Source organism: Hypomesus transpacificus, chromosome 23, assembly GCF_021917145.1.
Source record: "Hypomesus transpacificus isolate Combined female chromosome 23, fHypTra1, whole genome shotgun sequence".
NCBI lineage: Eukaryota > Metazoa > Chordata > Actinopteri > Osmeriformes > Osmeridae > Hypomesus > Hypomesus transpacificus.
This window is the reverse complement of record NC_061082.1, coordinates 10,777,345-10,838,292: the sequence shown is the minus strand read 5'-3', so window position 1 is coordinate 10,838,292 and position 60,948 is coordinate 10,777,345. Positions and strand designations below refer to the sequence as shown.

Genomic DNA, 60,948 nt, shown 5'->3' with positions numbered 1-60,948 from the left:
TAGGCGTAGGTGGAGATGTGAGGAATGACTCACACAGGGCTGTTTATTTGTAGAGTATAATCAATATACATGTATTAATTCTACATTCATTTATTAATTACCCAAATTATGTATTATTCTTTCTTATATATGTATTAGACTTTTGACATATTGTTGTCGATTCAGTGCCTATAAACAGATTTTAAGATCCAGATAGACCTTTAGGGAACTGGTGAATATAGCACAACCCGCCAGAGCCTCCGTATTTCAGGGCCAGAGAAGCGAGAGGGTAGAATTTGAGACAGATTTGTAATCTAACTTCTCATCCAATGCCACGAGGAGATGGACTGTTTACTGCGGGAGCGGCGTGTCCGTGACCATGAAATCATTAAAGGAAGGAAGACGTCTCCCAGCGAGATCCTCTGATTGGCCAAGGGATCGATGAGAAGCATGCTTCACAAGAGAGGGAGGAGCCCCAGGGGTGTTAGTTTGCTCCTAAGGGGGGTTAAATCAATGCTGGCAACACCCCTCAGAATGCATGTAGCAGTGAGAGTCACTGTTGACGTACATGTGTGGCAGTGCTTCAAGGCATATTGAGCTGTCAGGTCAAAAAAGTGCTGTACCCCTTCAAAATGTCAGAGATTTAATCCTACCATGTCATGTTTCAGTCCCCTATAGAGAAACAGCAATGTCAACAAGTCAAATGGCAATTTTACAACCAACACACATGTCACAGTCTCTACTGTATTGTACATGTATTGTAAATTATAGATGCATATTGTATTATAGATACAAACAGCAGCTTTTCAGTTCTCAGTACTGTCCCTGACTCTCATCATGGGCCCTGGACCTCTTTAAGAAAGGGTTTACTCTGCCTCCACCCGCCTCTGCCTTTAAAAATCCCTCCGATCCTACACACCTCCCTAATAACAGCGATAGACTAATAATGGTTGTTGTGATCGAAAAAAAAATCTAATTCAGGCACAAAGAAGCCAGCAGAGCTTCTAAAACATTCAAATTGATTTGTGGCCTGTGAGTTACAATATGAGCTGTGGCTGTTGTTTTGTTTCACTTGCGGCTGTAGCTTCAGCACTCAAGTTCACGCCAGTCACTGATTTTTTATGGCAGCTTGATTTTTCTCCTCTCAATGAATGAAGCTTTAACTGCTGATTGGTGGATATTTTCCATCTCAGTGATTGGAGCTGGTACCTTGGCAGAGAGTGCCTCTACAAGGTCAGAATCGCACACCTGAGGCATTATGGGTAAAGCAAACACATTGGGTAATTGATTTAAGTGGGTTCAGGGAGGCTCAGACAGGCTTACTGAGCGTCATGTTTATCAGCATATCTGGGCGTTTTCCTCTCTGTCCTGCACTGATTAAACACACAAGGAAAACACCGAGAAGCGATGGATGCATGGACATCACACACCCATGCACATGCAGAGGCACACACGCAAGCACACACACACACAGACATACGCAAGTAAACGCACACATAGACACACAGAAGCATACACGCATGCAAGCACACGCCCACAAACATACACATACAGTATACACTCACACACATACTCCCCTTTAGGTCCATGGCATCGCTCCAGTGACTTGTCACACTGTAAACTGTGATAAACTGGCCCTGTGGACAAAGCAGAGATGTGCATGGGGGAACTGTACAGTTTGTTTAGAGAAGTGAAATGTGGGCGATATTTACACAAACACAGTGTTCTGCACACAAACACATCCACCCAGCCATACACACACACACACAAATGTCTTTTGACTCCAAGCAAAATAATGTGTATGCCACCACTGTGGACTCTTTCTCTCATTCTCACACAAACACATACTCTGACTCAATAACAGTCACAGCACATGCACAGATGTATTTCCACCCAGACTACCTTGCGGGAGAGTGGTCAGTGGTTGGTCAAGAGCCCTGTGGGGAGTGTTGGTGGTTAAATGGCCGACCTACAGCATTGCCTGCCCACCCTGACACAAACAAACGCACACACACACCTTCACACACACACACACCTCTATGATCTTTGCTTTGCTTCCCCATGTTGGTGTCGCACCAGGCAGTGTCTGCAGACAACCTGCTGTATTGGCATTTGTGCTGCTCCTGTCGCCCACCCCCTGGGCCAAACCAAGCATCATAGATTTCCAGTCGTCTGGCATTAGCCTCTGACTCCCGCCTGCAACCTCTCCACCCGAATCCCCCACCGCGTTCTCATTCACGCTTATCTGAGCCCGGAGCTGTAGAGGAGAAGGAAGAGAGAGAGACAGAGAGAGGGTTTGGGAGACTGCAAGAGTAAGTAGGGAATGGGTAAGGAGGATGAGGAGAGAGAAAAACAGGGAAAGAGATAGAGGGTGTGAGACTGAGGCACGAGTGGTGAGGAGGAGGAAGGTAGAGAAAAAGGTACAGACAGAGAGATAGAGTGAGCGATAGTTTGACAGTTAGTTGTGGAATGGGTGAGGAGGAGAAGGAAGAAAATGGGAAGGGAGAGGGGTGAAGAAGGAGGTAGGGAGAATGCATGAGACTGAAAATAGTCGATAAGAAAAGTCCGGCTGGGGAGGGGGTAGGGAGAGGGAGAGGAGAGCGCGTGAGTGGGTGGTAGTGAATGGGGAAACAGAAGGAGCAGAGGAGGAAGAGAGAGAGGGAGAAGAACAGGGAGGGAGATAGACAGAGGGAGAGAAAGGGAGGGAGGAAATAAACAGAGAGAAAGAAAGGGGGTTATAAAATGGGGTTGAAGTGGTAGAAACTTGCGTAGGAGAAACACATGTTCAATGTAAGGGAAGGGAGACATTGTCCTTGTATTTCATGTGAAAACATGGAGGCTGTTTCTATCATTGGCTTTGTTAATTTTAGTGAGGGACATATTGTGTGAGATGACTGCCAAATATTGCACAACACCCACCAAAGTAGGAGTGCAAAAAGCCACAAAGCTTTCATACTCTTCAACAACAACTGTCTCTATGGTCATGACAGAAGCCAGTACACAGGAGCCAGAGCTCCCCCTATTGGGCTTTGAAGGTTTTGCATAATAACACACTCCCAACCCTCTCCTGTGGCATTGAGGCTGTGAAACAATGAAAGTGAGGAAGGAACATGGGCTTACAGTGTTGATGTGTGTGAGAGCTGTGTGTGTTAATGTGCCCTTGTTTGCATTTTTGATAGTCTATGATGTTGGATAGTTATGCGAGTGTGTGTGCATCAAATCAAAATGTATTCACACAGCACTTACAGTATGTATCATATAGACCAGATATTTACAGACCAATACTGACGTCCAACCTAAACCCCTTGATGAGACAAGGAAAAACTTTAAAGCCCCACTCCCTTGATGAATCCCCTCCTCCAGAGATAGCCGGAGAAGCAACAGAGAGAGAGAGAGAGAGAGAGAGAGAGAGAGAGAGAGAGAGAGAGAGAGAGAGAGACAGAGAGAGAGAGAGAGATAGATAGATACTGTGTATATACGTATTATACTACACAATGCATAGTCGTAGTGTGGTTAGATTTTAAATCTCTGAGAAAACAGTGTGGTTGTAGTTCTCTCTGATCTTCTTAGTGGTTGATTTGACGCCCTCTACTTCAATCTGTTAGAACACAGACATCATAATGAGAGTGCCGGTTGAAGGTCCTCTGCCCATGACTGCACCATGACAGATGACTCAGCCAATACAGATTCTCACGCTCCTGTATTGCTGCTCCTTCTGTGTGTGTGTGTGTGTGTGTGTGTGTTTGTGTGTGTGTATGTCTGTGTGTGTGTGTGTTTGTGTGTGTGTGTGTGTGTGTGTCTGTGTGTGTTTGTGTGGGCACAGCGAGGAGGTGTCAGAGGGGAGGGGTTTCTAAGCCCTACAGGCCATCCTCAGGAGGCTCCAGACTAGCACTCCAATTAAGCAGAACTAGAAGGCGGATAAGCAAAGAATAAAAAACTGTGAAGGAAACAAGTTGGAATTGATAAGTGCCTGTTCAAACATTAAAGACTTACAGAACTTCATCGATGTTGTATACTTTCATGCCAGCTGGCACTTCATCATAATCACAATATCAACAGATGACCTGGCTGTTACAGACATTATTTTAAACACCAAACATTTTCAGGTACAGACGTTCTCACGCTCTCACATTGGCATGTGAGGAAGCATCTGCCTCCTCACAATACGAAAGTTGTGACAGGCCCTAAACACTAGAAACAGTTCCCACCATGCAGGTGTTGCATGTGACACCTATCCCCACTGTGCCTTTTCCTCTGTCCACCCGTTGATGCTTGAGATTTAGACACGACGGAGGTCTACATATGAGTTCCATCCCTTCTTCTGATTAAAAATATGTCTGTTTCATTCATTTATTCCTCCTGTTTTGCCGCAATGCTAAATGCTGACGTCAACAATCTGGTAGAATGTGTGGTCTCCGTACCCCACTCCCTAAGGGAAGCTCATTTAAAACACATTGATTTTAAATGGGAACAAATGAAAAGTCCATTAAATAAACCATGTTAACAGGCCATTACACAGTATATGTCAAACCATTTGCATTTATGCCATTCCATGGTCACACTATAAGTCGCTCTGGATAAGAGCGTCTGCTAAAATGACTAAATGTGTCACAATGACACTGAGGCATTAAAATAAATACCATCTTCAATGGATTTTGGAATTAGAAGAGAAGCTTATTTTCATACCTGAACATTAAAATGAATGTTTCATGCAATAACAAAACTGTGTGACATGACCATGGTTTCACACTCATCGACCTTTCTCCTATCACTGGAGAACAGGAAAAACACTCATTTTTAGTGAGCATCTGGATGGTAGCAAAAATCTATATATGTTCTCTATAAAAGTGAATGTATACTATAATGGAATTCTACATTGTGTGTGTTGTGTTGCATTCGGAAATAAGACAGAAGATCCTTGGTTTTAAAACTGCAGCCCAGCAGAGCAACATAAATCAATAATCAGAGCAAAAGAAATTACAGTCACTTTGATGTTAAAAGACTGATAGGTTAGCATATGTTTTGAGCATCTGGATGTGTGTGCCTGTGTAAAGAGGATGATTATAACCCCCATCACCAAAGCCAAAGACCACACACGTCACAAAGCACATCACCATTATTTTAGTGAGTAGGTGGTGGGCTTAAGGTCTTTGGGAGGTACGTGCTTCCCACTAGTCCTTCAACTGCCTGAAAACTCTTGCTACACCTTTACTTGTTTAGCTATTTTTGTGGGGACCAGAAGTCCCCTCGATAATATTAAAACAAGGAACATTTGAACTTGTGCAAGACATTAGTTGATTTTCACAAGTTCAAGTGCTTTTTATATTGGGTTTTAAAGGGGGTTACGGTTATAATTTGTGTTGGAACTCAATTAAGGGTTGGGGTTAGGAGATAGGGATAGTTTTAGGGTTAGCAGTTAGGGTTGGGTTTGGGGCTAAGGTTAGGTTTTTGGATAAGGTTAGGGTTAAGCTTTGGGTTAAGTTCAGGGTTGGGGGTTAGGTTAAACAGGATTAAGGACTTAAATGTGAGTCCCCACAAGAATAGCAAACGTGTGAGTGTGTGTGTGCGTATGTGTGAATGAATCTTTAGAGCCAATCGCCAAGACCCTATCTCATGAATTGAGTGTGTGTGTGCATATGTGAGTGCATACATGCGTGTGTGTGCGAGAGAGAAAAAAACTAAAAAGCCAGTCAGCAGGTTCCTGTATCCTTACCGTTGTGTGTCTGGTGGAGGCAATGTAGTTGTTGTCAGTAATTACTACAAACACACTTCTTACTAATGGTGTGAAAACAGTCCCACTACACAGAACAATCCACAAGATCCCCAACGGACTAACTTGGAGGCTGCACAATTAACTCTGATCATGGACTACCAAAACCTCGCTATAATAACACAACCCAGTCCCAGGCCAGGGTTAGCAGCTTGAGGGAACTCCCATGAATCAACTCATTGCATAAGCACAGTAAATGCTCACACAGTCTTACTTAAAGTATGTATACCAAGCCTTTAGGGTCATATAAATTCACGAGGGTTGGTGATTCAAACAACAGTTTTCATTACAGGCTGCAATATTGTCCCCCACTTTGGGGAAGCAATATATGCAATGAGACAATGCCTTCTCAAGGTAATTAATGTAATAGCTGGAAATGACAGGGAAACATCTGGTGCTAGGGGAAGGGAGATGAAAATTGTTTGCCCAGCATCTGTAGTGCCTGACAGCCACCAGTCAGCGGCAATTTTTTATGAAAGAAAATGGCGGCAATTAAAAAGCCATTTTGTTCCAGAAAGTCAAGCTTTGTTTACATAACGGTCCATCAATGTGCTGTGGAACCCTGTAGGGCCAGGTTCACAGCGGGTAGCTTTAAAGAGTAAGCTACAACCTTTTTTGTTTACAATAATTTCCACTTCCACAATTAACGGTTAGTGGGATCGTCCATCATCCATTATGTAAATAATGTGTTATGTTTTTGTTGTGCTTAATGGTCTAAAGACTCTCACTGAAGCCCAAACGAGGTGTGAAAAGGTATTTCATCGTGTTCTGAACAACCGTGATGAACACACTTAATTCACAATGGTTTTATAGTAGCCTGCAGGTTTGGGATAGTATCACTATTAGCACACTTCTTTGTCCATTGCTGCCTTCTCTGATTAAACTAAAATGATTCAATTCGCCAGGAATGTTGTGGCATAGGAGGATAAACAAGATAAGTACACCCAATTACTCATACAGTGCCTGATGGTGGTGCCCATTGGTGGCGCACGATAGTATAATGCCCATTCTCACGAGATCCATAGCTCCATCGCTTAGTGCAGCTCAGCATGGCCACAAACACAGTTTTATTTATTTGTCGTGGACCACTCATCCAAACAACTATAGTCCACACTGCATGTCCGTGGATCCTGAGCAACATACCTGCACAACTACAATTTCATACAATGTCAGGTTCTCTAAATAATTGAGACGCAGGCACACACAGACAGATATTCCTGCCTTCATAGTTAGATGCCAGCTGTCATAATAAGTTTAGTCAGAACGTGCCTCTGAGTATGAGTGAAAGCATGCAGGAGAGCAGAGAGCTGAGGAAGTGGTAAGTGGTGGGAGGAGGACAACTCCGGCTGCATTAAGCTGTCAAAGACAAAATACACCTTTTTCAAGCATATTTACTTGCGGGTGAAAATTGTTCAAAACATGTTAAGTAAAAGGGGAACAGTTTAATCTACTATGTTGAAAATCAACACAGTCAACACACAATTTATTAATACACAATCCATTCAAAACAATCACAAGGACTGTCCATCATTGATGTCTTCTCAGTCTAATAGCATTCCTGCTGTACATCATGGTGCTTTTGCAGGATGGCATGCTATTTAAAATGTAGGAACAGCTACAATAACTGAGCAGAAAATCCCCACAACCCTGCCTCATAAGATTGAGGAGCAGTCATTATCATCTAACCCTGTCATCCCACCATTGCACAAAACCCCCTTTTCCACTGACCTCCATATGATTTATGTCTCAGGGAAGATGAAAGCTCCTGGGTTCCTCATGGGGTGCAGGAAGTGAGCATAGAAGAACAAGATAATCTGTGTGTCAGGAGAGGATCTCGGCTGTCCTCAGACGCATGGTTATGTCTTCTCACTGATCAAATACAAATCACCTGCTATTCACCAGGCATCAATCAAAGTTTTGGTCTTACCATCTTACCAAGGTCAAAGTTTAAAATGAGAAATATATACTTTACTGCAAATAATAAGTCTGTGAAAGGTGTGAGCTTGGGGAGACATGCTGAAGGAGTTGGTGCTTGGTGTTTCTCACACCTCAACGTGTGACCTCCTGTTAAGTTGGTAGCTATGAATGCTGATGAGTAAGGGTCCAGATGTGTTCTGGTTGTTTCTTACAGATGATGGTTGGGTATTACAGGGAACGTGGACCATTTAATCAGTCACTTCTTCTACTCCTTGCGCTCTTCTTCCTCTCACCCTCTGGCCTTGGCCATGAGCTATTGCTCTCTTTCTCTCTCTCTCTCAATAATCATGGTAAACCAGGTAACATTTAAAAAGAATTGTCAGTTTGTAAAAGGTTTGCCTTAATTGATTAAATTAATTTGCAACATTATAAATTATAATTTAAACAGTTTAAATCACAGGAAGTCACAATGCACAATGAATTGGTTGCCTCCCCAGGTGGACAGAATGTTTGGTTTGCTCTCCATGCAGTGCTGTACTGAGACGCTTTTGTTTGTACACAACCCAAACATCGTGCAGCTGTTCAACCCCCCCTCCCCCTGTCGCTCCTCCCCCATGTCCACATCGCATCCCTCAGCCTCTCCACATAACTGTATCACTGCAATATTCCATCCCCTGAAGATCAACTCAACTCTCGATAGAGCTGGATGTGTCTGCAAACAGATGTACAGGACACGGTCCAGAGAGATGCCCATGATATCATGCATTTAAAGTTTCATAGTTTCATTCATACCCTCATGAAGTACACTCACACTTTTCCTTCACAAAACTCAACTTTGGCTGGAGGGTTACGCCTCGTTCTCTTTCCTGTTCTCCAGCTTCCTGTCTCCTCCCTCAGACTCCTGACCAGAGGCAGCATTGGCCCTGGAACAGCTGTGCTTCACTTGTCTGCTGCTGGGATGGGCGGGGCCTCATAGCCCATTGGTGGAGCAGAAGAGATTCCATACTGGGAAATAACTTTACCAGAGGGAAGAGGGAAAGGGAGGGGGTGGAAGAGAAGTTGTCCAGTTCACGTGCAGACCACCCGGTTCTCACGCCAAGTAAAAAGTTGTATGGTTTGAAGACAATATTGTCAGTTTGTAAAAGGTTTGCCTTAATTGATTAAATTAATTTGCAACATTATAAATTATAATTTAAACAGTTTAAATCACAGGAAGTCACAATGCACAATGAATTGGTTGCCTCCCCAGGTGGACAGAATGTTTGGTTTGCTCTCCATGCAGTGCTGTACTGAGACGCTTTTGTTTGTACACAACCCAAACATCGTGCAGCTGTTCAACCCCCCCTCCCCCTGTCGCTCCTCCCCCATGTCCACATCGCATCCCTCAGCCTCTCCACATAACTGTATCACTGCAATATTCCATCCCCTGAAGATCAACTCAACTCTCGATAGAGCTGGATGTGTCTGCAAACAGATGTACAGGACACGGTCCAGAGAGATGCCCATGATATCATGCATTTAAAGTTTCATAGTTTCATTCATACCCTCATGAAGTACACTCACACTTTTCCTTCACAAAACTCAACTTTGGCTGGAGGGTTACGCCTCGTTCTCTTTCCTGTTCTCCAGCTTCCTGTCTCCTCCCTCAGACTCCTGACCAGAGGCAGCATTGGCCCTGGAACAGCTGTGCTTCACTTGTCTGCTGCTGGGATGGGCGGGGCCTCATAGCCCATTGGTGGAGCAGAAGAGATTCCATACTGGGAAATAACTTTACCAGAGGGAAGAGGGAAAGGGAGGGGGTGGAAGAGAAGTTGTCCAGTTCACGTGCAGACCACCCGGTTCTCACGCCAAGTAAAAAGTTGTATGGTTTGAAGACAATATTGTGAGATTGCGTGATTCCTGTCAACAAGAAAGAACAAGGCTTCCATAGCACTAGCTGCTCTGCTATAGTGCTCTGAATAACCGTTCCTTTCAGGAGTGTGGACCAGGAGAGTAGAAGAGAGAGCAGGGGGTCTATCCAGTACCCAGACCCACAGCTCACAGACACACAGCGTGCAGTCCTGGATAGTTGGTGAGTGTACCTTTTTAGGTCTTGAAAAACTGTCTCTACAATTGTAATGTGTTGAAGGAGAAGTCTTTCCCCTCAGTTTAGTTTAGTTTGATCCATGTCTTGAGACAGCTGGTGAGGCCTCCCATAACCAGTTGTCACAGGGAATATTCGCTAGGAGTATGGCTCCCAGAGTCACTCTATAAACATACCATACCAACAACCAACTTGTTGTCCAGTTTACTAGTTTCGTTTAAAAGTATAGACATTAATGAACAAGAGTCGTTTCTCTGACAGCTGACTCCCACGCCATCCTGGGACACTGGAGGGAGGTCACATTGTTTTAATCTAACTCACATATCAGGCCGATCTGTGTAAGCCTTCCTGTTGGACAGTTCTGGTAACACTTTGTAACAACTACACAAAATGAAGCCTTTGAAGATAATTTAGGGAGTCAGATGGCTGAGCGGTGAGGGAGTCGGACTAGTAATCAGAAGGTTGCCGGATCGATTACCCGCCAAAGCCAAAATGACGTTGTGTCCTTGGGCAAGGCACTTCACCCTACTTGCCTCGGGGGGAATGTCCCTGTACTTACTGTAAATCGCTCTGGATAAGAGCGTCTGCTAAATGACTAAATGTAATTTGATAATTGTTAGTTCATCAGGTCTGTAGTTTATTAAACATCATTGTGTTTTAACATTGTATTGATGATGTTTTGTAAATTATTCAATAACTATGAACAACTGCATTATATTCTGTAACTATTAAAGTATTTTTATATATATAAGAGTGTGATCAGAACAAGTTATGTTCTGATCCATGCAGGGGTCTGTAATTGTTGCCATGCTGTGTAATTAAATTGGAATGACCTGCATGAATGCTGAACACAAGTAGCGTCTTCAGCTCATGTGATCCAGTGGTTGTGAATAACATCTGTCTCGCTTGGTTGGTAATTAGACCCCAAACACAGAAAACTTTGTTTCAGGATTATTAGTATGAGACATAATGTTTCATAGTTCATGCTGTGGCAGCACACAGGCCATGTCATCCACATACAGATTATACAAAACAAACTCATAATGCACAGTCAGAGGTTTTGTTTCCGATGCGTAGGTGCCAGTGTTTGGAGTCACAGAACTGTCTATCAAATTCATGATAAATCCCAACAATCTAAAATTAAAGAAACACTTGCACTTGTTTCTCAAATGCAAACTAACACTACAAATGTAATCCACATACCAATATCCTGTATGACCTTTCTGTTTACACAACAATCTTGGCAACACTTAACATTAAGGCAACTACCATGTAACTAAATACTGTACCAATACCCTTGGCAACAACAGTCTAGTTGCATATGTAACTGAACATATTAACTGATATGTAGTTACACTTCATTGTGTTTTTTTGGTACAAGTTGTAAGGTATGGGAGATGCTGGGATTTCTATGAATAACATCATAACAACAACAACATGGATCTTGTTTTGGAATATAACCTTCAAATGCCCCTTTACAACATCCACTTACCCCTGATACCCCTCCCATCCCTCTTATTTTGCCTTCTTTCATCTTTGTAATAACCTATACTGCTGACACTAAATACCATTCAATAATATGGCAACTCCCATGTACCTTCAACATGGTTACTGTAGGTATTGCTATGTAGTTACATGTAACCTCAATGTTGTTGTTATGTGTAATGGAAAATCTCCATGACATGATTTCTACAAGACCATGTAGTGTACAAGACCCATCTGCAGTGCTAGAGCTAGCCTGAGCAGACCACAGGCTTGAGCGGGTTGACTTGGCATGAGGGGGGAGGTCACTGTGGAATGGACAGAGATCCGGCTCTCCAGAGCGCCTATTTGAGTGTGTGTCTGTGATAAGAAACGGCCAGTCAAAGCCTTACTTCCTCTGTTTGTTGAAGAGCTGAGGGGTCAGTGGATGCAGACGCCAGCCAGCAGGCGGAGGCAGGGCTTGTGGAGGACTCTCAGAGGGGAGGCAATAGTCATAGTTGACTCTCAGCATGAGCCTGTTTGCAGTTCTGCAGATATTGTAGTGTGTGTCCCAATACAAGAATTTTCCTGGTCAGTTTGAGAAAAGACCAACAGTAGCTAGACTGGATTTCTCAGGCATCAAGACATTGCCTTTGGGTGCCTACAGGAATTGGTCACCAGAAGATTCACTTGATAGTGTGCTTTATCATGCTGTATCATGTTGAATTGTATCATGTTGAATTGTATCCTGATGAATTTAACTTTGAATTACCTAAAGCAGAGCGTATTTTTTAGAGGACTGACATATAATGTTTGGTCTTTTTTGGTTTGTGTACATGCGTGCACAGTACTGTATCTGTAAGTGCATTAAGATCTGTGCTTTCCTATTTAAATGGACACACAGGGAGATATTACTGCACCATATCCTCTCTTCCTTTTCCATGGAGACTAGGTAACCAAAGAACATTACTTCAACCCCCGCCCCCCTCCCCTCCTCCTCCAGGAAAGCTCTTTAGGCCTTCTGCCTTCTCTCGCTCTTTCTCACCCTCACTCTCTCGCTCTCTACTTCCCTGTTTCTCTCTCCCTTTCTCTGTTCATCCGTCCTCAGCTGTCCCCCTCAATCCCATCTCCGGACATCCTAACATACTCTCAGCATGGAGAACTTCTCTGCTGCGCCATTTACCACCACCACTCCTGCCCTGGCGCAAACAGAGGCCACACCAACTGGTGAGTAGAAGATTAAACAACCCAACATTCACATGAACACATACATTTTTTATGCTTTGTTTGGTCACACATGCAAACAAACACACATGCACAAGCACACGCACAAACGCACTCACGCAAACAGACCCACATCAACAACTTTTGCCGTCACTCTTATTGGCATTCAGAAAACGCTGACTGCTATATCACCCTTTACTCCACTTTGACAGCTGGAGATATCGTTTGGAGTAGGTGAGCAAGGAGTTTATGGAGTTGTAGTCCAACAGCACATTCACTCTTAGATGAACTGGCAGGACTCATGCAGTGTAAATATATCTGCCGCTTATTTGAGGTCTTTAGAAAGCAGGGCTGGCAGCTGGGAGAGAGCAGCATGACAGGGTCAATACGGTCCCTCTTTCTCTGCAAACAAGATTGAAAGGAACAACAGCTAGCTCGTTTTTTTCTATGCGCTCACAGCTACTTGTACCATTGTACTGTGTTTGCTTCTGTGTTCTGTCAGACTCGCTTGGGTGTTTGTTGTCAACAGTAGTCTGAGGAGACAGGAATCACAAAAACATGCAGCCCACCCGACCTCCCTTCAGCAGGGTGCTTTCTGGACATTGACAAACAAAAAGGAGCATTATTGTTCAGATGGACAACCAGCTGAGAGACAGAAAGAGAGAGAAAGTGACAGAAAACCTTCAATTTTGATGTGCGTTTGATGGGTGTTTTGCCACACAACGCTGGCAGGAGTGACTGCTTCCTCCAGGCCTGTGGCTCTAGGACTGACAGAGGGAAATGTGTCAGAGGAGCAGAATAAGTAGCACAGGACACATGTGGCAATGTTGGCTCCAACAAACTCTTCAGAATGCTGCTGAGCTCACATGTCACTCTTTTATTTCTGGTTTCTAAGTGGGAGAATTCATTACTTCTGGTTTCTGTGGGTGACTTCAGAATCAGAATCAGAATGGGATTTATTCGCCATGAAAGTTTGCACTGACAAGGAATTTGCTTCGGCAGGATGGTCATTATCATCATTATAACAGCATCGCCTGTGGGTTGAGGTAGTGATGAAACCGCCAACGTTATGTGTGGGAACCCAAATATCTATCGCTCGACCAAAGAGAAAATCCCTTTTACAGTTGTAAGCAAGGCTGTCTGGTTATAAATGTGATTATGACTTAACAAACATGTAAGTTAATAACAATTAATTAAAATGTTCTAATTCAAAGATGCATGGTGTCTTCTGGCATCACTAACATTACAGTTAAATCAGTCTAGGGGGGAGGAGTAAATGTCAGGACAATACAAAAATATTGAGAGCTGTCTCTCAATTACTACGCATGTTCACAAACTTAAAAATAAATTTATAAGAGGCAGCAGACATCCTTCTCCTTCGTTATTTTCACCAAATGACAAGCGTTTCATCTCAGAACTCAAGTGAGCCTGAGGAGGGTATCGTCTTCCATCATGGGCGCTTAAGGCTGGGCAGTCGCTCCTGGGAACTATACTTTTACTTTTGTGGAAGTATAAAAGTATAGAAGATTGTCATTCTTTTATTTGGACTACATACTAAAAAATATTTTGGGGATTCAGAGCACAGGGCTGCTACAATATATTCAAGACCATACCGTTCATTGACAAAAATGAACTTGAAAGCTCCCCTCTATGTCACAGCAATGATTAAGCAAGCATAAAATTGGTCATAATGCTTGACTGCTGATGTCCATAAAGTGCTACACCATGGTGGAATTTGATTTTGATGTTAATTGACAATTACCTGCTATCATGCCTTCAGGCTGAGTTCTCCCCTGAATCGGACAAACCAGAAATCCAGTTTCTTCTGTGAAAATCTCTGACTGCAAGTCACTGTTGTAATATTGTACACAATCGATACAGTTGTAGCATCAGGGAGGTGATACAACTTGTTACAAGTGAAACCCTCTGAGATGTGTGGGTAACACCAGCTCTTCACACAAACTGAAGAACCCAACATTAATCCCTTTCCAGAACACCATATGTAATCCCTTTAGACAGAACAATGTAATAGTTGTTCATACTCTGCTATTGTATTGACAATCAATAGGCAGTGGAGTATGAGTCATTTTACAGATTATTGTCTGTTTATACAGTTTATATTCATGTAGTCCTTGGGCTGACAAATCTCATTACAGTTCTACAACTTCTTACCTAGAAATGTTACAGTCACAGGTCAAATCCCACCTGTGATGGGATTTGACAGAGCAGAATGCAGGGTTTCTATCGTATCAGACATGCAGGTGTGCAGTGCACGGGGCTGCCAGCGTGTAGGTATGGTATTATCCCTGGCCTTTCCACACAACATTAATGAGGCCCAATTTAAAGGTGTGTTTAGTCGCAGTGTTAAATAATGATCTGTTATTTTAGGCCAGCTGTCTAGTGAGCCTGTCTGGGAGAACTGTTTGTGACTGTGTGTGCTGGAGATTGTGCTGGAGCTGTTTGCATAAAGGGTTGCTTGGTGGTTGTCAGTCGGCAGGATCTCATTAAGGAGGTGAGCAGGGGAACAGAGGCTTTCTCTTCTTGTCATTAGCGCTATACTTTGTCAGTTTCTATGTAAAAGTTTCTATGGCAGGGCACTTTTGTGTTTGTACACGCGCACATGCCTTTAAAATGTTGACAGTTAGCTTAAAAACACACACACACCAACACAGTGCTATGCACACTAACAGACACTAAGCCCCAGTGTGCCTTACACACTTTCCTGGGACATGTTAATGACGTCTGAGACACACAATGATTCACAAAGGAAACCACGGTGGCAACTCTACGTTTTTATCACAAAAGGACTTGTCTTAGACAGCGGAGATGGGATGACAGCAGACCTGACCTGGGAGTGTCTGGGCTGCAGAGAACAGCGTTTTGGAAGAGTTCATCTGCAGGCAGAAGAAAAGGCAGACAGAATGGGCAGAACATTGAGGGGAATTTCTCTCTGACTGTCAGTGTTTTAAATCTTCCTTCAACAACAGGACAGGGAAAGAGAGGATGAAAGGGAGTGAGGGAGAAATGGAGTGAGCACAAAAGAGGTGTCAGGATGGAGGGATGGAGGAAGATAGAGAGACAGGCAGAGAGGGAATGCAAGAGAGAGAGCAAAGCAAGCAGAATGACAGAGAGCAACTAGGATGCAGAGAGAAAGCGCTACACATAGATGGAGAGAAGATAGGTCTCGAAAGTGAAACTGAAAAATCGATAAATAGAGGAGCTGCAAGGAAAGTGTATGGGGGGCTGGAGGCAAGGAGGTGGTGGATCTGGCACAGGAAAGAAGCCTTCCCTTCTCCTTGGAACAGGATGTGTTAAATTGGAACCTGTAGGGGTTGGAGGTGGTCCCTCATCTGGAAGAGAGGGTGTCTGTGTCAAGCCTTTGGGGGGGTCAGGGACAGACACTTTAAAGTCTGTTTATCTTCATCCCCTCCAGTGTCCACCTCCCCACTAGCATCCAGCAACATCCCCTCTTAGCCATGCTCCAGACGTTATTAACCAGATGTTCTGTATCCCCTCTTGTTCCACCATCCGTCCCTCTCTCCTCTCTTCTCCCTCCCTCTCTCCGCTCTTCTCCCTTCATCCATGACTCTTTACTCCTTCTATCCCTGTCTCTTCTCTCTTCTCCTTCCATCCCTCGCTCCCTCCATCCTTCTCCTCTTTTCCTCCTACATCTGTCTCTGTCTTCTCTTCTTCCTCCATCCCTGTCTCTACTCTGTTCTCCCTCCATCCCTCCATCCTTCTCCTCTTTTCCTCCTCCATCTGTCTCTTTCTTCTCTTCTTCCTCTATCCCTGTCTCTACTCTGTTCTCCCTCCATCCCTCCATCCTTTCTTCTCTCTCTCTAAGGCCCAACAGGATTTTCTCAGTAGGAGCTCACAGTGGACTGTTTAGTTTTTTTCATGTCGACAAGACATGAAAAACATGAATCACCCAATTAATTAGTCTTATTGCAGTAAACTGAGTCAGAGTAACATGCTCAGATTTAGCAGAAACATTGTTTGTGTTGTGAAGAGTGAATGTACAATTTACATAATGAACACACTAATATGCGTTTCACATTCTTAAGGTTTGCACTCTTAATAACCTAAAGTGATAAAATCAGCCTGGCTTCAGAATACAGAGCAAAACATGAACCCTGTGCTCAGCATGTCATGGTCCTGGAGGGTCTTGTTTGTTTGTGCTTCTCACTGATTCACTGGTCTCAATGTGTCTGTCTACAATGGGCCAGCACCAGCAGAGAAAAGGGGCTTTCTGCTCTTCCCCATAGGCTTTCCGCCAAGGCACTGAAACAGCAGGGAGCACAAGACACTGAACCATCTGTCCCCAGTCAGCCTCCTCCAAGTCGGCAGCCAGTCATCTGATCCCCTCATAAGATTTCAGAGCCATTAAGCAACGTGCCCTGGAGAAATTGTTCATCCCTCTACCCAGTTAGCACTGAGGCAGTTGGATCTTTTACTGTACAAGAGTGGCAACAAGGATTTAAAAACACAGGAAGTGCCATTATGTCCCCTGGCGTCCTAAGACATATGTGTGAAGGAGATATGGAGAGAGTAATTTCACTCTCTGTCCCCCTGGCTGGTGCTGAAGGACCCAAGACAGACAGTTATAGAAAGTGCTTTCCAAACAGAGGGGGATGAAGAATGGTATGTTTGTGTGGGTGTGTCTGTTTGTGCGTGTGTTAATGTGTGTTAGTGTGTTTATGTGGATATGTTTTTGTGCAAACAATTGCAGTAGGTCACTGAAAGTTATGTGAGTGTATGAAAGTTTGTGTATGTACGTTTGTGTGTTTGTGTGTGTGATGTTAATGTTAAACAGTGTCAGAGTTTAACCCCGGCTGAAAGTATTCCCCTAAGGAAGTCCTACTCCACACAGGAAGTCCATAAGTACCACTGATAACATTGTCCAGCCTGCATTAACAAATACTGTTCACAGAGTTCAGCGGTAAGGCACAGATAATGAACTTCATGAAGTAAGGATAGTCATTGTATAACTACAGTATTTAGAATATAGTTTGGGTTTAACTCACAATTTGTGTTCATCAGTTGTTAACTCAAGCGAACACTGACCTGACACCCAAACAGGATACAAAGGTAGTAGTGTTAGCATTAGCATCACTATACTTACTGTACTTATGGTATAAGTACCATATTTTTCGGAAATAAAACCGCGGTTTATACCCCGATTTTAATTTTTGGTGGTGCAGTTTATATTTCGAAGCGACTTAAAGAAAGTTTGTATACATAACAACAGTCGAAACACTTTATTCGTGAATGCTAACCCGTTAAGGAATAGCGTCGCACATCATCGTGATCATTCAAGTGCGGGTCTCACAGCGTAACATCACATATATGCGATTTCGAACATTCCAACTGAATATTTTCCGATGGACAAAAACTATGCCACAAACGCTTAAAATGGCTTATGGCTTCAAAATGTACGAATGAAAAAGCTCACAAGTCACACTAGCATGGTAGTAGCATTGCTATGAGTATTATGTTAGCTAACTTAGCACAGAAGCTAATTAAAGTTAGCCAGCTACCGTTTCGGAAAAATAACTTACACTTTGGGGACTGTCGGAAATATTTTGAATTCACGCGTCTAAAGGTAAATATTGGTTAATTCCTAAAACATTAAAACATTACTTTCGTTTTCGAAGTGTGTTACACAACGGAATGCTGTAAGATCGCCTATACTTGTGCATTGCTTGGTATCATTGTTCCGGTATCAAGTGCGGCATATATTCCAGTGCAGTTTATATTCAGATTTACAAACACAAAGCTCCCAGTCTGGTGGGGTGCGGTTTGTAGAAAATGTGGCTTATTTTGCGAAAAATACGGCAGTAGTTATACTAGTTGTAGCAATATCCCCTTACAAAAGAGAAGTATATTAAAGTATACCCATAAGTATACTAAAATATGGATAGCACACTTTTAGTTAACTTTTGATATACTTTTAAGAAGTATGCTTAGAAAATAGTTCACTTTTTATATACTTTTAAGAAGTTTACTTAGAAAATAGTTCACTTTTGATATACTTAAGAATGCTTTGAAAATTGTTCACTTTTGAAATACTTTTAAGGAGTATACTTAGAAAATAGTTCACTTTTGATATACTTAGGTATGCTTAGAAAATTGTTCACTTTTGATATACTTTTAAGTATGCTTTGAAAATATTTCACTTTTGTGGGACGTATACTTAGAAAATAGTTCACTTTTGATATACTTTTAGAAGTATGCTTAGAAACAGAAAATTGTATATTTCTGGAGTAGGATGTATGTTTTCTACTACAGCAAAAATAATTTTTAAGTACATTACAGGTTACATTTTTTGATCTATTTCATTCTAATTATTCATGTATATGAAAATCTATTATGCATTGCACATTGAATCTTTTTTGGTGCTGACGCTGTACATTTACATTTACATTTATTCATTTAGCAGACGCTTTTATCCAAAGCGACTTCCAAGAGAGAGTTTTACAAAGTACATAGGTCACTGATACTAACAACAAGATAGCCCCAAAGCATTGCGGGTAGCCAAAACAAGCACACATTGTGAACAACCAAAAAATAAGTGCCAAAGGGTAAAACCATAAGAGCATGTAGTTAAGCAAGTTACAGTTTAAACAACATGAATCTGTAAGTGCAAGTGTACCTGTAAAAAACAAGCAACAGTAAAATAAAATAAAAATATAAGATTAACCAAAATAGAATACAACAGTTTAAATCAGCTACCACTAACCAACAAGAGCAACACGTCTCTAAGTAAGAGTCATTGTGATCCTTGAGGAAACTAGCATTGGGTTCAGAAACCCATTCCTAAGTACCGTTGTAGTCCCTGAACAAGTGCGTCTTGAGCCTTCTCTTGAAGGTGGAGAGACAGTCTGTGTCTCTGATGGAGGTGGGGAGTTGGTTCCACCACTGGGGGGCCAGACAGGAGAAGAGCTTGTGTTGGGACCGGGCAGTCTTAAGCGGTGGGACCACCTGGTGGTTGTCTGAAGAAGACTGTAGGTGGCGGTTGGGGGTGTAAGGCTGCAGGAGAGACTTGATGTAGTCGGGTGCAGTCCCGTTCACTGCTCGGAAGGTCAGTACCAGGGTCTTGAATCTGATGCGGGCCGTGATGGGTAGCCAGTGGAGGGAGATGAGGAGCGGGGTAACTTGGGAGCGTCTGGGTAGATTGTAGACCAGGCGGGCCAATGCGTTCTGAATCCTCTGAAGAGGGCGGGTTGCGCATGCTGGGAGACCGGCGAGCAGCGAGTTGCAGTAGTCCAATTTGGAGAGGACAAGTGATTGGACAAGCAGCTGGGTGGAGTGCTCAGACAGATATCTCCTGATTTTCCGGATGTTGTAGAGGGTGAATCTACACGATGGGGGGACCGCACCAATGTGGGCCGTGAGGGAGAGCTTGTCATCCATGGTAACCCCAAGGTTCCTGGCAGAGGATGAGGGGGTCACCGTCGCAGATCCCAGGGTGATTGGGAGGTTGTGGGAGATGGAGGGTTTAGCCGGGATGATGAGAAGTTCTGTTTTGGCGAGGTTCAGCTGGAGGTGGTGCTCGGTCATCCAGGCGGAGATGTCTGCGAGGCAGGCCTCAATCCTAGCTGAGATCCCCGGATCGGTCGGGGGGAACGACAGGTACAGCTGCGTGTCGTCAGCGTAGCAGTGGTAGGAGAAGCCATGGGAGGTGATGATTGGTCCAAGTGAGGTGGTGTACAGAGAGAAGAGGAGGGGTCCAAGGACGGAGCCCTGTGGGACACGGGTGGAGAGCTGGTGAGGGTCTGACAGTTTGCCTCCCCAGGGGCCTCATGTATAAACGTTGCGTACGCACAAAAAGCTTGCGTACAATGGTTTTCACGCACACTTTGTGATGTATAAAGATTTACTTGACGTGAGAATGTGGGGGCCGTCACGGAAACTTTTGAGCAGACGTGAGAATGTGCGGACCGTCCGCAAAGTCTTGTCTGGCTCTGTAACATGGCGAATTCCAACTGAAACGTGCCTAGACTCACCAAACATTACAAAATAAAGTTTCCACTAGTACGTTTATGACGTTGACTATTCAAAAAACATAAAAATAAACGTTTGATCATTAATGTGGATGATCATATCAAAATGCCAAAACCCAAAACGGGAAATGCTATATAGCCTTCTGTTTATACCGCCACCACTTAATAACTTCTGTTAAACTTGAGGCTGTCAAACGAACGACAAAATCATGCTGTTACAATGCGCCACCACTCGTTTCTTCATTTAAAGTTTTATATCGGACCATTTCTTCTTAATTTCTGCCATGGTCCGGTTCTCTGAACCCACAGCATTGATGGCCCTATAATAATAATGATAATTGTATTTGTAATGCACTTTACATTTAGCTAAATCTCAAAGTGCTGTCTTTTGTCACTAATACCTGATGACAGGCCGCCAAACAGGACACATTTTCTCGCCTCCACCTCTGTTGTCAGAACCACGATCTCACAGTCACCGTATTTCTTCAAATAAACGCTGCAGCGTTTAACGTTCATTTTTGGTGCTGCGTTTCTTCGAGGGCGGCATTTCTTCGAATAAATACGGTAACTCAGACACGAAATGACCTCAGGAGCGCATTTATAGTCCATCTTCATATTAATTTATGGGAGGACGCAAGGCGGGGTCAGTGGCTCGTTCACGTGCGGTCAATCTCACGTTGATTGTGATTTATAAAGGAAAGGTGCGCAGGACCTGGCGTACGACCGGTTTTATACATGTGAATATTTTTGTGCGTAGGTACTTTTCGACTTTTGGCCGTACGCCATCTTCTGGTAGGAAAGCTGCGCAATCCTTTATACATGAGGCCCCAGGAGACCTGGTAGGATCTTCCCGATAGGTAGGATGAGATCCACTGGAGTGCAGTCCCAGTGATGCCCATCTCAGAAAGTCTGTAGAGCAGGATCTGGTGGTTAACCGTATCAAATGCTGCAGAAAGGTCCAGCAGAATGATGACGGATGACCTCGAAGCCGCTCTGGCAGACCGGAGGGCAGTGGTGAATGAAAGGAGGGCAGTCTCTGTGGAGTGGCCGGTCTTGAAGCCCGATTGGTTGGGGTCAAGCAGGTTGTTCTGAGAGAGAAAGTTAGACAGTTGGTTAGATACAGCACGTTCAATTGTTTTAGAAAAGAAGGGTAACAGTGATAACGGTCTGTAGTTCTGGAGGACGGCAGGGTTAAGGGAGGGTTTTTTGAGTAGAGGGCTAGCTCTGGCCTGTTTGAAGGCAGAGGGGAAGGTGCCAGAGGTAAGAGAGGAGTTTAGGACATGGAGCAGAAAAGTTATGATGGAGGGGGAGATGGTTTGAAAGAGAGGGGAGGGGACAGGATCAAGGGGACAGGAGGTGGGGCGATGAGAGAGAATGAGGTCAGAGAGCTCTGACTCGGACAGGGGAGAGAAAAAGTTTAGACATTTAGTTGGGTCAGTCATGAAGGGTGAGGAGGTAGGAAAGGTGGGTTTAGGGAACCGACTGCTAATGTCGGAGACTTTTTCCTCAAAGAAGGAGGAGAAGTCGTCTGCTGTCAGGGTGGAGGGGGGGGGGGGGGGGGGGGGAGGTGGGTTAAGAAGGGTGGAGAAGGTAGAGAAAAGTTGGTGGGGGTTTGAAGCAGAGTTAATTTTGTTCAGAAAGTAGAGGGTTTTAGCACCAGTTATGTGAGAAGAGAAGGATTTAAGGAGGGAGTGATATTTATCAAGGTCCAGACCGTCTTTGGACTTGCGCCGTCTCCTCTCAGCTGCTCGAAGGGTGGACAGTTGTTCACAAATAACATCCGTAAGCCACGGGCAGGAGGGAGAAGATCGCGCAGGCCTGGTTGACAGGGGACAGAGAGAGTCAAGTGATGCAGTTAAAGTGGTTAACATGGTGTCGTGGCAGTGTTAGTGGGGTGGGACAAGAAATCGTCAATGGGAGGGAGGGAGGATGTTACAACAGAGGATAAATGAGAGGGGGATAGGGAGCGGAGGTTGCGCTGGAAAGTTACGAGGGGAGGGGAGGTAGGAGGAGTTACTGTAAGCCTGTAACCTTAATTACTGCCAAAACATTCTGAAGCCCTATACTCTTATACTATTAATTATCAATTGGAGTATCAATGGGAAAAACGAAAAAGCTACTTGAGAAAGAAGCAGACAGAACGGTTTTATTTTGCATTTGAAGGTTATACTTTGAAAGTCAAACTGACTGAAGAACAAAATAACAAAGTGAAAAAATTAAGATAGCTTGGCTCATTGGCTGGTCAATTCCCATGATGCAAGGCAGTAAATAGTGTTAAAATTGGCTGATAAATTTGCCATTTGTTCGAAATACAAATGTAACTTTATGAATTTCGTTTTTAAACGTGTCTGCTTAGAATGTAGTGTTTTGTTGCATTGTAATTGTCCTTGTTGTGCTGGTTTAGCATGAGTTAAATGACTGTTGCGTTTCATAAGAAGAGCTGGATTCATTCTATGTTCATGCATACGCAGTAAATAGCTTCTTTCAGCTAAGAATCTCCAGTGTAACTTCGCGAGGGCCCCTGTTCTCGTCAAGTGACACAAGATCAGAGGCGTTTAAGGGGCCCCAGAACATTTAAATATATTAGTAAGTCATAGTGAAATTTAAATAATTAAGTTTACTTCTTTATATGAAAGTATGCTTTGAGGTACTTTAGGAAGTATACTTCATGAACTGAAAGTGCATTACACAGGTTACTTTAGAATATTCCAAAGTATACTTTGAAGTACTTTAGGAAGTATACTTGATGAACTGAAAGACACTACACAGGCTACTTTACAGTATTCAAAAGTAAACCTTGAAATACACAATAAGTGTACTTTAAAGTGTACTAAATGACCTAAAAAGTGGGCCAATTCAGTTTACTTAGTACAAAAATAGTATATAAATAAGTACACTGCTATTATACTTTAAGTTACGTGATAATAGTATACTTTTTATACTAAGTATACTTACAAAATAAACTTTAAGTATACTTCTTTTTGGTAAGGGTCGATAGTTGCAATGGTTTTAGAAGTAATAGCAGTAGTAGTATTAACATTAGCAGAGGCTGTGTGATTGTTCATCCGAACTTCAAACATCTCACTCTAAACCGGAGTTCTCTTGGTAAGACATACGAATCACCCTGATCCATGTTAGCTCTCACCTCCAATTACCCTGGCGACTTCTGTGAGTCCATAACATGATTAGCCCTGAGCTTCCTGCTGAACCGCCAGAGAGCAGAGCACACCTAATTGAACGGATCTGAGGTTGGAAGTGATTTAATATCTCAAATAACAATTCCCTTGAAACTCCCCTGCAGCTACCTGCACCCCTTCCCTCGTCCTCCCACCAATCCCTTCTTCACACTTGGTGACACTCTTTGATCATGTCTAATGACTGTAGAGGGATGTAAAGATAAGTCAATGTCCTGATACCTAGAGCTGGCAAGGATGTGGCTTGCTCAGGGACTTGTCCGGATTACATCATTGTGGTCAATGTCAAGTTAATTGCCCTGTTTTTTTCAAGGTTGACATTTAACACTAGCATTTTAAGGCTTTTCCATGTTTTTTCAGAAAAGTTATAACAAAATGATTATAGGAAAAACTAATCCAACAGGCCAAACAAAAGGTGACAGTGAAGGGAAGATTGGGAATGGGTGCTTTCTTATATATATATATATATATATATATATATATATATATATATAGTCCTCCAGAATAGGGGTGATTCTCCTTCAGGCCATCTTCAATCAGTTTTTTTCTGCACGCAATCGCTCCAAGACCCTTGGGCTATCTCTGACCCACAATCTGTGAAAACCAACTTGGTCTCCTTCTCTTCTGGCTTTATTTACCAATATAATATTTCTCTCTGAGTCTCTAAATAACTGCAGATGTGACCAATAGGTCATTTACAATTTCCCGGATGTCAACCATCTTAGAAATTCATTATCCATCTCTCAATATTGCACCACCTGAAATATTGTATGCGTTGGTTTTATTTTGGTTTCAGTTTTGTTTTTGATTACTGTCTATTGTTTTTGTTTCGTTTTTTCAAGTTGTACTGTAACTTAACCTATAAGCTGAGTTAAGATAGCTATTTTAGCTTCTGTTTGAAACGATTCAAACCAAAATATCCCACCCCCCCTTCAAAGCCGCTCCCACAAAACTACAGTAATGTGCATTGAGTGCAGGGGCAGAGTGCAAGCAGGTAGATAGGTTGACAGACAGGTAGCCCGTCCTATCATTAGTCAGGGTAGAGCCTAATTATTTGTTGTGTTTATTACAGTCTTGCGATGCCCACAGATATCGGTTTGGTTTCATATTACCGTCAAACCTTTATATGTATTGGTTGCTATCAAGATGTGAAGTTTATTAAGGCAGATATGACAAAAACTGCTTCTCAAACACATTAAATACCCAGCCTTTAACTTCAATACCATACAATAACTAAAAGTGAATAGGTAAGGAAATGTGCTTGTACACATGTGCCATCAGCTCCATCAGGGCCAACATTTGTTTTGTTCTACCTCATGAGTTTTGAGGTCAAGTTTGGTACCTTACAGAATTTTTGACAACTTTTTATTGTGAATGAGATACAGTCTAGACTCTCAACTATAATTGTAAAAAAAAAAACACATAACACACAGATTATCCTCAATTTGTGTGAAACATAATATATTAAAAAATATGACTTAATTTTCTTTAACAATGCAGCACAATAGGAAGAAATAGGATGACACTTCAGCTGTCTTTATCACTGGAAAACATCAACGCATAATGCTGTTCCTTACCCTGGCAACATAAAACATATATACTGACAGAGGAAACAGGTGTATCTACAATGTGTGTATGTTGCTTCCTTTATATAGGTCCATCCCTAGAAACCCCAGAGAGGTATCTTTAACAAGGAGGCCTCCAATGAACATCAGCAGTATAACATGAAAACAACAATAAGAATACAAGAATAGGGGATGTGCAATTTGTGTTGTGTGGCAGAAGATATGTGCTGTGTGGTACGCTTGGGTCTTGTACCAACACATTAACTCTGTGAGAACACAGGAAACCAGGTTCAGGTTTAGTCTCAGTATTTCTCTGTTCCTGGAGGTGATGGCCCAAATATCAATTCAGACTGGTTGTGTGGAGAATTCTGGTAACACGCACTGATGGGGATTAGGGACTGCCTGATCCATCGAGTATGTCTGCTCAGCAGTAGATAAATGAGCAAAGCAACAAGTGGTGAAAAAAGATAATTAGTTTTGTTGTAATCAAGGCTGGGAGCATCATCCAGAGAAGCCGTACTTTTGGAGGGTGCTCCTCACGTTGGTATCCTAAATAACTAGATGCCAATCTGGGCTTTCTCGATGGGTTAATCATTCTTCGAGTGCGCCGTGAAAGACCAATGATAGATAACATTGTTATTGATCATCCTGGAAGTGCTTAGCCTGGCTGCCAGCCCAACTTCTCCCCGCCCACAAAAAAATTTGGTCAGGAAGTTGGGTCTGGAGGGTCTCGTATTGGGGACAACTACAGAAAACCAGAATCGGGACGGACCAATGAAATTGCCAGGGCGAGCTTTATACGATGATGGACAGATGATCAACAGTAACGCAATCAACAACGTCACAAAAGAGCGCTTGGGTTGAATTTGTTTTCAACAAACAACATATTACGTTGCTCTGATTGGTTGTAGGTCTATCCAATTGAGCGAAGAGGCATTTGTTTTACGAGTTCGGTTGAAACACGCCCCGTAGTCACAGCCCAACGGAGAGTTTTCAGACTCATATTCTGACTAGAATTATGAGTATGACAACGTCAGGCTAGGAAGTGCTTTGATTTAGCAGCAAAACAAGCATGGAGAGTCCTGGGGCCTCATGTATATCGTTGCGTACGCACAAAAAGCTTGCGTACGCTGGTTTTCACGCACACTTTGTGATGTTTAAAGATTTACTTGACGTGAGAATGTGTGGACCATCCGCAAAGTCTTGTCTGGCTCTGTAACATTTTCATTTAGTCATTTAGCAGACGCTCTTATCCAGAGCGACTTACAGTAAGTACAGTGACATTCCCCCCGAGGCAAGTAGGGTGAAGTGCCTTGCCTTGGACACACCGTCATTTGGCACAGCTGGGAATCGAACTGGCAACCTTCTGATTACTAGCCCGATTCCCTCACCGCTCAGCCACCTGAACCCCTAACAGGGTCGTTATTAACATAAATCTCTACTGGGGCACAGGCCCCTATTCATTTCCCTTTGTTTCTTCCAAGCTTGCTGCGCACAATCCACTACTCGGCTATAGAAACTCCCCTTGCTTAACCCACAGTTCAGGACGCAAGTTTGTTAGCAACTTTGGCAGGGGCATCAATAGTTAATACCAGCACGCACATTTTTTTCACATTCATTTGAGCTTCATGTAATATTGTTTTTATGTTTTTGTCAAAATAAGATGATCAATAGGCCTATCATTTAAAAACTTTCTTTAGTTTTGTAATGTTTTCTTAGCCTACCTCAATTCTGACTTATGTGCCGGACTTTTGTGTGCGTGCTGCAGTGGCTATTTGGCAATTGCGGGCATAGGTTTGGGTTTTCGGTTAAACTGCTTTGATTTTACAAGCAATTTTACAACCATTCAAATGCTAAATTATTCTCTGTTAGCTTCCACCCTTTTCAAGTTGATGTAAAATATTAAGCTTAGGGGATAGTGGAAAGTTAACATTTGAAGTTAGGAGTTCACCGTCCAGAATCAAGGATCTGTTGCAGTCAGGCATTTTCTACGGAAGATCTGATCGATACTTCGAGTGGTTGTTTGAGGGAAATAAAAAGTTTTGCAAACGGCATGGTAGTCATCCATTCGTCAAAAAGTTATTTTGACTGTAATGCAGGATTACAACTCACAATAGTTTATTTAAAAGTTGTCTGTCTGAAAAAAAACAGTAGGTATTTGTTGAGTGAATAATTAGTTAATGATTAGTGAATGTATCTCATGTTATGACTTTACTTGAGGAGGCACATTACTATTAACAAATGATTAAGTACCGTCTCAATCCATGGATGCCGCCATTGTGGTAATTAACACATGAATTAAGGTATTGCCATTAGTTTACCCTGTTAACTCAGGGTTTTAGTTCACACAGTTAACTAACAGTCATAGTTTGCACGATTAACTAAAGTAGTTAACTCACCTCTCAGTTAATGTGTTAATGTAAAAATAGGAATCGATACATGATTCTAGATTTAGTTAATAGTAAATCATATGTGACTCCCTATTACCAAATGATGTGTTCATGATCAGTGCATTATTAAGTACTTTCTGAGTTATGTATTAACTGATGATGATTCATGCATTAGTTAATGCATTAATGAATGCTAATTAATGCACCCTTATTGTAAAGTGTTACTGCCTTCGGTTTAATGCGCCACCACTTAATAACTTCTGTTAAACTTGAGGGTGTCATATGAATGGCAAAATCACACAGGAAATGCATGTCACTAACCCTATAGCTGCCATGCTGTTACAATGCGCCACCACTCGTTTCTTAATTTAAAGTTTTACATCGGACTATTTCTTCTTAATTTCTTCCATGGTCCGGTTCTCCGAACCCACAGCATTTATGGCCCTATAATAATAATAATAATGATTTTATTTGTAATGCACTTTACATGAGCTAAATCTCAAAGTACTACGGGTTCAAAACAAGAAAGGGCGCAAATAGTGACAGTTTTCCACTCCGCCAACTTTCTTTTGTTGCTATTACCTGATGACAGGCCGCCAAACATGACACATTTTCTCGCCCCCACCTCTGTTGTCAGAACCTCAATCTCACAGTCTGTGATTTTTTTCTTTATTGAGTGTTTAGCCATTTTACCGTATTTCTGCGAATAAACACTGCAGCGTTTATTAAATAACATTCATTTTTGGTGCAGCGTTTATTCGAGGGCAGCGTTTATTCGAAGAAATACGGTAATTCAGACAAAGAAATGACCTCAGGATTTCATTTATAGTCCATCTGCATATTCATTTGTGGGAGGAGGTAAGGCGGGGTCAGTGGCTCGTTCAATCTCACGTTGATTGTGATTTAAAAAGGAAAGGTGCGCAGGACCTGGCGTAAGACCGGTTTTATACATGTGAATATTTCTGTGCATAGGTACTTTTCGAGTTTTGGCCGTACGCCATCTTCTGGTATGAAAGCTGCGCAATCCTTTATACATGAGGCCCCCGCCGGAGAGGCTAAGAGAGAGGGAGATATAGAGAGATGGAGGGAGGGAGGAGAAGAGAGAGGTAGGGAGGGAGCCGCAGAACTTAGCCAGATACAGAGAGGGAGCAGGGAAGGAATATGTGTATGTGTGGGGGGGAGGGATGTAGGTGCTAAATGAGAAAATGGGAGTGATGCCAAAGATTTGTGGTATAATGGCCGACCCAATAAACAGACTAAACATTTGTCAAATTTGTCAAATCAAAAGGGCCCCATACACTATTTTTGTTTAGGGCCCCAAAACCCTAGGCCCGGCCCTGTGTGTCGGGGTGTGTGTGCATGTGTGTCCAGGTACTTCGCGTCGCGGGTAAAGGTGGATATGATTCACAAGTTTTTTCACCACAACAGGAAAATATTTGAGAGGTGAGCCAACAGTAGCCTACAGTAGTAACCTAGCTATCATGATGTAGTGGCAGCCAGGCACACATGTTAGCTAGCACTTCTCACGCTTTATGAAACTCTCCAGTTATCTGACATTGCCCGCAGTGAAAACCAATAACAGACAATGGTCTGATATCTCCTAAAAACATTCAGTATGAAATAATTGGTGTACAGATAGATGCGTTATAAAACCGGTGTACATCGGTTAAACTCAATCAAGCACCAGCACCAGAGATTCACTTGCTTTTCGTTAGCTTAATTGGTAGTAGTTTCGCTTGAGATGTCAAAGTTGACATGTTCGATACTGGGAGCGGGCGAACGTCGGTTGTACATGTCATTATATTTTTTGCCAGTACATTAATTAGACTGACTTCCATGAACGAAAAATCAGCACAGTTGATTATGGGGGGCGTGGGGAGCGGGGATTCCTAGCAACGACCCTGTGTGTGTCTGCGGGTGATTATGTGTGGATTTGTGAGTGCCTGTACATGCGTGGGGGGATGGGGGCCATTAGTATGAAATTAAGACAATAACGTAAGTCATTTTAGTAAGCCAACAGTCTAAGAGTGGTGATGTTTCAAAGCATGAAATAATTTGGTCAGCTCAGCAGCGGTTGTTTTATCATCCACTGTTGTGTTCAGAGCAAAAAATGATGTTAAGGAAGAGTGTCCGGCAGAACTAGTGTTATCCTCGTGCCGTTCTGTAGTGGCATGCCGCTCTAAAGCCCCCTTTCCTTACTACTCACATCTATATCAATGCGACAGAGCTTACAGAAGGCAAGATATTGATCTTTGCTGCTCTTATTGGCAAAGTGGAGTTCTGAACTCCACGTAGGTTTGAAGGAGATCTTTCTTTTTTGCACTGAAGCCCACGAAAGTGGTAAATTGCAATGGTGGGCAGGAAGGGTAAAAAAAGGAGGACAAAAGGGCGAAAAGGAGGACACGCAACCGCGGTCCGGACAAAGGGCTGGAAAACCGGACTGTCCGGACAAAATCGGGACGTCTGGTCACCCTAGTGGTTGTACTTTCCTCACGGCTATATTTATTATAGCCCCTCCTGATGATGAACAAGGGAGCTAGCCGAGGTGTAATTGCTTCGGGGCTAGTCAGAGATTTCTCCACCACTTCCTCTTACTCTCAGAGTCTGACTTCATTTTTTACCATCATTCTTTCTCCTCCTCAGCCCTCACAGGCCTCAATTGTATTTCTAACCTTGCTCTCCATCTTTCTCCTTCAATTCCACTTGTCCACTCAGTGCCTTATTTCCAGGGCTTTGTCTGGTGTTTCAGCCCTATCCCTCCATCCTCCTCTCCTCCATGTCTACTCTCCTTTTTTCCTCCATGTGTCCTCAATCTCCTCCTCGGTCCTCATCTCTCTCTCTCTCCTCCTTCTCGTTTCACTCCAGGCTCCCTGCCAGCAGAATAGCCTTCTTAAGAGTCATGATTGAAATGTGTTCATTGAGAACTCAGAGATGGTCTACATTATGCCTCCCTGTCAGAAAGAGAGGGGAAGAGAGAGTTGTTGTTAGGCAACAGCAAAGAAAAAGTAGTCAGGGTATCTCCAGGAATGCTCATCCATCGTAGGGGTTCTGGGATCATATGCCTGGCAGAAGTATGCACGTGGTTAACTTGTTACAGCACACATAACCTCTGTCCCTCTAGTCTAGGACCAATCTTCTAATAGCATCTCTCGTACAATCATGCCTGAGGCCAGAAGATTTACACAGTCCACTTTTCACCAGGTTGATGGAAGCCAAATTGTAAAAAAAGAAAAAAAATACAGGTTTGTGAAGCCTTGGTCATTTTTTCTTTTCTTTTTTTTTACAAAGAATTGTTGCTCTGACAGGCATTAAATGTATCCTCCCTCACACACACACCATGCCAATAACTGAAAAATATGTTGGTCTTTATCTCACTCAAGGTCATATGGCCAGCCAATGGCCAGTTATTTCTCACAAAAAGTAAAGTATGTGTTTCAACTTTAACACTTGAAGGATAACTAGAGAGGGTACAATTTCTGGGGAAATTGTGAGGTGTTCTTTTATCAGTTGCAGCTCGGGCATTTATTAAATTTTTTACTATATCACCTCTAAACCTATTGTTTAAACTAATATCAAACATCCAAACATTTGGAGCCATCCAGAACATGATCTCACTGGGAAATACCAGCTTGTATTTACTTTACAGGCCTTGTCACTGACGGATGACGTTGTGATGTTTCTGACCGTGGTTAGGCTTGTTAGCTACAACTAACTGCACTTTTCTACACAAAAGTTTATATTCTGCCAAAACCATACAACAGAATCTTCGAGGGAATACAAGCAATAAAATAAGGATCAAGACAAACATTTTGACACTGACACTGTCTATATAGTGCAACAATTGAGGGATTACTTAGGGTGGGAATAATAATAATAAAACATTTATGAAAGAGAATATAGGTTGAGCCTTGCCAAAGGCAGGCACACCCAATAAACCAACCTACATATATTTTTTATTACATCATGGGACTTATAGGTGAATAGAAGAAATATATTAGAGCAAAAAACAATGTGTAGGTTATTTCCTGTATCTGTCTGACCTGATGTTTAGTCGTTTTGTGTGTTTCAAAAGAGTCATCATGAGTCTCCTTTTCTGGTGAATGTGTGGGTCTCTGTGTTTCTGTATGTTTTCACAGGGCTGTTTTGCAGAACCATCATACAGCGCTATTTGATGTTTTAACAAAAAAAGAAAGAATTGTATTATAATACGTAGCCCAGTGGGCCGTTAGCAGATATAGAACTTTATTAAAATATGAAGTCATTTTCCATCCCTCTGACTATAATTTTGTTCCATTACTCTAACTGCAGCTGATGAACAACCTGTATCCCTGCTGTTGAGAGAGCCTCTCTAGGGCTGAACTGGGAGTCTGCATCTTCAGCACTATCTCTGTGAGTTAGCTCTCCACGGGAAACCTCTAAACTCACCAGGGCTTTCTCCCACCAGACCGTTTATCAGTCAGAGCAATTTCAACATCTATCCTTGAGCGTGGTATATGCACGCTTTGCAAAATAAGCTGGCAGTAGAGTGAAAATATGTACAGCCACCCTGCCTATTAGAGATGTGTGTTAAGCTAATGAACTCGTACAGACAAGTCAAAGCTGGAGGGTTCCCCACTGGCTGATAAGAGAGCTCCCCTAGCAACCTAGCTTTCTGTTTCCTTATCAGAAGGTGGTTTGGAGGTCAGCATACAAGCACGGCTCTGTGTGTGAGGAAATTAGCATGGCATGAAACACAAAGGAGGAGGACGCTCTGGTCAGCTTAAACGAAAAAGATTCAGGATTAGCAGGGGAAGTGGATGGTTTACTTAGGTCGTGGTGAACTGGACGAAGGATAAGAGATATGGGATTGTACAGTATCCCATTGTAAATGTGCTGAACGCTTCTGAATGCCAAAGAAGAAACCCCTTGATTGAAAAGTCTAAAGTCTTAACAGACGTGAAGTACAGTATTTCCATCCATGCTGTTTTTCAGACAAAGCTATGGTTCACAGTCCTGTCCAACATTTATGTGTACATGAGTATTTATATGACAGATCATTTTTATGATGAGGAGTGCTTTTACGGAAAATGATTATTAGGTACATTTTCTGCAGTTGACGAGGGAAATCAAAGGGATTGTCCATTGTACCTGTGATGTACCCTGCAGAAAGGTAGGGTTCAGACAAAGGTTCAGGACAAAAAGTCCCGAAGTCTAATACGTTTTGGAAGCAAGAAGTCAGAGAATGAATGAAGTGAGAATGACTGCATGATAAAACAACTCCAAAAGGTCATGATACTTCAATCTCTCTATTTAAAATATTCACCATTGGACTATGCGGTATTCTCTCTACATCCATGGAAATGAAAAGAACACTTCATAGATCACAACCTAGAATGAGTAGGTTCAGCAGATATTTGGTAAACACTAGTGAAGCCTCATAGTTGTTTAGTTATGTGTGCTGAGGTGTGTGCTGAGGTTATAATCAAATACACATTCTGTTTGTCCACTCCCACAATCATTTAATATGACAGTTAGCTCCAGTAAATCCTATCCTTCACATACCTGCCAGAACTGCCAGAGGTGTGCATATAAATTTAAAGGGCAACCCACGCCTCCTTGTACTGGAGCCTCAGCACCAGCTACCCCCCGTGCCTTAAATAATCCACGACAAGCATCCATCTCTCTGGGACAAACCAAAGGAAGAAGAGTGGAGGGAAGGAGATGGAAGAGGGAGAGGGTGGATGGAATGGATGGATGGAGAAACAGAGGTAGAAAGAGAGGGTTAAGAGAAAGATGAGTGAGCGAGACAGGGAAATGGAGAATGAGAAAGTGGGTGGAAGCAAAGAGAAAGGAGGGGAAAAAGAGAAGTGGAGATACAGTGAAAATAAAGCAAGATAGATGGGGGGAAAGTGTTTAGCCAGGCGTTCAGAGTATTTTCACCCTCAGTTACACACAGGCAGTGTGGCCTAGCTGGTGTGTTTGTTGACAGGAATCGGGAGTGTAGCTATTCACAAGGCAGCAGAAGCTTCTAGGGAGAGGCAGCCTTCCCCCTTCCCCTGGCCAGCCATTTCAGTTTGGAGATTCACTGAGACTGTGAGTGCAATCACTTTCAACCTTGAACTGTTAAAGCTGTATTAAAGTTGTGAGTTTCCTTTGTTATTTCTCTTGCAGCAGATACACCTCTTATCCATCGTATGTAGGCCACACTGATCAGCCAAGAAAACAACCAACCGTGTGTTTTTCTTGATATGGCCCTATTCTGATAATTTCTCTGGACTAACCCTGGACTCTTGCTGCCAAGTCGACTGTATTAGAGTTGCCCCATTAAGGACAGGTTAGTGACAAGGGGAAATAAAAAATACCACAGTGGCAGATGATGGGACACATCACGTCGTTGTGACAGCATTGCCTTAAGTGACCACCACTGTCAAGATCAGGACTGTTTTGGTTGTGGTTGCCGACAGCAAAACTTTTAATACTTATCAGAAATTAATTACAAAACCCATGCTGGCAAGCCTAGAAAACGCCAGGGAAAATTACTTATCTGTCCACTATACCAAAGAATAGTGGAGAGACCTCTTAGAGTGCACAAACTCAGTCTGCACAAAGTGATAACATTTCCATTAAGGTTGTCCATGTGGCATGAAGCAAGATGGCAGACCATCTAACATTTAATGGATATCATCCACTCTCCAAAAGATGGACCCCAAATTGGCCCGTTTTTAGGGACACGCGTAGAGAGTTAGATTGCGGCCAAGCTTTAGCATATATTTACTTACTCTGAATATGATATCAGCACAGTGTCAGCCGCAGCACTACAGGGTGGAATTAATTTGGCTTCCAGTTTCCCCTTCCTTCCTACCGGGAGACACTTACCAGGCCTGCTTCAGAGCCGGCTTTGGGACGAGATTAACGCCACATTTGGGAATGCGATGAAAGCATTGAATCTTGCTCCCGGGGCAAACTATTCCGCGGATGTGTCGTCGAAAATGTGTGGAAGCGAAAAGTCGGGGAGGCATGGTGGTGCTTTAATTCTCGGTGGCATCCGAAACCGCGGTATTCTAAGTCCTCCCCATCCCATTTTTTCCGCTGCCTGCCTGCCTGTCTCTCTGTATGGCTGTCTGTCTGGCCCTCTGGGTTCAGAAGTAGGAAGAGCGAAGTGCCCTTGGATGTGGCTTAGTGATCCCCGTCGGGGCGGAGCAGATGTCCCACTCTCCGTGTCGCGGTGGCGAGCGGATCCTGCTAACGAGGCTAACGAGAAGGCACCTCCAGGCGAGACAGGCCCCCCGTGTTCGCTTGGCAAATTTATCAGGGATTTGAGCTCTCTCCTCGGATACCAGATTCTCTGCTGCCCTGATTAAGAGAGACCAAATAAATTATGCTTAACCCATTCCTCTACTGTAGACACGATTCCTTTTCAAATAGGCCGTCTTTGCAATTTCCCTGTCTTAGAAGAGGCAAACTATTGACCTGCATTAGCTGACGCTAAATTCAACCTGAAGCTAATTCTATTTTCGCATTCTACATTGTCAAGTAGAAAATCAATATTTGCACGACAGATTAACATAATACATAACTTTGTGATTCTTATGTGTTAAAATAGCCACGTGAAGGTATCAGAAATAAACAGAAAATAGATTGCTGCCATAAATGTTTGTTCCTGATCATTTAGTCCACACGACACAATACAGAAACAGAGTTACTACTAAACTTTTTATTCAGATAAGAGACAATTTGGCCAGGCCAATGGCAGACTCTTTTTCTTGCCTGTTAAATGAATGTTGAATTCCAAACAGGAACTCCTGTTAGCAGTCCCTTTGATCATTACTTGAGAAGGAGCGGACAGGTTGTGTGTGTGCATTTAAAACATCTAATCTAATTCACACTGGCCACTAATGAAGTTTTAGCAATTCATCCAGGCATATGGTTAAGGGCCCCAGGAAGGTGCGGTACCATTGACGCAGGGAAGTACACTTCAAAAGCCAGAGAATGTTTGTTTACTTAGTCTGTGCACGAAGATATTAAACTCCTGATGTGGTTCACGTTCTTGGGAGACCCAAAGACGTGGTGAGGTGTCCAGCGGTTTGGTCATTATGCTCCTTAGTTGAATTATGTTTCTGAGGACGCTCACATAAACTATACTGATTCCTTTCTCTTGCTTCCTGTCCCAAATGAACAAGTCTTGTAATTCTCCTTTAATTGCTCAGAACGAGTCTGCATTGTAAACAATGCAATGAGATGAGAATTTAATAAGTGGGCGAACACCTCAATGTTTCGGGTGATTAGGCATTAATGAGCCTGCCTTTTAATTGCATACTTTGGGATCTCCATTAACAATGTTCTGTAGTTTTTTTTTTTCTCTCTCTCTCTCTGACTCTATCTCTCTCACTCTTAGCACCTCACTGAGCTTGCAGGATCGATCTTGTTTTCAGATTTCACTTTGTGTACAAATGGCACACATTCAGGCTTGGCCTGCCTCTGTCCTTCAGAGAAAGTCAAGTCGAGGCGGGCAGATGTTGCCTGTGCAATAATTCATGATTACCTTTAATCACTTTCTTTAATGAGCATTTCGTCCCCCTGTGACGGATACAAAGAAGCCGTCTCCACACACCAGGGAGACAGCTGTCTATAAAAAAAACAAATGCTCATGAAAAATTTACATTTGTTAAAATAACAAAGTCAAAGTCTGGGGAAAATAAATATTAATGTGGGTAGAGATGCATGGCATGTGATGAAGGTTAGTCGCTTAGGCTTGCAATCTAACATTTGATGTGCTGGTTTTGTTATTACATCATACTGTCGCATCTAAAATCCATTATTTTCTATGTCCCTGTAGTTACCACCGTGGACGACGGCTATTTTGATCCCATACTAGGAGGTGAGATGAAACCCACCCAACAGGCTCCGAGCACTCGAAGCCATACATGTTTTATTATTCCCCAATAAAAAAACAAATGTATCTACCAAATGGATTGAGGTTGGAAACAGACATGCTCCTTGGTTCAATGATGACCAAGGAAGGAAAAAACGACTTTTCTTTCTCTCAGAAAAATGCTGCTAAATGTTTTGGAACCAAGCTATTTAAAGTCATTTGGAAGTCAGTCAGGCAAGAGAGCGAGTTCTAAATGTAATGTGTCGTTGCAGCTATTTTTATAGCTCATAACGTTGTCCTTGTCTGCCAACAGCTGTATATAACAGGCCATGGCATGCCCCCCCAAAAACTATTTTCTGTCTGTCTAAGTGTTTAATTCTTGAATTTGCGATAAAACTTTTAAGTCTTAAAGGACTAATATTCAATGAAGGAGTGAATAGTGAGACACGAAACATCTTAACAGTTAGTGATTTAGGCAGATGCATTTAACGGGTCAGGGTTGGTTAATAGGTCTCTGATACAACTTTTTACTTTCAGTAGCCCATTTTGTGGAAATGTTGTCATTGTTATTCCAAGACCATTAGACCTTATTTGGGGCAAATTTTAAAGGAAAACAGCACCCTGTCCTAATATCTGTCTTACAATACATAGTCCATGTTTGATCCCTCTATTGTTCTATCTACCTCCCTACCTACTTATAAGTCTTTCTATCTATGTACCTTCCTTCTCTTGCAGCGGTGATTGCTGCGGTGGTGCTGGTGCTCCTGTGCTTGGCAGTGGTGCTGCTTCACTACATGTACCGACACAAGGGCACCTACCACACTAACGAGGCCAAGGGTACAGAGTTTGCCGATACAGCGGACGCTGCGCTGCGCGGCGACCCAACGCTGCAGGGCGCCGTAGACCAGAGCAGGAAAGAGTACTTCATCTGAGAGGTTACGCCCTCACGCTGTATCTAATGGACTGCTCTCTCTGAACGTGTTAAATGTTACGGGGGTGGAAGGTCAAAGCTGAAAGAGGGAGGACCCAGGGTCCTTGGTGTGTCTAGGTGAAGAATAATCTTCATCTTAAGAGCATCTGCTCTGAATGTTTCCTTGCGACTAAGTGACTAGCCTGAAAATTATTTGCCCAAACCAAATCACCAGTGGGAGACATGTTCAAATGTTAAATGTGCCTGTGTCTTACTCTTGTACAGTATGCTTTACTATGTTGTACTGTAAAATACCATATAACTTAGGAATTGCTCCATATTAGCCTGGTTGTTGGAAGCTGTGCTTGTCGTGTCTACAGCCTCTCGTGTTTCAGAGTAAATATCTTCAGATCCATGATCTAAACACCTACAGACACTTCTCATCTTCCGATGACAGGAATATGCCTGGTGTGTGGAGACACACATACAACAATAGAATCCTAAATTCACTAAAAAAAAAATTGCAAAGACAAGTCTGTGATGATAGTTCTAAAAAAGGAATTGATGGTTTACCGTACATTTTCAACACACAAAGGTGTCCATGTTGGAGTAAAACAAAGTCTGTTTGGAAGTCAGAAACACAGCAAATATGAGTAAAAAAAAATTATGTACGGCATACAATCAGCCTTTTCTGAAAGGATGAAATGTTGAAGAGAGATTTGAAGAAAAGTCCCAGAAGAAAAAATAGGCAGACGTTTATCATGCCCAGAGGAGGCATTTCATACAATGCCACTATGCAACATTGTGCATTTATAATAAAAATATAAATCAATAGTCTTGTAGCCACACTGTCACTGTGTTTGTAAGTTACCATTTGTGTTTTCTATGTAATATGGTATGTTTGGGTGAAGGACAAAGAGATGAATGAGGGAACATCTTCTAGAGGATGATGTTGATGATCTGATCTTTTTGGAATAGCAGTGAATTGTCAAGTAAACTGTGCTGATGTATTTGGCAGCAGGTCGACCTCACTAGTGGTGAACAGCTCGAAATATGCTGCGCTTTCATGCTGCTGGTCAACCACACAGCATATCAAATCAAATTACAACAGGAGTTGCATGTTTTAATGAATCCAGTATCTGATAATGGTTTGAAATTAAGGTTATTCCTGCACTTACCATTTTTGGATTGTTTTTTTTATCATTTAATACTTTTTTGACAGAGCCTGAGGCTTCTGGGGAAAAGTCTTGTGATGGGTTTATTTATTAGCCAAGGCCAGAATCTGAATTGCAGAGTTACATCTTGAAATGTGTTAATGGTGTATATGTGTTTTGTTAGTATCTTATACAGACTGATTGAATTAAATCAAGTCGCCATTTATAATGAATAACTGCCTGGACTCATGGGGCAATGACAATAACAATAATTTGACTATGTGTGTGTTCCTTCTCAAACAATACCAAGCCAACTGTGAGTACCTTGTTCTTATCTATATCATTAACTTAATGGTGGAATAAATGGACAGTGAAACTGAAAGCCTCAGAGCTCCAAATTACATCTGTTTTCCTCAATCTCTGTAACCACCCTCAGTCACCACAGAGGAATGTGAATACTTTGAGAGCTTTTCTATATCTTTAGGGTTGCTCAAGAAGATATGGAAGAGATATGCGCTGTGGATTCAAACCAAGCCTGAGCAAAACAAAAACAGCTCCTCTGCTTTGATAACAGGTGCTGACAACATAGTCATCTTTTTTTTACAAAGGTGATGAACTGTCTGCAAACAACCTTTTGGTGTAATTACTTAGTACATTTTCAGATCACACATAAAGTAAAGGCTCATACACATGCTCTTCAATACATTGCAGTTCTTGTTTTTCTTTCTCCTTCCCTGGAGGAAGAAATAAATACTTTCTTTGTAACACTCTTCAGTTCATAATGTACTATTTATCAGCAGTGACACTACACATAAAAATCAAGATGTACACCATTTTTTACAAATTGACTTTAAATTATGTTGAATCTGTTTTTTTCTTTAGTTTTTTATTTTCAGTCTTGCATACTCTGAACAATTATAGTAGCTTTCAAAAACAGAACTCTGATGTAATAGTTGTCTGTCTCTGAACTTAGAGCAAACAAGTAACATTAACAAAACAGAGCAGAAAGAAGGTAGTCAGTCTCAGCTAGAGAGAAATCAAACTTTACTCTGTGTGTCTCTTCTACCTAGGGACAACTGGATTGAAGTGAGAACTATTCACTCCACTCAAGTCCCCTCCACTCTGAATGTAGTCTTAACTGGTGAAATATTCATGCTTGCGTATTATTTTGAAGCTGCAATGTTTTATTTATTTCCATGAGGTAAATCAAACTAAAAGCAAATAAAAGCCATTCCAAGTCAAACATGTACTATTTCCAAGTTTTGAAAATGACATATATAAAAATGTATTCATAACTGAAAAGTGCTACTCTGGGTTCAGAGGCATTCTTCATGACTGGAGAAGTGACTTCCATTTAAACTGCAGAGAGCAGTGTGTTCTGTTTGTCAATATCTCTGATGAGCTCACTGTAAAGAGGGACAGCTTGGGAATGTATCAAGCATGTCTGCCAGAGCAAAGAGGATTTAGTTTTGAGCTGTGAAAACCCCTAAAAATTGCTTCCAAGTAAGGCATCAGAATCTCTTTTCTCCAACAGGATTTTAGGAAAATAATCGAATTATGGCCCAGTGAGAGTGAGAAGAATAGCTAAACTATAATATGCATAATGTTTACCATCTTTACAGAAAAAATGTATGCAGAACTGTTGATAGTGCACACGTCATTTATTCAAGTTATGCTACAAAACATGTATGACTGCTACAAAAGTCTGAATAAATAGCTACACATAGGAACCTACTACACAGAAACAAAATATGACTAACTCTACAGCACTCGTTTTTCATACAAATCTTTTCTTTCCTGTGGTGTCGTTTTATTTATATTTACCACAACAACTGTACAAAATACAAACGTAGGCCTATATTTGACAGGTGTTAAGGGCTACTGTGCTCTGTGTCTGATTTACATCCACCAAGGCTATCTTCTCTCTCAGTCCGCCACGCGGACACATGAAAAAGTCAGTTGAGTCCGTCAGACCTGAGACAGGAGTTACGGTTTATGACTTGGCCAAGATTGATTTCCATCTTGACTCCCTGACAAAGGAAGGAGCGCAGTCCATTATTCACCCAGTGGTCGAACTGACGAGGCCATCGGACACTTTTCTTCCGATCACCGTGTCCCAACGCTCATCTCTTTTTTTTCTCCCTGTGGATCACGTTGTTTTGGAACACTACTGATAAATGCAGCAAGCTGAGCTCCGAGCCAAGCAATGGGAAAGGCAGGTTTTTATGAGGTTCTACACTATCACACCAGCAGCCTGGGCATTCCATTACGATAAGACGCCCCATCGCCTACCCTGGTCCCCGGTACCCATCTTGTGTGTTGAGATTTACACAAACTCTGCAGATTGGTGTATAGTCTCCCTGCATCCTCTCTCTGCACTCTGGAAGCAGCGTTTTGAATGTCTACCTTGCAGACAAATTGCTTTCTTGAAGTTTATTTCAGTATTCTGTAGAACTCCAAAGGCTTGCCGCTCTAAGAGAAAGCAAGATAAGGTGGAGAGAAATGCATAAGTGTTCTTCATTGTGATGAAAGCTTAGTGTACTGTTTGATTTGTGCTTTGTGGCACTGTGTGGTGACATGGTGCGCTAGGAATTGTCATATCAAAGTATAGTTCCAACAATGTTTAAGCTAGTCTTCAGGAGAACGTTTGTATCACCAGCAAAGCTCAAGTTGTTTTGTGCTGTTTGTTACCCAAAGCATTTGTTTGGAAGTTAACCTTGCTTTACAATTTCTCTCCCAGGTAGGGAGTTCTTCATGTTCAAACAAGTGTTAGTTAATCCCTTGTTTGGCTATATTTCCTATTCTCACTCTTCACAGTGTGTTCCTTGTTGTCTGGATCTTTCATAAGCTTTTATTATACTTCCATTAACAACATAGGGTTTACCAGTATTTTACGTTTTAGGTGAGCTACAATGCTAACTGCAGTCCTATCTGCATGCAGATTTCCAAGCAAGAGAACAGTAAGCATTCCCAACTGCACTATAATGAGATGGTGCCGCGTATTTAATATTATAATTTTTAATCTAATATGAATGCAGTGTAACCAGATAATTATGAATAATAGAAATGCAATAAGACATTTTAACGAGGTGCGCCACACGCAAAGCTGTAGTTGGAAGCAGAAATGTTTCGACTTAACTGTCCATCAGAGAGGCTCTGAACAGAACAGATGAACTCAGCATAGAGATGGTGAAGAAATGAAGATAATTTCTACAGTCTATGCATTCATAACGTCTTATCACATAACGTAGATCAAACAGAATTACAATTTTCTTGCAGTGTTTTTGACAAGCCACTTCTTATGCACTGCCCGCAAATATGTACTGCAGGTCATTCAGCAGACACAGCAGGTTAGTCCTTGATCTGTTCTTTAGCTTGTCATTAAAACATTTTTCTACACTCAACTCTTTTTGGAGATTTGGAGCATTGGGGAGAATGGACAGTGCCTGTTTTAGAGGTTGAATAGCAGGATGGAGGCTTACTTTGAGGGGTCATATCTGGAGACTGTCCTCTCCCCCACTGAAGCGGGGACATCTGTCCTCACAGGAGGGAACACTCACCGCTTCTGCTCAGGTGCTGCTCAGGGTATTTTTAGACATGGTGATGAGATGAGCTGCCTGGCTGGAAGAGCTGAGCGATGGCTGGCCACAGCACCAGAGGGGGACAGAGGGGGGACAGGGTTGCAGACACACGGAAGGATTTATAGATTAGATCCGAAAAACAACGTGACACACAGCACTCTGAAACCTTGCTTTAAATTTAAATCTTATAATGCAAACCATGAGGAGGTTTTTGGATGCTCACTTTTCTCTCTAGGGTGTAAGTCAGAGCATGAGTTCACTTTGTGTGAACTCACATAGAAAGATGGCCTATTGCGAAAAATATTGTACATTTTTAATCACCTAACATTAATGCCACCCACTGAGCCTCATAATGTGATGCTTTCTTAGTTGTATGTGTTAAAATAACATGATAAACCTGGTCATATGTTTTCGATAGTACTCACCACAACAATACTGCATCCACGTTGCATCCATCTTCTTAAGAGTCTTCCCCCGGAATAATCAAGCCCCATGCCTCTGTGGAGATGCACCACTGAACATATTGTCCATTTATTAGGAGGGAGAACATCTTTTCAGAAGGGCAATTCAACAGAAACTGCTTATGTGGCAGGATTTTATAATGTATGCCTGAGACATATTGTGGGAGGCAAATTATTCTGAAATGACAGCTATTTACCTGGGACATCTTCAAAGGCGGTACTTTTATATCTCATAGGATTTTTTGTCATTATTTCACTGCTTTCAAGGCCCCGAGACTAATGCATTCATTTCATTACAATGGATCACAGTGTATGCTAACCACTTTCATATTCTCTGTCTGACAGACATTGAGGTTGAGGCCTTGTTTTTCACTTCTTTCTGTAACGCTGTGCCCACTGTGCCCTCATATTGAAAATAGAGAAAAATGGGCCTTAAAAAATATTATTGAATATACCAGGCAAACTGTTTTCGACAGGAACAGAAACTATTATATATTTCCGCTTAGGGGTAATCAAAAATCAAAAAAGGAAAAAAGAGATGAATAGAGTCCTTTTTGTCATGTGTTGTTCCCCCCATGTGTATTATGTGTGGTGAGTAGCGATCCTAATTGTCATTCCTGGTATCATGAGCCTGGAGGCCCGTCCAACGTCCTAAACATCCTTCCTCTCCTCATGTGTGCTGCCAGAATTTATTTCCCTTTAAACACAAAGCAAATTTAACCATGATATCGGATCATGTTAGCATCTTACATTTGTCTAATTCAATTTACAACAGGACTGTTACTGGTGCCAAATATAAACATAGATTTATCATGAGGGACAGTCAAACAATATGCAATTTGTGTAAGACTCCCTAAAATTGTTTCCCTGCCTGGGGTAGTGAGTTGGGCCAGGCCCTACAGGGGCCCCCTGGGTCTGTCTGTGCTGACTCAGTTGAGATCCAGCCCTAATCACTGGGTTTCAGGGCCCAATTATCCACAAAGCAACAAATCCCCTAAAGGCTCTGTTATCAGTAGAAAGAGCAGTGTTAGAGTCATTTATCTAGCAGTGGATATTCAGTGATGTGAGCTCATTTTAGCGCTTGTTATTCCCGGTCACGTGGGGGAACGGATGAAAGAAGGACTCGGAATATGATTAGTGACAAGATCTCTGTTGCTTGTGAGATATGGTGCAACTCTATACCCCTGTGCTCTAAGACGCCACTCTGAGAACACACAGTAAAAACTGCGATGCTGTCCTGTATCTCTAGCTATACATTGAGCTTGACTGACAGTTGCTATCTGTTGAATGATTAATTAGTGCACCTGTGTTTTCCTTACGAGAACGCACATTCTAGATGCCCTCACTGCCATTCATGTGCTAATAAAACATGCACTGCACAGGCTGCTTCTTATCCATCCACATGAAAACATCCTTAATCACTTCAAGATAAATAAATAGAAACTAAAAATAATCTGCAGCGTTTATTCCACACAAGGTTACGGTTAATTGCTTTTCTCAGTCATGACACACATATGTCAATGGAGCACAACCTATTTGCACAGCCTCAGGTGCAGCCCCTGGCGAGAGGCAGTGGAAGCTGTTAGCCTTAAAGTGAGAAGTGGAAGCAAGCTGAGTTACCTAACTGGACTCTACCTGCCTCTGGGCACAGGAGCCCTGCTGTAGCCAATTCCATACACCAGGGGGCCAGTCATGAAAACAAACAAGTTGAGAAGGAAGAGCAGGAGAGAGAGAGAGCAAGAGAGAGAGAGAGCAAGAGAGAGAGAGAAAGAGAGAGAGAGAGAGAGAGAGAGAGAGAGAGAGAGAGAGAGAGAGAGAGAGAGAGAGAGAGAGAGAAAGAGAGAGAGAGAGAGAGAATGAAAAATGAATTAAAATGAATCACTTCCAGCCACTGCCACGGTAATCAATGAAGATGAAAAGGCAGAGAGAGGGCTCGTTCAAAGACAGAGATAGTCTGAATACATGGATCTGTAGACATTATGAGTCATGCAACAGACGCCACCTAAGGGGATCAGGCCGTATCTGAGCCTCAAACATCAAACACCAGGTCTCATTAGCATTCCACACTGGGACCTAATTGGCTGAGAGGAGGTGAAGGCGAGGAGGTGAAGTCAACGGGGGGGGGGGGGAGTCGGCGGCAGCCAGTTCTGGGGCCATTAGCCAAAATGAATTAGCATGGTTGCTCATCCTGCTAGGGATGTCATAGGGGACGACATGCTGCTTACACGGGCAAAAAGCAGCTTCCTGATTCTACTAAGATCATTATCAGGGATCATCTCTCTGTCCTTCCCACAGGCATGCCGGGGTTCGGGGTGTCTAAGAGGACACGAGGAGGAAGTGCTGAGTGAAGAAATGTGAGATGTCTTATCAGCCCGCCAAGTGATGTCCAGAAGACCAGCAATAGGAGGGGTGGGGGAAATATTCAGAACTGTAAAAAATTTTACAGTGCAACTGAATCAAGCATGTACAAAAATACTGGGGAGTGAATGGAACAGCTGGGAAGTGGAAAACCCACCATCTATTTATTCCTTTGTTAAACGTGAGTTGTGGGAGAATGTCAGTGTTCCTTTCCCGGTCTCTGATCAACCCCCACACACACACCAACAAGGAGTGGGCAGAGAGAGAGTCCCAGCAGGAAATGGAGGCTTGTTACAAGCATTGCAAACCACAGCAGATGGAACCCACTCCTGCTTCCTCAATTTGAACTTGTTTATCGCAGTGACACTCTTCTTCAAGTGAGCAGCAGTGAATGTACCAGTGCAGGGAGGTGTTGCTGGGTCTCGTAAAACGGTTTACACTGGCAGGGGAACACCTGGCACCAACCCTTGCGAGAGGGTAGGGGTTTGACTTTGTGGTGTAAACACAGTTGCAGGGCATTATGGGCAACGCCTCAGGCACACACACCAAGTCGTTCTCAGGAAAACAAACACACACCGAGGCGCTCACAGGACACACACACACAGACAGGAGCAAGTACCCACACTGGAGCACAAACACACAGAGGCACTCACAGGAACACACACACACAGGAACATACACACACACAAAGGAGCACACACACAAAGGCACTCACCGAAACTCACACGCAGTGGCTGTTTTTCAATACACGTTTTTCTTTGTTCTTGTGTTCTTGTGAACTCGTTTGACGTCATCTTTCAAGTACAGTTCCAATCAAAGGAACACAAGTCACCAAGAACGTCAAAAATACCCGGAAGTGTTCCGCTTCTTTTATTGAGGATGCATTGGATGGTGACTTGGCCAGAGAGAACACATCTGATTTCCCAGAAGTCATTGCAAGAACACACTCATCTCAAATTGTTCTCCTCAAGGCCAAGGAGTCAACATTGGGGGGGACGAATTACATTTTTTATGATGATTTCGGACAGCATGCGCGGTGGCCTGTCGTTGCGTAGGACATTTATATATTTACAAATATTTTTATATCAATATATTGGGGGGGGGACATTGTGACCAAATTTGAATATTGGGGATGTACCCACCCTTGGTTCTCCTTCCTCGTAGTCTTGCAAGACCGTTCTCGCAAGACGCTTGGCAAGAACGTTCTTCTCAAGTTCTTCGGATTGATAAACAGTCACAGACACCCACACACACAGACAAATACACACAGGAACACATGCACAGAGACACACTTACTGTACATGCGCGGGAGCACACATACACACACTGAGGTGCAGACACACACATGCATGTGCACACGCATGCATGGATTACTGTAAGGCCAAACAGCCTTTCACACACACACACACACACAAAGACGCAATAATTGACCCTGACCTATCCATGCTGCCCCTCTTCAGAAATGACTGAGGCGGTGAGTATGTCATTCAGGGTTGTGAAAAGAGGTGACATTTCAAAAACAGGGACATTCGGAAGGTGGTGAGAGATTAGAGGTGATGAGAAACACTCTTCAGATAGAAGAGAGTTTCTGCCACTTCATGACTAAGTGTGGAATCACCGCCGCTGGGTTGGGCTGTGGATAGCAAGGATTTTATTTCATTTCGTTCCTTTAAGTCCGTCTTCCGAGGTAAACAAGAAGAGACAGGATCCAGGAGGGGAAGCTTTTTGTTTCTGTTCATGAAGGATCCGCTTCGCTCTTATCAGCAGAGCTACCTTTCAGGTGCGCCATTGTCCGCGAAGACGAATGGGTCTTTACACTGACGCCCCTCATTTGTTTAAGACAAAGTCATGTAATTAAAATCTAATCAGAGACGAGGCCAGAGTGCCAGAGAATACATGAATATTTAAATCTGTTTTTCTTTCGAATCTTAATGAAATGGTAATTTATGAAAGCTCTGGGCTTAATTTTGGCCAGGGAGCAAATTAACTGGATTTCAAGAGATTCCCTGAAGTCATTTTCTCATCCTTTTTTCTCAATGTGTATTACACATGGAACATCGGAATGAAAACTTCTATTTAAAGCTTGCTCCCACTGCTTATCCAACAAACCCAGGCTTTTCTCTCTTTTTCCATTTTCAGAAATATCAGCGTCTGTTCTTGGAAAAAAGACATTTTCAGAGTAGGGATTTAAGATTATAGCCAGAAGCTTCAAATCAAGTTTGAGGCAATGCCGATTCTCCACCCTTGGACGAGCGCCTTAATCTGCATTGACAGTGTGTGTGGCTCTATAAACGGAGGAGTTAAAAGTGTTAAGTAATGTAAGTATCTAAGGGCAAGGGCCCTCTGCCTGGCTGGTAAATAATAGAATATGTTAACGCTGGCTGGCGGCACAGCCTTCACGCCGTCGGCTCAGCCTTGCCTGGTTTCCCTGCAATGAGTCACATCGTGAGTCCAGCTTCGTGTCGCAGCTGTTGAAAACTGTGTGTTGTTGTGGATACTGAGCAGATAAGCCGTACCGCACCTGACCTCGGGGACATCCAGAAGTCAACACCTGAACAGCTTTTACAGAGTAGGGTTGTGGGTCGGTGGTGTGCTGTGAAAAGTCATTTTGACAACACGCTTCTTCAGTGAGGGAGTATTCAACAACCGTTCCATTGATTTGTTTTTTATTTTTACCTTGCCCTTGAGGCACATGTTTACACATGATGTTGAACAAAGATGTTTCACTTTGAAGATCAGATAAAATAGCCTAGTTAAGTGAAACACTTAGATTATACATGGAAAATTTGGGCAATTTGATAATTAACACACAATGTACACCTCAGCAGCATTTACAGTGAGTGCTTTAGTTAAACGTACAGGATGTTTAGCTACACTGGAATAGCATTAATACATGTCTGCTTAGTCAACAACTGTAACATCAGAATTACAAAGTCTTCAGGAATTGTTAGGGACTGAACATAAATGTACCTTTCCATTGAGAGCCACACGACTGACGTCCTCTACTATGCAGAACATATATTAGAATACATTGGAGAACATTAGAATAACTGGATTTCAACCACCGAACATGGTTCAGGCAGGAGGACTCAGTATAGTATTTTCTTGATGCTTTATTCACACGGTACAACACATCATTGTAACACTTGATTTGGCATTATGGTTCTGCTTGCATCGGCTCCCTGCTGCACCCAACCAAGACACCGTCTCGACCTCCGAGCAGAGAGCAGCGACGCATTCCCCCTACGACAGGAAACACAGAACCAAGGGTGGAGGCCGGGGAGGCGGAGGCAGCAGATTAAACAGAAAGCAACCTGTGCCGCGCACTAGCAAAGCAGAGTGCAGATATATTCTGATTAAATAGCCCGCCCTGCTAAGAAGGTGTGCCCGTGATATGACGCGCTGCTGATGAGGCGCTATGTCTCCCGTCCCCCTGCATGAACCAGCTCCGCTTGATAGTCTGTTCTGAAGTTGTAATTTGTACATTCATATTTTGATGGACATCACCGAGCCTGATATCTGCACTATCTGCTGCTCATTCCGCCCTGACTCTGATGGAAGGATGCACAGCCTTGGGAGCCATTTTTGTTATTCTTTTTAAATGACACAATTTCCTATAGGGTGATAATAGAGTTGTGACACAAAGAGGAAAATAGTAGACAATGTGATAAATAAATGAGTTCTGGAGTGGTAAATGACATGGTGTTGGACATGATTGCATTCAAAAGAAGGCCTTACACTGTGCAAACACGCCTCACTGGAACCCAGCACTCTCAGAAGCATTTTCTGCCAGCGTTCAGGGGTAAGCACTCTATTTATCGTGAGAAGTCCCAAAAAAATGTGCAGGGCACTTTCTCTCTCCAGATGTGGCTTTCAGAAGAGATTACAGCCGGTGGCATTCAGTCATATGACGGAATATTTTCACTAGGCAGAAATATTACTTGTCACTCTTGAAGTGCATTTCCACACATACTTTCTTACAAGACACAATTTCGCAATATTGATGAATGAGATCACCTCTCTTTGCTAGAACTGGCATTTATAGTCAGTGGGAGGAAGCAGAATCAAATCCATACCCCTCGGTACTGAGAGACTGTGTGTGTGTGTGTGTGTTTGTGTGTGTGTGTGTGTGTGTGTGTGTCAGCACGTGTGTGCTTGTGTGCACTGTTAAGTCATTTCCAGAACAACTCAAGATTAAGTTCATGCTGTTGAACCTCGTTGAATGTCACTACATTACAGTACTGGAGTTCATCAATTTAAAACCTAACACATCCAAGTTCCTGTGTTTCTGTTTCAGGGAGAGCAGAAATAAGGAACAAGGTTTTCATGTCTTGACAACATTTATCAGTGAAAACAAGTCCTTTGGGTTGCATTGATGTGAGGTGTTGATGGAGAGATGTCAACAAGCAAGGTGATATCTTACTGTAAGAGCTATGGTGTTGAACGACAACAATTAAACTGATGTCAGGTTGGTCCAATAATGACCAAACAAGTGAAGTGTAAATGCCATGCACTAGGTTGCCACTAGTACATTAAAGTACAGTAGACCATCATAGCTACAGTTCTGTATAAATTGTGTGCTGGAAACCTTTTCAATAAAAAAAAAATAAAAAAAATCTCTTGGTTAAAAAATTTGGGTTATGAGATTAGGTTGTTGAAACTTCATAGAAGGTAGAGTGCCGTAAAGAAGAAAATACAAATTTGTCATAGTGTTGGAAAAACAAAACTTTATTATGGCCAATTGCACAATATTACAATGTGGCAAATAGAAATATTACATGTAGAACCTTCAATAATGTTAGTATTTTCATTTGAAATGGCTGGTGGTAAAACTGAAACTATCTATTGGAGCTAATTAAAATCGAATCAAAACTACGAAAAGGGAGTGGAAAGAATGTTTCAGTGAATGAACATGAGGCCTTTGGCCACATGAACATTTCAAGCATCATTAAACATTAAGAATGTCAACATTCTCATTCCCCTAGGGTTGCTATATCCACAAGGTGACGAAATGATCAGAAACCAGAACTACAAACCCCCAAAACAGTAAAACAATCAAGTGTCTGTGGTAAGCATAATTAGGCATTAATATAACAACTTATTCTACATCCTATTCAAATGTTTTTCAATAATATTTCAGAGATGTAGTTCTACAGTAGCTCAGATGATACATCTCCGTATGAACGGTTCTAAAAAGATGACTTCATGAGGATACATTAATGGTTTGTGTTTGCATGTAAATATACTGTGCACATCAGTCTACTAAGTCTCCTGATTCCCTTAATGAGAGCCTGAGGTTTTCAGTGCCTTTCTGTCACCGAGGAGGGAACATGTCATGTAGAATATGGAGTGGCCCTGATTGACTTGTCATCGAGACCTCCCATGTCCCACGCCCCCTGTCTTCCAGCTGCTCATCTCATTCAAATTTAAACAGCCCTGCTCCTCTGACATCCTCCAACACCGTCGTGTCAGGCTCCTTGATCTTCTCATTATGTTCTTCAACCTCTGGTGGCTGTCATCTTCCCCTGGTCCTCCTTCTTCCTGGCATGCCACCTGTTGTGGAGGGTGGTCCTCCCAGAGCCCCTGGAGGAGGACTCACGTACGGAACCGTTTGGATCCAACTCGGCATTGAGGAACCGTGTCAGAGATTGGCTTGGAGTTCTCATGTGAGATGATTGTGTTTATGATTTATTATAGTATTGTCAGCAAAATGTTGGCAAAGAGTTTTTTTTTGTACTCTTATTTTAAGAGTTGTGATGTCATTGTTGGTGAGTGTTATGAAAGGCCTTTTCAACCATAATGACTTGTATGTCCCAATACCCATACCATACTATGTGTTTACCATATAGTTAGTGAGATGGGTATTGGGACACCCACATTTTATTTTTCGCGCATACATTTGGATGTGTCTTGATCTCAAAGGAAAAGGTATCATGTGCATTCATCTTTAAACTAAATAAGAAAGTGAGGATGAATTTGATGAATTGCTATGAACTTAAGTGAAGTTTTGATGAATGACTGTGCTTAATAAAGTGTTTTGGACAGATGTCTAACTTGTGGTTGGAATTAGCTTTTGATTAATGATGTTGTTTTGAGTTAATGAATTAGCAACTTCTTTTCATCAGCTGTGACTCCACTGAAAGCTTCTTGTACCAGACCCATGCCAGCAGGCTTAGTGCTCTACGCAAACTGAGACCTAAGATCTGATGCTACTGATGCTGCAACTGCTGCATGAGAAGCATTCTCTGACATAAAAAATGTATACTCCTAAAACGCTGATGTCAAAACAGAAGCTTCTTAACATCCACCGCACCCCAGACAAAAGCACACACAACAGCATGCATATCAATCTGGGGGAACCAAAAAAACATATATTTGAATAAACTGAAATATTGACGCTAAGTTACAATGGTGCAATAGTGCCCCCTTTTGAAACTGAGATCTTCAGCTCCAGTCTTGTCTATTGGAAAATTACTTGACAGTGCCATTCTGTGTGATATCACAAATCTTTAGAAACACTGAAGCTACACAAAACCTTGACTCAGCACAGAGGGTTGTGAGTTATGACCCCACATGTTTTGGCCAGAGCTGTCAATAAAGAGCCGTTGAGGAGAGAGAATCAAGTCCAGCTGAAGGGAGTTATCTTCATAAGGATCTTTGAGCAGGAAGGGTGTAATTGGAGAATCCTCTTTTAGTCTCACATGCACACTCAGCTATAAAGCCCTCTGAGTACATCAGCTCTGACAATCAAGGCTTGATTAAAGCACAGAGCCGACTACAGACCACAAAAGAAAAAGGAATGAATCGCTTCTCTCAAGCTCTTAGCACAAGCTATTTGTGGAGGTTTAGTCACTAAATTATGTCTCAGCCAAGAAACTGAGAAACAGAAATAGAGAAGGTAAAGATAGCATCCCTTGGCAAGCTATGAGTGCAAACCTATAAAAACACATACTCAATTAAAAAAGGTTAACTTATTTTTTGTGATAACATTGTTTAACTTTGATAACATTCTGTGTTGATGTAAAGGACTTCAGGCCTAGTTTTCACTTACATTTAAAACCTTTTTCATTGTGTTCGTCTGGTCTGTGTAAGGGGCCCCTGCTGTGGCCTCTTATGGTTAGATATGCCTTTTGTGCAGCAAAAACGCTCATCATACTCAAAGGCGATTCCAGTCTTTATAACAACATGTCAAATCTGTTAATGATGATAGTAGAAGATGGACCTGTGCCGAAGCTATAATGTAATTACCTCGCCATCATGCAGAGAAGATAAAAGGTGATAATCAGATAAACTCAATCTTCAAGAATATCATTTCATGGACACAACTCTTCTTGTGTTGATAGACAGTAGCGGAAATATATAATTTATACCGGTTTGATATATTCCACCATTCCAACATTTCCTCTGGGTTCAATCTACTGAGACCTAAATATCCTAGGTCACCCTGTGAACACAAGCAACAGCATGACAAATCTTACCACAAGTGAGGGTAAACTAAGGAATGAAAATAAATTAAATGCAACCAAACACTGGGAAAGAGCACAAAACAACCAAACAAATCTATGAAGCTAGAAACAGCTTAATTCACTCTTCTTAGAGGAGTTCAGACACCATACTCATATAACACCCCACAGGAAACAAGGACTCCAGTATAGCTGAGTGTGTGTGTGTGTGCCCTGAAAGGTATTCCGGGGGAATACTGTTGAAACACTAAAAGCTGCAAGTGGGACATAAATTGAACCAATCTTGTGTTTGGTGCTGCTTCGCATAACTGTACTCAGGTAATATGCCTGCCTGGCAATAATAGAGGGTCAAAGATAAGCTGTGGATCTCCCTGTTGTTTGATTTAAGTGCTTTATCCTTTAGTGGGTCTAGGTGTTATGTTTAGAGAGGTATGCATGTACTTATTTTGTCAGTTTTCAGGCACAGGTAAAACTACAGCATTTAGTCTATGTATATTTCTTTGGTGACACACACACTGTCTCTACTCCACCTCTTTTTATGCACTTCTTTCATGTGTATTCCATCATTATGTTACAGACTATATCAGATACAGAGTATAAGAGATACAAAAGAAGAAAGGCATACTGAATCATTTTAAATTAAATTTGTTTTATTACATACACGTTATACAGGACATAAAACCTCTCCCAGATAGACACTGTCAGATCACCGACTACAAGCAGCTGATTGGATGATCCCATCATAGACTCCTCCCCCACAGGGAAGCTGGAGCAAGGGAGGAAGGCTGGGAGGAGGTGAGTCACCAGCCAGGCTTCCCCTACACCATTACCTCATTCACTTCAACCAGATGTGCTTGTCTCCTACGTCAGCATTAAACCCGGGTGCGTACTTCTTTCCAGGAAGCTGCAGAGAAGGAGGGAAGAAATAGTAAAAGGCCAATTAAAATGGAGAAGGAGAGATCACTCATGCCCACACACAGGCTGTGGTGTCGGCCAATCAGGGGAAAGTATAAACAGGGGTCACTGTCACCACGGTCCTGTCTGCATTAACTAGACATGTCAGTAATAGTTAATGGAAGCTTCCCGATTTAACGGTCGTCTGATGTTAGGCTCCGGGGTCTGTCTCTGCACTTGAAGCTTAAGGGAGGATCTGGTCTGGAGCCATCCATCCTCAGGTGAGGGCTAACAGTTGAGACTAATGACATAGCAAAGTGCCGTGTCACCGAGGGCGACACTGCAGTCCATCACCCCGAGCCTTGGCCAACATCCTGTTATGAGCTGTTGCTAACCTGAAGCCTCGCCAGTGACTGAGTGACAGACAGGGGGGGCAGCTCTGCCTCCAGCTCTTTGCCATGTCGTTAGGTTCATGACCAGCGACAATACTGCCACCCACTTCACAATTAGCCGAGCAGGCGGGTAACAGCTGTTAAGACAGCAGGTCAAGGCAACATTGGTGAGGATTGGGAAAGTGGCATACATTTCTTAACAAATGTCAAGAAACCATCGTTTTCCACGACCACTGTCACAAACCATTTTTGATATTTGTCTTCTGCCCTGGATCTGCTCCAAGCAGCCACCCAACAGGCACAGAAGAGGTGACCCCTACTGTGGTTGAATTTCTCCTCCCAAGGTTGAACTGTTTCTCAGCCTACTTCTGAAAGTTTCCCCAAGTCTATGGAGATTTGAGTTTAGTTGAGAGGTATTACTATGCATTCTTGGTGTTCTTGTGAAGCCCTTGATTGCAATGCATGTTTGAAGAGGTTATACAACAAAAAATGTATTGGATTTTAATCTGATGGTACTATGCCATTATAAACACAGCGTTTTGTGTCCATGACAAGTACATTCAAGAGGCGTCATCTATTCTGATCACAGCTTGCAGGAGACTAAGTCAACAGCAGGGCAGCAGGAGAACTGCTCACAGCCTTATCCACAATGAGATAGGGTCCAACTCGGAGCTAAATGCCAGCTCAAAGACCCCGGGAGCACATTACCAAGCCCCAATTCCTGGTGCCAGGGAGACAAAACCAGTCTCCAGTCAATAAACTAGAAAGGTCAGAGCCAAATGTTTTCCTGCAAGACTGATGACTTGGAGAATATTCTGCATATGGCATTTTCGCCGCTTTCATTTCTCATGTCGATATTTCGAAGGAAACCAGTTCTTCATCATGTTGCAGGCAAGGCCCTCGCTGTTGACGAACACAGCACCAACACAGCCAGGGGAAAATGCAATTCATTTTGGAGTATATGAAAAATAATGGAGTAAAGCGCAAAGAGCAGAGAGATGCCCGAGTATTCAGAGCCCATGTGAAATGTTGATATATTTCCCCACATACCGATTTGTATTCATAGTAATTGGCATCAAACTCGTGGGCTCCGATGGTGACCTCAGGCAGGAAGCGGGGTATGCAGGCCAGGTCCGCCACCAGCTGCTTGTCCTCCACCCTGGGGGAAAGCAGGAGGGAAATGGCATGCATAAGAGAACGCCAGGCTGCCACAGCTAAACTGCAGATGCTAGGAGGCTGGGATTAGCAGGGCAAGTCTAGCGTTTGGTTACAGCTATCCACACAGCATGAATGAAGTAATGACCCATTGATAAGATTCTTATCCTAAATAAAACTGTCGAAAGTTAGTTCTCAACCTGCAGGTCATTGGATATTAAATGGGGGCAATGTGACATTCTCCACAGAAGGGAACTCTAATACTGAATCATGGAACAATGACATAACCTAAAATGACAGCTAGTTTGTCCAATGTACTGTGCAAACTCCCCTTAGTTAACTAGACAGATGCTCAACAAACAACTTCACTGAGATAAAAAGGCTGGTATTCCAGGTGTGGAAACAAAGATTAACAGACTCACAGCATCCTGGTGTAGTGGAAAGTGACGTCGTCCTGCTCCATCCATGGTCCTTTATCAAACTTTAAGACGTCAATGTCTTCTGCTACCTATAGAAGAACAATAACTTATCAGTGAGGTGACTGATTTGTATACGGCAGAGAGATATGTATACTTCTTCAAACGAAGGTTGGTTGTTAAATCATGCATGCAGTAGAAGCACCAGTAGACACTATATACATGTAATTTGTGTGTGTTCTTTGGAGTACTGTCACTGTGTTTAACATTCCTCCTGCTTTACTTACCCTCTCAATGTCTTGGATCTGGGTTGTGTCATATGCAAGCAGCTCTGCACTCTCACTGAAACATAAGACACAAACACAACCAAGCTGTGTAGTCACAGATGGGACTTCTGTCTCCTGTTCCCAGGTCAGCAGCCCAGGGGCTGACCAAGCTGCAGAGAAGCAAGGCTGTTCAGGTTCACTCACCTCATCTTAGGAAGGAAGGTCTTCTTGTAAGCATCCTCAATGCTCTTCAGATAGGCCAAAGGTACATTTTGAAGATATGACTGGAAAATAAACAAATATTTACTACTTGGTTCCTGGTCCTATAGTCAAACAACAAATATCTTTGAAAGTCTTGATTTTTGTTGTGGTACCAAAGTATTTTTTTATTTTACTTCATAACCAGAAACAGGTTTCTTTCTCAGTAGGTTTATGAATCTTTTTCTAATACTGAGGTTTAAAAACCCTACCGCCCCTAAACTGTCGATTTAAAATGGGCTTAAAATAGATTTTAACTAGCGCTCTAATGTATAAATCAAACAGCAGTAATCAAAATCAAAGTTCTGAACATCAAGCTGAAAACGACCGTTTTTTCTGGCAACAGGGCCCAATGTTTGACTCAGTTCACACTAGCATTCCTCCAGGCCCCTGTGATTATCTTTAAAGACCGGATTATTTCTGGGACCACTATTTGCACACTGCTAATTACAACCAGGCTTTGTGAGGGTTTGCCTGTCTGCCAAATTTGAGTGGTCTTTAATGGGTAGCGTGTGCAGAAAAGTTACAACTCATTTTTGCAATTGTGACGCATTGCACGGAGGCATTTGGCTAGGGAAAAGGTTCCAATTATGCCCTTTTTTCCCCTTTCTACAAGGAATCATAGTGCCTCTTTCGATATCTGAACTACGGGACTATGGCATTTGTTAGAGGATTTGCAGAGGTTTCCAAGATCCTCCAACTGAGGACCATTTGCATAATCAGCACAGAAGTAATCACGTCCTTTAGACTCAAGCTGCCTACAGTACTAAACCACAGAGAGCACATAAATATGATAAAAAAAAATGAGCCTTCAGAACAATCTATATGGAGCATTAGGAATTATAAATTAATCAGAAAAGACTTCTGATAACAGATGGCCAGTTGGCTGTAGACAGAGACACAAAGACAAACTGGCAGATGGACAGGAAGTCGTACATGCTGCCAGCTGGGGCTGCCGTCTCCTCACCTTGCCTGACTGTTTCAGCTTCTTCTGCACTTCCTCTGCTGGCGAGTCCACATAGATGACCAGGTGAGGAGGCAGGAACTCACAGATGCTGATCCCTTTGATCTCGTTGTAGTGTTCCACACCTGAGTTCCAGAACATAGGGGAATCAATCACTGATCACTCTCTCAAGGTTGTCCAGGCATAGATGGACAGCAGTTTCTCTACCATCATCACCCAGACTTTATATTCTGAAGAGCAATACTGTGTGTATTGCATAAATACAAATACTGGGTTGGTGTTGAGCACAGGGATATACCCAAAAAAAGGCTCTATAGCCTCTCTTTATAGCATATTTAATGCATTCAACTTTTCTTCAACATGAATGAAATGTGACAATATGTATTCTTTATGATGGACTCCTGTACTCACACTGCTTTCTGATGTAGCCCTGCTTGAACATGGCTTCCACAAAGACCATGTCACTGAAGGGAGAACGTTCCAGAACCACTCCCTGGCCTAAAACAGAAAGAACCTGGCATTAGAACATTGAACAAATGTTTAAAACAATGACATCATCAAAATACTCAGCTGAGACTTAGTCTAAAGGCACAGGGAGGGCTCACAGCACAGCATCTCTGTCCTATAACATTAGGTCACTGAGGTCTGCGGCCAAGCTACTTTTCTTCCCCTCTCTATCAGGCAGGCTCCTTCATTTTCAGTTTTTTAAATCCAAACTTAAAACACACTTATATGCACTAGCGTTTCCCACTACCTCTTGAGTTGTGATGTTACTTATTTTACTGTTATTGACTGTTTGTATTTTGTTCCTAGTATGTACTTTATGGTGTAATTTCAGTGTTTCCCACACATAGACTAATTCGTGGCGGTGCGCCACAGTATCAACACCGGCCGCCACATATTGCGTTTCTTTTTTTTTTTAACACTATTTAGGTGAAAACACACGGCGTATTTGTTCAGCGGCATTTCCTTTCCCTGCTCTCCCTCCGTCTCTCTGTCACTCACGCGTCATTTTCACATACGCACAGTCACAACGTCAGCAACAATGCATACCTACGCCGTTCTAGTAAGACCGACAGCTATATCACTATATCAGCCCCCCCCCGACATGAAACAACCCCCCTCGCCAAAAATAGCTTTCTAATCTGTGGGAAACGCATCCCATCCTCCTATCAGGGCTTTGCCCCCCAGTTTCTAAAACGCTGCTCTACATCGCCAGTAGGATGGGCTGAGGCCTCTGTACCGGTGGTGATGAGGTGCTCCAAGGCATTGGAGTACTGCAGCAGCCTCATGACATACATCCAATACTGCAGACGGTAGGAGTTCCCATCCGAGGCTTTGGGGTCCAGGTAGAACTTCTCCAGGCTGCAGTTGCCGTTGAACCGCGAAGGAAGAGACACCTTCTCTTCTGTCATCTTGTCCAAGTAGTGGGTGTCGGGCTCGGGCATGTACAACATCCCTACAAACGCCAAAAGGGTATTTATTCCATTTCTGCTGTCATTTTCATTTCTTCTCGTTTAGCCTCAGAAATACGTTCAATCAATCAGTCATTTAGCAAGTAACCAAATTCCACTGTATCCACACACATACAGTATACATCATATAAATACTATTGAGGTCGATAGTTGTATATTTACCAAGTTTGTCTGCCAGCTTCTGTGCCAGTGCACTCTTTCCTGATGCCAGGTTGCCATCAACGGAGATGATCTTGCTGTTCTCCTTGAGTCTAGGGGTTGTCCTCTCACCCAGAGCATACGCCCACCAGCCATACCGCAGATTCTTCACTGAGCCTGTGTGGATCCCAGCCTACGTGTGGAAAATAAGTTATATTCAAACAAATGTAAATATCGACATTGTAGTTTGCTACCTAGCTGGAGTGACTGAGTGACTAAGTGACGTGAGTGGAAGAGTGGAGTGACTATTGAACAGAAAACTGTGTGTTCTTTACGACTAGCATCTAAAGAACACCAGTGAATAAAAAAATAGGTGACATGTATTTCTTGGTCAACTTAAGCTAACTATATCGATAATTCTCGACTAACTCGGGAAACAGATGTCTAATTGTTAGCTAGCTAGCTAGCTAATAAGTCTAGCTAATAAGTCTACGTCAGATACACATAGCTAAAGAGTTATCTGAAAAATCTTAAATTAAACCTGTCTTGGTCCCTGCGCTATATATCATTTCTAGCTAGCTAGCATGGTTAGCTATCTCTCTGGCAAGCACCAGGCTTTTTGCGGACGGTGTCCTTGTACGGTGTCATGTGAACTTGATGTCTGTCCTCAACGGGTTAGTACGGTAACTTATTATCTCACCGTCTGTACAGTCGTCCCAGCGTGGTAAACCGCAGTACCCTGGGGGATGACCAGCCGCATCACCCGTAAAGCCATTGTTATTCTCCACCAAAAACTAAACCTGACCCAAAAGTCGCCCAATCGCCCTGTGTTATTGAGGCGCGACACTAATACGTCAGAGGGCCATTTCCTTCTTGCGCTAAAATTTGACGTCAGAATTTGGCCTCAACCACTGCCTGAATACTTTATCGTACTTTCCAGCAAATTGACTTGTGTATGGACTATTTGAATGCTTCAACGTACACAGTGTAATGTACGCTGTTAAACATAGGTAAAACAAACAACAGTTACACAAACAGTTACACAAAAAAATGTGTGTGTTGTATGAAATAAGATTGCATGTATGTTATATTTTCTAAAAAGTATAATGTTTTGAAATAACTCTGGGTTTGCTTTGTTGAGATTCAAAGTTATGTACACAATTCAATTGAAATTCGGCAACAACAAAGAACAGCTTTTAAGTGATGTATTTTATGCAGGTCTGCCTACAAACCACTAGATGGTGCTAAGTGAATAGCATGGAGTAAACGTAGTTTGTCACTGTCAAATCCTGCAGCACCCTGAGCTCTTGCTGAAAAAGGATTGGGAATGGGATGTTTTTTTTCTGAACATAATGGAAGTAGAAAGCTACTAAATACTATTTTAGAGAGATGGGGGTATGTAAAAACACAGAAGGAGAGGGAGACAGAGGGAGAGAGAGAGAGAGACAGAGAGAGAGAGAGAGAGAGACAGAGACAGAGAGAGAGAGAGAGAGAGAGAGAGAGAGAGAGAGAGAGAGAGAGAGAGAGAGAGAGAGAGAGAGAGAGAGAGAGAGAGAGAGAGAAAAATCATAAATACATGTACCTTTTCCAATTCACTGATTACCTGACACAACGCCTGCTGTATCCACTCCAGCTGATGTGACATGGCGTGTCAGAAAACCGGATGCAACAGGATACTCAGCAGGATACTGACTTCAAAACCAGATCCAATAGATGTGTTCTTCTTTTTACAGAGATCACATGTGTCAGAAGTGTCATTGTGTGACAGACACCAGCTTACAGAGCCAGTACTGCCTGGAAGCAGTAACATACATGTCCAGACCTTGCAGTTGTTTTCATCTCAAGATGATTGCCAAGTTTCTGTTCGTCCTGACAAGCCTTTGAAACGAGAGACATTCATGAGACATTTGCCCCTTCTTTTTGTTACACTTACATGTTATTTATTTTGTTTACACTTTGATCTAAATATATTATATTTTATAATGCATATAGAAAGTACAGCAGAAAAATCAAGGATCAGCAGTGCATACTTCTAACAATCAGTGGTAAGGGCCAGGGTTGTTGGGTTCACTATGACACATATTAACTATGCCAATGATCAGCTCAAGCCAATGCAAAGCCATGTATGGTTGCAGAGTGCTGGTTCAGAAACAGCATAGAACACACAGGAACACCTGTGTCTCTGACCAATTGCACTTCATCTGCATTGCTTAACACTGAAAGTACATCTGCTGAGCTTGGTTACTATCTCCTACAGCCTGTACACTGCCTTTGGACACCCTTAACTCACTTTTCCTTGCAGAACACTTCCAGCTTGTCAGATCATGAGCTGGGCTTTGTCTGTTTCCCTCGTAGTCCAGGAAACCTTGGATGTAAACAAGGCCAACTGTCAATCATAGCATTATACAGTATGTCATTACTCAGACTACACTACCACACATTCATCACCTATTTTCCTAACAGAAAAAAACCTTAAAAGTTAAATATACTGTGGATAAATGTTGTTCAGATCGTGCTAGGAATTGGATGGATAACAGAGCTACACTTCATGGGAATACCCATGTTGATAAAAGATCCTTCACACATACACCACCAGTGAACTTTGGTTGGAATGCTATTTAGGGAA

General features: G+C 42.5%; 2 protein-coding genes across 3 annotated transcripts; one reads left to right on the top strand and one right to left on the bottom strand.

Annotated features, from left to right (window-relative positions):
* Positions 1-9,420: 9,420 nt before the first annotated feature.
* Positions 9,421-38,883, top strand: gypc (glycophorin C (Gerbich blood group)). Of its 2 annotated transcripts, none has more exons than XM_047046548.1 (4): positions 9,421-9,737; positions 12,319-12,437; positions 36,402-36,443; positions 37,173-38,883. In XM_047046548.1, the coding sequence occupies exons 2-4, from the start codon at positions 12,365-12,367 to the stop codon at positions 37,367-37,369; spliced, it is 312 nt and encodes a 103-aa protein (XP_046902504.1). In that variant the 5' UTR covers positions 9,421-9,737; positions 12,319-12,364; the 3' UTR covers positions 37,370-38,883. The 2 variants fall into 2 exon arrangements, with proteins under 2 accessions (XP_046902504.1, XP_046902503.1); XM_047046547.1 differs by having other exon boundaries at positions 9,424-9,737; positions 12,214-12,437.
* A 14,110-nt stretch (positions 38,884-52,993) lies between these two features.
* Positions 52,994-59,196, bottom strand: ndufa10 (NADH:ubiquinone oxidoreductase subunit A10). Its single transcript, XM_047047793.1, has 10 exons — positions 59,023-59,196; positions 58,347-58,515; positions 57,953-58,168; positions 57,121-57,207; positions 56,713-56,834; positions 55,692-55,771; positions 55,509-55,563; positions 55,228-55,313; positions 54,701-54,809; positions 52,994-53,268 (listed from the first exon to the last, which is right to left on the bottom strand). Exons 1-10 carry the CDS (start codon positions 59,095-59,097, stop codon positions 53,200-53,202), a joined length of 1,068 nt encoding a protein of 355 aa, XP_046903749.1. The 5' UTR covers positions 59,098-59,196; the 3' UTR covers positions 52,994-53,199.
* Between the last annotated feature and the right edge of the window lie 1,752 nt (positions 59,197-60,948).

Excerpts from the sequence above, each read along its gene's own strand:
- gypc (XM_047046548.1), top strand. The coding sequence starts at position 12,365 with ATGGAGAACTTCTCTGCTGCGCCATTTACCACCACCACTCCTGCCCTG. Across the intron at positions 12,438-36,401 it reads AACAGAGGCCACACCAACTG|TTACCACCGTGGACGACGGC; the intron begins GTGAGTAGAAGA and ends ATGTCCCTGTAG. Across the intron at positions 36,444-37,172 it reads TTTTGATCCCATACTAGGAG|CGGTGATTGCTGCGGTGGTG; the intron begins GTGAGATGAAAC and ends CTTCTCTTGCAG.
- ndufa10 (XM_047047793.1), bottom strand. The coding sequence starts at position 59,097 with ATGGCTTTACGGGTGATGCGGCTGGTCATCCCCCAGGGTACTGCGGTT. Across the intron at positions 58,516-59,022 it reads CTGGGACGACTGTACAGACG|GCTGGGATCCACACAGGCTC; the intron begins GTGAGATAATAA and ends TTCCACACGTAG. Across the intron at positions 57,208-57,952 it reads GGAGCACCTCATCACCACCG|GCCAGGGAGTGGTTCTGGAA; the intron begins GTACAGAGGCCT and ends TTTCTGTTTTAG.